We start from the raw sequence: 70924 nt of genomic DNA, 5'->3' as shown, positions 1-70924 counted from the left end.
TGTATTTTTTTTTTGGTTTTATATATGTATGTAACTATGTCTATATGTATTCCACTCCACAAATTTGGTTTGGTTCATTTCAATCATGTTTTAGTTGTATTGTGGAATCTATAATCTGTTTCCAGTATGCACTTTTTAGTATTTAGACTTGTGGTTGTTTACCATATTCATATTTTTAGCACAAAAATAATAAAGTCAAATTTACCAGCCAACCCGCAACCCGTCAGAGCCAACCCGTCTAGGGCTAGGGTTGGGGTTTTGGGATTGTACATGAACAGTACTAGAGCTAGGGCTGACCCTAACCCGTCCATGGCTTGTCAAGCTAGGGCCGGGTTGACCCTAGCTTTCCTGGTTGACAGCTCTAGGCATTAGACAGGTATATATAATCATTAATTCATGTACCACCAGAGTTATTATCAATTGTGTGTCAGAATGATGCCTGCTCTGAATGAATATTGAACTGATTAATGCAAAATATATAGGAAGGAGATTGAAAAGGCTAGAGATCTGCTGCTAAAGGACTTGAAGGCTTTTAAGACGTTTGACGAAGAAAGGTGATACTATTCAGGGGCCATGTTAGTAAGAAAGGTGTATCTGGTTTATATCTGTGTTTTGATAAAGAAAAACGGACAGGTCCGGTGCTGTATGGATTTCAGAGACTTGAACAAATGCTTCCCCAAGGACAATTTTCCTCTACCTAACATCGACATGTTAGTAGACGCCACCAACGGGGGCATGGCATGTTTTCCTTGATGGATGGATATAGCGGTTACAATCAGATAAGGATGTACGAGCATGACGCAAGTAAGACAACTTTTCGAACTCCTCTCGGAAATTTTTACTATACTGTTATGCCTTTTGGTTTGAAGAATGCCGGCGCAACGTATCAACCCATAAGCAAGTTGAAGACTACGTAGATGATATAGTAGTCAAATCAAAAGATCGGGCAGATCACACAGGAGTCCTACGACAAGTGTTTGAGAGGTGCCGTAAATACAAATTGAAGATGAATCCTTTGAAATGCGCTTTTGGCATTTCTTCGGGGAAATTTCTGGGATCCCAGGTAACTGCTGAGGTGATCAAGGTGGACCCATCCAAGACTCAAGCTATCCTCACGATGCCGCCACCACGAACTGTGAAAAAACTCCAAAGCTTCATGGGCAAGGTGAACTACATTCGACGTTTTATACCTGGTCTAGCCTAGCTTGTTGCTTCATTCACCCCCTTGCTAAAGAAAGGAGCAAGCTTCGTTTGGACCGCAGTACAACAGGAAGCGTTTCGAAAGATTCAGCGAATATTATCATCTCCAGCCATCATGAAGTCTCCCGTCCAAGGAAGACAACTATGTCTCTACACCGCTTTCAGTGATACCGTCGTCGGGGCCTTGCTTGCTCAAGAAGATGATGAGGGAATCAAACATCCTATATACTATTTCAGCCAAATATTGAGAGATGCTGAACTCAGATACCCCAAAGCGGAGAAGGCATGCTTAGCCCCGATTCATTCCATTCAGAAGTTCAGACATTACTTGTTGTCCAACAAGGTGGTACTCATATCTAAATATGATCCTGCGAAGTTTTTTCTTTCAATACCAGTCCTGATGGGAAGGTCGGCTAAGTGGCTCCTCCAAATGTCGGAGTTAGACATAACGTGTACATCACCTAGAGCTATCAAGGTACAAGCAGTTGCATATTTACTAGCAGCATTCCCTGGGGAAGGCACTACTGCGTTACGTGAGGATCTTCCTGGAGAATTTCCAGACATCTCCGTTGTCGAAGAAAAATCTTGGATGTTATATTTCTACGGTTCTTCCACTCCTAGCAATAACACTGGAGGGGCAGGCGTAGTACTAGTATCTCCGACCGGTGAAGTCTTCTCACACTCCTTCAAGCTGGATTTTCAATGTACTAAAAATTCAGCAGAGTATGAAGCCTTCCTCATAGGACTGTTATTAGCCAAGCAAGTAGGGGCCACACGTTTGGAAATAAGAGGTGATTCTAAGCTATTGGTTAATCAGATGAATGGAGTATATGCATTAAAGGAGGTAAACCTGGCACCATACCGATCCGAAGCATAGAGGTTACTAAACTACTTTGCTGATGCAACCATAACTCATGTTGGCCGTAGCAACAACAGACACGCCGATTGTTTAGCAACGCTGGCTTCTAAATTACAGTTCAAAAGCTTAGAAGAAACCCTGACGGTGAAGAGAAGAACGGTAGAATCAGCGTGGATTTCAAAATGCAAAGACGCTGGAACCTGCGACTGGCGGACTCCGATCATCCAGGAGCTTAACAACTTGATTTCTCAAGGAAAGGTAAGTCTCAAAGAATTGCAAAGCTTCTTCATGCTTCATGGTATGTTATATCATAGAAACCCGGATGGTTCCCTATCAAGATGTCTCAGAGATGATGAAGCACTGCTGCAGCTTAACCACGTTCACGATGAAATTTTTGGACAAACATTGGTGGTAACGCTCTATCGACGTCCTCAACGCTTAGGCTATTACTGGCCAGAAATGGAGACTCAATATTGGCTACTCCAAAAGTCTTGTTCAAATTGTCAAGCTTCGGCACACTAACTGGAGGTTTTCAGCATAAGTCATGCTGGGGACTGGAGGGAGCCGTATGTTAGCTATCTTCATGACGGAGTAATTCCTGCTAATCCAAAGGAGGCTGTCAAGATGAAAAAAATGGCGAAACGGTTCGTATTTCACAAGGGGATCCTGTATCTCAAAATCTTTGGAGGCGATCTGTTACGATGCCTAGCCGAAATAGAAATTCCAACCATGTTGAAAGAGATGCATAAAGGGGAACATCAAGGGAAGAGGAAACTGTTTCTCCAGATACACGAGAAATATTATTGGCCGGCCATGGAGGATGATGCAGCTGCATTTGTCCAAAGATGCCACAAGTGTCAAATTCATGGGAACCTTGTTCCCGCACCTTCCACTCCTTTACACTCGATAAGCAGTCCATGGCCGTTTTACAGCTGGGGACTTGAAATTGTTGGGAAGATCAATCCGCCATCATCGAAGCAGCATGAGTATATCATAAATGCGACGGAGTACTTCACCAAATGGGTTGAAGTTATTCCTCTAAGAGGGACTACGGGGGAAACGATTGCAGCTTTCATTAAGAAGTACATCATCTGTCGTTTTAGCGTGCCTAAGCATATTATCACTGATAACGGCACCCCATTTGCCAACAAACAGGTACGAGAATTGCTTGAATAATATGGAAGTAAACAGGTCTTTTCCACCATCTACTATCCTCAATGGAATGGACAGGCTGAGAGCACCAACAAAACGTTAATTCGGATTCTCAGCCGAACACTAAACGACAATCCCAGAGAGTGGCACGAACAACTGCCGATGGCGCTATGGGCGTATCGGACGGCACCTAGAAGTTCCATCGGGGTTTCTCCATATTCACTTGTTTACGGTGCGGATGCGATCCTTCCAGCAGAAATCAAGATCCCATCAGCAGGATTACAGCAGCAAGTGGGGTCCACTGGAACGAGGCTGAAGCATCTAATTCCAGAATCGCTGAGTTAAACACTCTGGATTCCATAAGAAGCAAGGCAGAGGAACGTACTCAGGTGTACAGAAATAGGATCTCCAGGGCATATGACAAGACTATGAAGCCACGAGTTTTTTAAGTAGGAGATTTAGTCTTGAAAACGGACAAACACATCCAGCAAGACATGTCTGCGCCGAAGTTCTCTACGAAATGGGAAGGTCCCTACGTGATTACCAAGGCTTACAGTACCGGATACTACAAAATCATTAAGGTGGATGGAGGCAAATTAGAAGCAGTCATTAACGGAAAATGGCTCAAGGCATACCATGCTTGATCATTGTCCCGCTACTGTCCCATGACATGACAATACAGGCACTCATTACATATTTGAATTATTAATTTATTCAGAAACGTTAATGGAAAAACTTTATCCATCTACCAAAATACCAATGCAATTCATTTCTCAAGAATGTTCAAAGAAAAATTTGACAATAAGGAAGCGTGGTTTAGAAGAGTCCATCCAGAAGATTGTAGTTCCTTGAAAGCATAATCTTCAACCTAGTTTGGTATCTCTCCGTCCTATTCCTCAAGTTTTGAACTGCCTCCTCCACCTTCTATGATTCCACAGCCAGAGCCTTCTCCTCCTCCAAGATAGCTTTCGCAGCCGGAACTACATTCACGGGGATACCAGCTCGATCAACCTTGATGATGTCAAGACGCTGCCGCAACCAGCCCACGTTGAAATCCATGGATTCGCAGGTAGATACCATGTTCTCCCACTTTTCATGGTTTGATTCAGCAACGTTGCGAATAGAGATGTTCTCCATCTCAGCAATCATGGAAAGAGGGCAGTTTACCGTGGTGACCAAAGCAGATGAACAGTATCGAACTATGTTCCTGGTTGCGATGTGGCCATACTTTCTCCATAACTTTGTGTATAAAGGCACAAACTCCTTCCGCACTAAGAATCCACTGACAGCTCTGTAGCTGGAAAATAGGCATTTCATGCGGATATCGAATGAAAGACCCGCGTTGGGGTATTCTAAGACGAGATACCCAGATCAGCATATTCAAGGTCTGCTAGGGTAGACGTGTTTGAATATGAAGGAAGAGGAATGGTTAAATCATCGTCGTCGATGACCATCACGCATGTTCCAGTAGGGTATCTCTGTAAAAAGGGAGGATTATTCGCCTGATCATGAAGAATAAGTAACTGTTCGGACAAGAAAAGGAAGAAGAGGAACGAACCGGTGTGATCTTCTTAACTCGAAGAACACGAGCAGGGGATTTATCATGAATCTCAGGTTCACACTGGGATGTAGTTCGTGCACGTTTAGCAGAAGACCCTGGATGATATGAAGAAGATGATCTATTGTTGTTTGACATGATGGAGTTTCTACAAGAAAATCCTATCCCAAAACGTAAAAATAGTTCAAAATCCCTACACATACATATATTTCGAGGAAACCCTAAAAGAAGACTAAAGGCCGTTGCGGCGAAGTCTACCCGATGGTTAAGGAACCAATTCGTGCTTTCTTCCAAACCCTAATCAATATCGGAAAAGACCGTTGGGTATCAAAGGAACGGTTCAACCAGATCCGAGACGTTTGAGGCATATGACGGTGTTCGCCTATGCGATAAATATGTATTTACTTTAACTTAACTGTTCTAGCATTTAAACTGTCACCATCTAATGCCTACCCCACAATAGTGTAACCATTGTGTGCTAGGCAGGGGACTTAATGTTGATAGTGGATTTTGGTTCAAGGCTAAAATTGTAAAGGCCAAATTTAATACGCTGACATTCTGCAAAGGATAAAGCTATTTGATAAGTGATGAATATTTCTTCATTTTATTAATTCACCTAGAATGGAGCATGTGGCAACAATCCCAATATTCTGTGAATTAAATACACATAATTCACCTAGAACGGAGCATGTAGCAACAATCCTGAATATTCTTGAATTTTTAGCATTATTAATTAATGCACGGTTTGCCTAATATTTCTTGTGTTGTTCCCGGGAACTCTCGCTATTGGTGCGGCATGATGACTGAGTGTTGCTCTTGATAGAGTAACATGAATATCTAAGTATCAATAATGAGGCATGCACGAAATACTCGTATAGGCAACATCTCTTGGTGTGTTTATATTATCCCGATTGAGCATATTTAATCTGGACTAACCGTATCAGTCTCATAAATGATCACGGCCACGCAGGTTGACCGCATGATTTAACCAGCCTAAACGATCCTCAGAAGGAGCATGCTACAACCTTGATGACCACTAGCGGGCCTATTTATGCCATGGACGTTCGAACATCACGTCTTACTTCCCGTCATGTTGAAAACTCCAGCCTTAATAGGGTGGCCGTGCTGCTTTTGGAAGAAGTTCGAACGGGCAGGACTGCTTAAAACAGTCTCAAAACGATCGTGACCATCCAACTTCACTAGCCTGATTGGACGGCTTAGATCGCGCCATGAAAGATGGAGGAGGCACTAACACGCACATTGGCGGCCCACTCTATCCCTACCTGATCGGTTTGCTCACGGCGTGGTCATGCAGCCACGATCGCATTCCCGAAACATGGCTGGTGTGATGCTTTGCAAGCGTCACAAAAATTCCACTAATGTATTAAACTGATCACAACCATCCAACTTCACCAGCATGTTTGGATGGTTTAGATTGCGCCTAAGACCATTAGAGAAGTGCACACACATTCACCGTCGGCCCAACGTGGGCCCACACAATCGGTCCCTCCAAAAAGGGAGCATGACTTACCAAACCGTTTGGTGGAAGTCGTGTGTGTGTGGCTGTTTTAAAACCCTAATTAGGGTTTGCGGCGCTGCATAACTGTCGCAGTTCGATCACGATCATCCATCTTCGCAAGCTTAGATGGAGGGTGAAGATATAGACTTAAAAGGTCTCAAGCATGTCAATATGATCATCGTGGGCCCACCTTTGCATGGAGCTGGTCGGCCTAGGCAGACTAGGAATCGACGACCTCGAAACGCGTGCCCGAAAGTGGCATGCTGGGCGGCTTCCAAATCCTTTGTGGCACATGATTCCTGTCGCAAATCGATCTCGGCCACTCCTCTTTACCGGTAAAATTGAGTGGCCTAGATCGCACCTTCATGAGGCAATGAGGTACGGACATGTACACTGGCAAGCCGTCTACACGCATGCCCGGTCGGTCCTGCAAAAAACGCCTCATATTCTCGGTTTCGACCAAGCTGAAGAGTGATGCTTGCGCACCTCTTCAAAACCCTAAAACTTCATTTACGGTCGCAGATGAGCGTCATAGATCATCTCCTCTGTCCAACTCTACTAGCTTGGTTGGACAGCCCAGGCTAGGAGTTAAATGGCCAATAAGATGTCGTGGTGATTACCATCCGTCACTCTACCACATCATGTGATTGGCCAAGGGAGGGTTTTCCTGTGCAGCCTTCAAGCGATCACTCGAAGATGGCTAGACACGCATCTGTTTTAAGCTGCTTAATCTGCGACTTTCTCCGTTACGCTTTAAAACAGTGATGCTTCATACATAATGATTATATTCGATGCATTACATGCATAGAATATACACGATGTTTCATGAATATCGATTTCCTAAATAACTCAGTTATTTAACTTAGCACCGTATGATACTTTCAGTGGGTCCCACGATCCATTAATTCGAGACATCAAGCAGGTCACAAACTAGGGGATACTTACTGGGGTATTGGTCTGGCGGTTACAGCGTGCAGCGTGAAACACGCCATTACAAGAACGTGTCAGAAGTCATGGACGGTTAGTGATGATGGGAGAAGTGGGCAAATACTGATCGTGTAACACTAACACGGCCCCACTATTCCATTACTCCACTTCCTCCACTTCTCACGAGTGACGAGGGTTATGCTCAATGGCTTGTATAAATAGGTTATCCTCCCTATTTTCCAAAACAAACAAAAATCAAGTGTTGATACAACGTATCCAAAACACCCAGAGCTGATTGCTTACATTATTGCAAGCCAGTTCGATATTCTGATACAAGTCATAAACAGCCAACACCTTCACAATCTCAACACCTTCTTCGCTTCCCTCCCTAAGATCAACCCCATCTCCTTCACTTTGTGACCGAAGCAAGTCTGGAATGGCCATTTCTTGGTTTAGGCCAGAATTGTATAGATTGAAATCTCGAATCAGAAAGCACTCCCGTGCAGTGCATTTGTTTAGGGTTTAGATTCGTTTCTCATCCACACACACCCAAATTTACCAAAAATCGCAGAAACAATTTTCACCCATACACAGAACCATACTTATGGAAATATGGCGTTGCTCAAATAATACGAAGGTGCGTACCTAACTCCGAATTTCAATGCATTCTCTCCTTTTGTCACACTCTTTCTTGTGGTGGACATTTTGGTTCTAAACGTACCGCTCTCAAAGCTCTCGAGAGTGGATTTTATTGGCCCACCTTGTTTGAAGATTCATATGTTTTTTGTAAATCGTGTGATAGATGTCAATGAACGGGTTATCTAGGTTCTCGAAAACAAATGCCACTCACACTAATTCTTGTCATTGATATTTTTGATGTGTGGGGAATCGATTTTATGGGCCTTTTTGTCAATTCAAATGGAAATTTTTATATACTTCTTGTTGTGGATTATGTTTCGAAATGGGTGGAAGCTAGAGCCACCAAAACTAATGATTTTCAAGTTGTTTGTGATTTTGTAAGAGAAAACATATTCACTAGGAACGGTACACCAAGAATGGTGATAAGCGATGGAGGCTCACATTTCAAAAAGTCTTTCCACGCTCTCCTCAAGAAGTACAACATAACACGCAAGATTGGTACGCCTTACCATCCACAAACTAGTGGACAAGATGAAATTTCTAATCGTGAGATTAAGTCCATTCTTGAGAAAACGGTGAATAAAACAAGGAACGATTTGAGCTTTAAGCTCAATGATGCACTTTGTTGGTATGTCTCCATATCGATTGGTTTATGGCAAAGCTTGTCATCTTCCAGTTGAACTTGAACATAAGGCTTATTGGGCGATAAAGTAGTGCAACATGGAGTATGATGAAGCGGGGAAGCAAAGAAAGTTACAATTAAATGAGTCTTGATGGTGGTTTTCAGTTCAGGGTTAAATTGTAAAACCTAGAACTTAATGTGTCGTCACTCTGCAAAGAAACGGAGCCATGTAAAAGTGGTGAGTGATTTAACCTCTCCACTGGCACATTTACTGAGAAACTCAATATATACTCACACGAAATTTATCCAGACTGGTGCATGTAGCAACAATCCCAGACATTCTGTAAATTTCGGCACCTTGCCTGTGCTATTCAATTCATATAAGTTTCTTTGAATGCTTTCTGTGCTATGTTCCTCGGCCGAACCTTTAATATTGATATGGGATGACAATTTGTGTTCACTCGCAGTAGAGTAACACGAATTTCCAAGTATCAAGGTTAAGGTCCTTCCATAAAGTATTCAATCGGAAAGCATACTGCTCTCTGGTAATAAACTTAAAGAAATCTTTGTCAACAAACAAAATTCAATCAATTTTGTGAAAATTCACAAAATTCAAATATTAACCTAATTTGCAAAATTAGGGTTTTGCGCCCTGCGCCATATATTAGATCCCGTTGGTCGAAACCAAGCCTATGAAAACTAGGTAATTAATCCGCCGTAGATTAGTAGGTGTAGAGTCCCACCTAAAATCAGAAAGCAAGGAATAAAGGAGCCGCGGAGAAGGAGAAGCAACAAAAGAAGGTGTGACCACAACATAGGCCGGTCGGCGCCACTTGCAAGTGTCCACACCTCATGTTGCCCAACCGGCCCCTATCTCCTGTCGACCAATCAGGTCGCTTTAAACCTGACACACTCCCATGAGTTGTGGATGGGCCCATACTTGACGGCCATATTCCCCATCGACCAATCAGGTCGCGTTAAATCTACCACGCGCACCAGAAGTGTGGCCACACCCATGCTTGGCCGACCCTCTCTTTTTATTGACCAACCAGGTTGGTCTAAACCTGCCACAACATTAAGAGAAGTGGTATTGCGTCAAGTGGCCGCCATGCCAAATTGGATTCACAAAGCCAGCGCCCATGCCAACATGCCAATGGTATGCCAAACGAGCATGCCAAGCGTGCATGATAAACGAGCATGCCAAACGAGCCACTTTACCGTAGTAGCACGCCAAACACGCCATGAATAGCGCACCTACGTGCCAACCCACCTTCTGTTCGTGGCCAACGCCATAACATACTTCAACGTGGTTCTCCTAGCCAGTAGCACGACCTTGCTCTAGTGGTGATGGATGAAATCCTAATTTCCAGTCGTGGCGTAAATTATGCCACTTCGTGCCCCACAACATGCCACGAGCCGTGTGGACTTAGGAAACCCTAATAAAGGCGCCATACCATAGCCACTCGTGGCAATACTTGCTCTTGTGGCCATTTCCACATGATGGCCTGGCTATGGTTCCTTCGGCGTGGCTCTGACATCACTTGCACAAAACGCCAATGTGTCACGGTCACATGCCGCATGTCGCATGTGCTAATTAGGGTTTCGGCATGCCAAACTCTAATTTAGGAAAACTTGCTACGCCAACCAAGCCAAATAATGTCCCACAGAACATTGGATTGATGTGGCTACTGGAACTGATGTTTCCACACCACATTTGAGTCAAACACCAATTTGCCAAAATATGGCGGCCATGGCTACGCCAGGCGCCACTTGCACCATTGTGCTACTGGGATGCACTGACCATGCCAATTATGCCACCGTGCCACTGGCATACGCTAAAAGCGCCACAACGCCATTAAAATGTATCAATGGCGCCATTGTGCTATTGACAGGCGCCAACAGGCTGTGGCCATAATCAATTGCCACCCTTTCTCATGAGATACAATCTTAGCCGTCCAAATTCTCCATAGAATTGACAGGCCTGTGGCAAGTTTCTGGCGATCAGCCAAGACAAGCCTAATAGCATCACGTGTTATTTTCCTATGGTAAGTCTCTTGACTTTGACTTTCCACACGTAGAAGACTGCTACACGTTTTCCACGAAAACACTCGAGACATCAAATATGTCACAAACTGGGGGATACTCATCATGGTATTGGTCTGGCGGTTTACAGCGTGCGGTGTGCAACACGCCCATTATAAGAAAGTGTCAAGAAACATGGCAGTTAATGGTGGTAAGAAGTAATGGGTGTAAACAAATCCGTTTCCTTCATCGTGGAAGCATGGTTTCTGGCGGTTACACATTACTCCACTCTTCCATCACTCAATCACTTCCACTTCCTACGAGACCAGGGTGCGTTAAATTATGACTTGTATAAATATGTTTCACCCATTTCCACCAAACAACAATTTTTGGTCAAAACAACAACACAGTATCCAGAAATCACCAAAGAACTGATAGCTTACATTCCGCAAGCCAGTTTCATATTCTTATACAAGTCATAAAATAGCCACACCTTCAGAATTAACCATTCTGGTTTCAACACCTTCTTCGCTTTCCTCCCTAAGACCAACCCTTCTCCTTCACTTTGTGACCGAAGCAAGTCTGGAACGACCATTTCTTTGTTTAGTCCAGGATTGTACAGATTAAATCTCTCGAATCTAAAGTACTCTCGTGCAGTGCATTTTTTTAGAGTTTAGATTCGTTTCTCATCCACACACCCAAATTTGCCAAAACCAGCAGAAACAGTTTTCACCCATAAACAACTGGCGACCACAGTGGGAGATTAAATCTCTCGGTTGAAAATTCAATTCTCAATTTCATTTCCATCCCAATTGGTCTTAGGCTCAATTCAATCGTTAATTGAAACCCATTTCAGTCAAAGATTCTTTCCAGATGTATTCGGGTCATTCGAACCTTGCAAAAGCAATGAATAGCTGGAAGCCAACTACCATGAAAGACATGAAAAAAATGCTAGAGGATATGGTTTCCAAACAAGTCGATATTATCAAGCGAAAAAACGAGACGCTTCGTATCCTGAAGAGTATAATAAGCCGATTGTGGGAAGAATCAACAAAGGCTTATCCGGTGGATCTCGCCAATTTCAAGAGTAATACGAAGTATGTTAAAAATTTGGATAAAGATGCGCCTCTACCAATGAGGATGATGACAGAGCACGTAGCCACATCATAAAGGAGCAGCAGAAGAGCGTCCAATTGGATTCTGCCAACACAGAGAGCCAAGACAATTTCACAAGACCGGAGGAGGAGACTTGCCAGGTGCGCCATAACATCTACAAGACAAAGGTAAAAAGCCTGCCTATGAAGCCTTGCTGGAAAATTTTTATCTCCAAACCCTCGTAGAAGTTCAAAAAGTTTTCTAACAGTCCGCAACCACGACTGCTTTGCTGAAAAGAGAAGCACCTGAAGAGGGGGAAATCTACCAAAACGTTTATGAAGACGAACACTGCGCCAATGAATAATATCCAGCTCAGCCACCACGTGTCACCATCGCTGACGCAGACCCTTAAGAGAAATTACCTTTCAGCAATACGGTAGAAGTAAATGGTCCGCTCATGAATCAATCATCGCTCAAGCGTTAGTTCCGCCCTCAAAGAGAGCTTGTTGATGGTGGATTTTAGTTCAGGGCTAAAATTGTAAAACCAAAAATAATATGTTGACATCCTGCAAAGGATAAACCCATTTGATAAGCGATGAGCGCAGAAAACCTCTCGCTTTATTTATTAGAAGCAATTCGATAAATATACAAAATTTACCTAGAATGGTGCATGTAGCAACAATCTCAAATATTCTGTGAATTTATAGCATTATCAATTAATGCATGATTTGCCTAGTATTTCCTATGTTGTTCCTCGCCGAACTCTCATTAGCATGACATGACGACTGAGTGTTCACTCTCAGCAGAGTAGCATGAATCTCCAAGTCCCAATTTAGAGACATGCATGAAATACCCGTACAGGATATACCATTCTCTAACAAAGAGAATCTCGTATCGACGTGCTTATATTAGCCCGGTCGAGCATGTTTAATTTCCTAAGGGAAATCTGGATTGTCCGTATCAATCTCAGAAACGATCACGGCGACGTAAGTTGACCGCGTGATTTAACTAGCCTAGACGAACCCTAACATGAGCAGGCAATTACCGTGATGTTCACCGGCGGGCCCGCCTATGCCCTAGCCGGTCGAACACCACGTTATACCCCTAATGCCTGTCAAACGTCCGCCCCAAAGAGGGATGGATGCGTTGCTTTGGGGGAGGATCAAACGAGCAAGACCGCTCAAAGCAGTCTTAAAATCATCATGATCGTCCAACTTCACCAGCCTGGTCGGACGGATTAGATCATCCCACGATTGATAAGTGAAGCGTTAATGCACACATTAGCGGGCTCACTCCTCACCCACCTGATCGGTTTTCTCACGACCTATCCCTAGAGCAATGAACGCTTGCTCGAAGTATGGTTGACGTGATGCTTAAAGGGTCGCGGAAATCCCACTAGCGTCTTAAGTCGATCAAAACCATCCAACTTTGCCAGCATGTTTGGATGGCTTAGATCACGCCTAGGACCATCGGGCAGGAACACATAAGTTCACCGTCGGCCCAATATGGGCCCCGCACGGTCGGTCTCCCCAAAGGAGGAGCATAGCCTGCCAAATCGTTTGGCCAAAGTTGCGCACGCGTGACTGATCCAAAACCCTAATTAGGGTTTATGGCATTACATATATGTCGCAGTTTGATCATGACCATCCATGTTTTCGGATGGAGGGTATAGATATAGACTAAGGAGGTCCGTAGAGCATCAACATGGTCATCATGGGCCCAACTGCGCATGTAACCGGTCGGCCAAGGTGAACCATGGCCAGGCACCTCGAAACGCGCGCCCAAAGATGGCATGCCGTGGCCCCCTAAAATCCTTTGCGGCAAAGGATTTCTGTCGCAAATCGATCACGACCACTCACCTTTTCCAGAAAAATTGAGTGGCCTAGATCGCACCTTCACGAGACAGAGTGGCATGGACTTGTACACTGGCAAGCCATCTACACGCATGCCCGGTCGGTCCTACCAAAATTTTTGTCCATGCTTGATTTCGGTCAAGCTAAAGAGTGATGCTTCCGCACCTCTTAAAAACCTTAAAATCCATCAACGGTCGCAAACATGTGCCGTAGATCTCGTCCGTCCAACTTTGCCAGCTTGGTCGGACAGCCTAGGCTAAGATTTAAACAACCAATGAGGCACCTTGGTGATCACCGTCCGTCACTCTACACAGGGAGTGATCTGCCAAGGGATGGCCCGCTCATGCGGCCTTCAAACGATCCCTTAAAGATGTTTGAACATGCTGCTATTTTAAGACGCTTAATCCGCGACTTACTTTATTAAGCTTTAAAACAACGATGCTTCATACATATTGATTGTTTTCGATGCATTGCATGCATCGAGTATACACGATATTTCATGAATATAAATTTCTTAAATAACTTAGTTATTTAACATAATAGCATCACGAGCTATTTTCTGCGGGTCCACGACTTGACCCACTCACTCGAGACATCAAACATGTGACAAACTGGGGTATTGGTCTGGCGGTTTACAGCGTGCGGCATGCGACGCGCCCATTTACAAGAACGTGTCAGGAGGCATGGACGGTTAAGATGATGAAGGAAGTGGGCTAAGACGTGATCGTGCAATCACTCACATGACCCCACTACTCCATCACTCAACTTTCCCCACTTCCTACGAGATGGGAGTTTGCGCTCAATGACTTGTATAAATAGGTCCTTCACCTATTTCCAAACAACACAGAAAAACCAAGGATTGTCTTCCGTATCCAGAAAACATCCAGATTTGATTGCTTACATTATTGCAAGCCATTTCATCATTCTGATACAAGTCATAAATCCAATACCTTCACAATCTCAACACCTCCTTCGCTTCCCTCCCTAAGATCAACCCCATCTCCTTCACTTTGTGACCGAAACAAATCTGGAACATCCATTTCTTGGTTTAGACCAGAATTGTATAGATTGATCTCTCGAATCAGAAAGCACTCCCGTGCAGCGCATTTGTTTAGGGTTTATATTCATTTCTCATCCACACACACCCAAAATTACTAAAACCAGCAGAAATAGTTTTCACCCATAAAAAATTGGCGACCACAGTGGGAGATTAATCTCTCGGTTGCAAAATTGAATTCTCAATATTCATTCCAGTCTTCTCAATTTTGAAGGGATAGATCTTAGGTCCAATTTGATCATTAACCTATTCATTTTCATCAATCCCAACTTTTATCTCACGATATATCCTCACTCGCTAAATTCTTCAGAAGCTACGGATAATTCAAACATCATGGGAAGTGTGGTTAGGATGTTGAGGATATCCTGGCAAATCAAGCTGGTATCGCTAGAAGACAGAGCGAGACGTTCCGCCTTTTGAGCGATATAGCAGTTCAATTACAAGAAGTCTCCGCAAGCATTTACCACGGGAGTATCGCAAACGCCGATGTAAGAAACGCTGGATCCTTAGCTGGAGGCCATGTCTTCACCAGCGGAGATGTAGAAAGAACGCGTAGCCACAGGGGGGAGAAGAACAACGTAGTCCAGCTGGAAACGAAGACTCAAAACAATCCCACAGAGGAAAAAACTTACCGGGGATGCCACAACATTTGCCAGATAAAGAAAAGGAGCATGCGTCTTACGAAGCCTTGCTGGAAGATTTATATCTCAAAACCCTTGCCGAAGACCAGCATAGTTTTTTGGTTGAATACAATGCCAGCTTGCATGTCAAGATGGGGGATATTATTGGACGACATCGATGTAGTATGAATACAATGCCGGCAATGGTACTGCCAGCATTGTACTCATACTGCGTCCATGCCGGTACCGAGCTATTTCAGCTGCAACAACGGTGAATTCAAAGAAAAAAAATCAAATTTTCAACACATTAACACCTATACCTGAGTATTGGGAGTGATTGTATGTTGAACTTGTTTACTTTCTTGTGTTGGTTGTTCACGAAACACTTCATACTCACAAAAATCATGATCTAAGGGTGTGGTTCCACAAATAATTGCAATTGTGAATTGTTATCATTAGCCGAAGATTCAAGATATACTCCTTGTTGTAGTTGAGCTAAAGATTTAGCAGCAATTCTCTCGTCGCAATCATCCACCATTTTCACAAAAAAAAAAATTCTCTCTCAATTTTTTCCCTCCTTCTAAACTCACCTCACCCAAATAATAATACACACTAATCATTTATCAAATAATTGGACCGACCGAGCGAAGCGAGGGAGGACCCTATATATGGTGACTTTGTGTCAATGTAAAGCATGACATTTTTTTCCAATTAGACACAAAAGATTGGATTTGGTTCAACGATGAAAGCACGACACAGTCCCTCTTTAATTTTTTTTCATTCTTTAAACAGATGTAAATAACTGAAATGTTGAGGACATTTTTGTAAAATGAGAAACACAAAAACACGAGAGTAGTTTTAGAGGTCCCGGCGTCGAATCCCGTCCACCTCCAAAATTGTCATTTTTCCTCCCTTTTTCTTATTCGTCTTCCTATCTCTAATCTTTTATTCTTTCTACCAAACGAACAACAACAAAAATCTCTCTCGCCAACATGGTTACAACCACCGACGTTGCACATCCCCATCACCACCATCACCACCGTAATCTTCTATTCTTTCTACCAAACGAACAACAGAAGAAATCTTTCTCGCCAACAATGATTACAACCACCGCCATTGCACATCCCCAGCACCACCACCACCGCCACCGCCACCATAAGCACAACCAAAAATACCACCGCCACCATCACTACCATCAATAGATTCTCCACTCTTTCACCATCACCGTAACCAACACCACCACCAAATTCTCCAATCTAATCGTTCATAGCCAAAATCTCTACCCTAATCACAATAATAATCAGAATCTCCACCACCACTGCCACACCAGTAGCACCACCATAACCCCCACCACCACCCACCACCGTAACCAGTGAAAACATCAACACCACCTTAACACTACAATTTTCATTCAATAAATCGTACACAAACTGATAACAGGCTTTAACTAATTCTACTTCAATCAATTATACAAACACTGATAACAAACAATTATAATCAAACTCATAACAAACATCTAAAATTACTAAGAAGAAGCAAAAGATCGAGTATGACGTTTTCCAGACAACCCAGAAGTCCATTAAATCATCAATCGTGATAGAAAGAGAGACCGGCGGAGATTGGAAGAGACGGTGGTGGTGACCATGTGTCAGTAACACGTGGAGTGACTAGTTGTATGTGGTGAGAGGCACCAACTGTTCTTTATACGGGACACCGTGTTAAATTAGGACGCGCGTTTGGAATACTAAAATTAATTGGGGATAGAAGAAAAGGACAAAAACTGAATTTAAATATCAAATCAGGGTCACTCCTTATCTAAGTATTTTACCTAATACATAATCTACCCCTCACTGATCATGTTTAGTGCTTAATTATAATTAGTAAATTAATAAGATTATTTGATAAATGATTAATGTGTATTTTTATTTGTATTTGGGTGAGTGAGGTGAGAGTAGAAGGAGGGAAAAAGTATTTGAGAGGGAACATTTTTTTGGTGAAAATGGAGGATGATTGTGAAGAGAAAATTGCTGCCAAGAGGTTGAAAATTTGATTTTTTTTCTTTGAATCCACCATTTTTGCAGCTGAAAAATCTCCGTGCCGGCATGGACGTGGTATGAATACAATGCCGGAAGCAGCCATACCGGCATGGTATTCATACCACGTCCATGGCGGCACTGAGCTTATCCCCCATTTTGAAATTCAAGCCGGCATAGTATTCAACCAAAAAACCATGCCGGTACAAAAGTTGTTTACCGCTATTCAGGGGGTCTGGGGGGGCATAGCCCCTCCCGGCAGGGTGGGAGACAACGTCTCGTAGAATTTTTTTCTGGTTTTAAAATTCAAAACCTATTCCGTTTTGAATTTTTTCTGGTATTCTGTCCACCGCCGGCACAGTCAGTTAATTTTCGAGCATGCCGATACTGCTACCGGCATGGTATGTTGCTTGAATTTCTTTGCCGGCACATGAAATAAAGTATCCAGAAAATTGAACTTTTTTCCACTTGACTGCCGTCATTGATAGATTTCTATCGAGCATGCCGACACTTAGTTACGGCATTGAATATTAGTTACCAGGCATGCCAGAACCATTTTCCGGCATGGTCTTCATCAATTCCGGCATGGTCTTCATCAATTCCGGAATGGTCTTCATCACTTCCGGCGATGTAAAAAAAATATTTCCTACATGGTCTTCATCACTACCGGCATGGTCTTCATCACTACCGGCATGGTCTTCATCACTTCCGGCATGGTATTCATCACTTCCGGCATGATCTTCATCACTACCGGCATGGTCTTCATCACTTCCGAATGTTAAAAAAAATCATTTTCAAAGTGAGGAGCCGGCAGAGAAGGAGAAGAGAATTTGAAAGGGAGTGAGGAAAATTTAGAATTTAAAGGGGAGTGTGGAAAATTTAGAATTTGAAAGGGAGTGGGGAATATTTAGGTTTCAAAGCCCTAACCCTAAAAGAGATTAATAAGAGGTGAAGATCGAAATGGGGGATATGATTTTATTTTTTGATTTTAAGCTTTTTGATTTTTATTTTGAGGGAACGGTATTTTAGTTTTTTTTCCCCTCAAAAACACCTCATAACACATACTATTGGTTGGGAAAGTAATTTATATCCCCCAAGTATCCCCCAATCGCGCGTTCTTAAATTACCGAATTGTTGATAATTCATTTATAATTCTTTTTTTTTATTTTCATTTTTATTTTTTTTATTATGCGGGCCTTCTTGCGAGCAGAAAAGAATGACGCGCGTCGTAGAAATGTATACCCGGATTTAGAAATGGAATCGGCCGGGAACAATCAGATTATAGGTAAAATTTGATCGGGACTGGAATACGGCGAGTTAAAACAGTAAACCGGTCGAACTTTACAATTTCACTTTACAAATTTACAAGTCTGATTCCGTGTCATTATGAGAAACTAAATTTTGAGTACAAAATTTAGTTTTGTGTCAATTATTTCGGTCAGCCGTCCCACCGTGGCAGCGGTCATCTAATCTTATAAATTTCTTAATTATAATTAAACATTAAACCTGATTAGTGAGAGGTAGATTAGGCATTAGTTAAAATACATAGATAAAGGATGATCATGATTTGATATTTAAATCCATTTTTCTGTCCTTTTCCTCTATCCCTAATTAATATAAGTATCCCTTAATTGCGGGTTACTAAAACAAAGATCAGTCTGTTTTAATAAAATTAGAAATTATTTCTAATTTATGTATATTATAGATGGGATTATCACCTTTAGTAAAGTCGAAACTCATTACATTATTGTTGGTTGATCATCGGGAACTTTCCTCACCGTTAGTTTATGTATCCGATGCACTGTAGTTATGCGCCACAAGACGGAGAGTCGGAAGCCAAAGAGAAATAAATTAATAGCAACAAACCAAGAATGGAAACCTGAAAGAGGAAAAACATAGTGCGAATTGGTGCACACTTCTTAACGAGTGTATATTTCACATTTCAATTTTTACCCTTCATTTTATTTAGGAAGTTATGTAATGAGGGTCGTGATTCTAAACATGAAGGGTAATGGAAAAATCAGTTAAATAATCAACCAATCAGAAGAATATGTGAAATATACGCTCGTTACAGAAACAATTTCATCTTCCAAAATATTAAGGAAAACCATACTGATGTCCTAGCTAGAGCCAGAGCTATGCTCCTCACTAGGAAAATTAGGAATTCTAGTATGCCTATCTCTTCTACCATGCCTGTTAGTATTTGTGATAAATGGATGCCCCCTCTTTTGGCTGGATTAAATGTAATACTGATGGTGTTTTTGATGATATCTCTGGAGAAAATGGTGCAGGGTATGTGATGCGAGATTTCTCAAAAAAAGCAACCTTTTGTGCTTCCTTAGTCTTTGATGTTCATTCTGCTGAAGAAGATGAAGCAAGAGCCATCTGGGAAATTCTGAAGAAAGCTGTGGAGCAACAGTTAACTCATATCATCATATAAAGTGACGCGAAATCTCTATCGACCAATTTTCAGCTGGGAATTTTGATTGTAGACTCGCGAACGGATGCTATCTTTAAAGACATTCTATTTTTTTCTTCTAAGTTATCTGCCTGTATTTTTAGTTTCCAGCCTCGTTATTGTAACTCTGTTGCTCATGAGCTTGCTCTATAGGCAAAGAAAAACAATTCTACCATGTAGTGGTCTACACCTCCTGTTTGGATCCTTCCAACAGTTGAGGAGGACCATTAACCTTTTTGAAGGCCGTTGCTTAAAAAAAAAAATTGGACTCGGAAAAACAAAGGGCCAATTACATAATGGTCATACTTTTTATAATTCGGTCACAAAATGATCATACTTTTGTAATTCATTTACAAAATGGTCTTTTTCCATCCGATTAAACACTTTTGAATGAAACGGTGTTATCTTTTCCTAGTTAACTAATTGGTTGAAGCGGTGGTGATGAAGCAGTGGTGGTGGTGGTGAAAGCTTAAGAATCTCTACTAAACCCCGAAGGGGAAGCGGTGAACCCTTTGGGTGAATGCGATTTTACGATCCTGAATGCAGTGTAACGATATGTAAGCGGCACCACCACCACCTACAAATAGCACCACCGTCAAAAAATCATAATGAAATCAAAAGTTAAAATTGTGTATGGAAGGATAAATACGAAGGACACATGGTAATTTCAATAACATATTTAACTGTGAGTCACCACTTAATTTTCTTGATCATTTTGTTAATAGTTTGTAACAATAGGATGTTTTTATGAATCGGATCCTGATAGTAGGACTGTTTATTTTTCAAAAACAAATCTGTTGTCCGACTAAATTGGAGAATTTCTCCCAAAAAAAATAGTAACAAGTACGTTGTGTATTATTAAAAGGACAAAAACATAACTACATAGCACATACTACCCCTCCCTGGCCTTTACTAGTCTAACTAAACCCATGCTTCTGCTGCTGTCTCTCTCTGGTACTCTTGTAGTTGTAATCAACTCAACTCAATTGACTTTTTACATATTGGAATACCACACATTCATTCATTTTCAATTCTTTCGATCGATTGGAGATATTTTCCTCCAAGGGATTCTGTGAGTGATCCTCACTTCTTAAGTCGTGTTACTTTTATGTAGATTGTTTCTAGTTCGTTTTTCGTTAGATCTTGATTAATTTTATCTCGATTGTTGATTTAAGTAAGTACTATGATGAAAGATCGCTAATTTTCTGGACAAGGAACCGAATTTGATATATACATGACTATTTTATTTCTTTCTCTAAACTAAAAATTCTAAGAAACGTAGCAGAAAATGGTGGAACGAATAACACTTGGTTTCAGATGTTAAAAGAGTTTTTTTTTATACAACCAAAAATATGAATTTGAAAACTAAGATTCCCAGAGGTTTTGACAATTTTAATTTGTCTTATGCTTGCTTGTTTCAGATTTGAAGGAGCAGTCATGATGTTTTGGAGAAAGAATTCCCATAAGGAGAATGAATGTGTTCATCAGCTTCAGGCTGATGAAAAGGTAATCAGAATAACTTCTTTATTTATTCTCCACTCATGCTAGGGGAAACCCCATATCTGATTCAACCTACATCAATCGATAAACTGGCTTTGTATTGACTTTCGCGTTGCTATTTTCTTCAAATTAATGAAAATTGCAGACTCTTGCACTTGCTGAATATGGGACATTTGCTCATTGCAACACTCCCATGTTTAGGGTATCTGCATTTAGATTTAGCAGTTGTGTGATATCAATTGCAGTAGGGCTCTATGTTATCTGAAAATAAGCAAACTTATTATTCTCTAAGCAGGTCAATGAGCTAAGAGCTGCTATGGGGAGATTAACCAAAGCCAGTGAACACTTCTGCACCGATGCATGCTTGAAAAGGTATCTGGAAGCTCGAAACTGGGACGTAGACAAGGCAATGAAAATGTTAGAAGAGACAATTCAGTGGAGGTCAACATTTAAGCCTGACAGTATCCGTTGGGTAAGAGGTTAAACATTTTTTTTCGTACCTTCAATCTTTTTATTGTTTATAGTACTTGTTAAGCTGTAAGATGCTTAACAAATAACAACAGAGAACAAACACTGATTCACGTAAGCTTGCACTTAGACTGTTAATGTATTTTGGTTATCAGAATGACATCGCAATTGAAGGTGAGACAGGCAAAGCATACCGAGCAAATTTTTTTGATCGACAAGGGAGAACTGTTCTTATACTGAGACCGGGAATGCAGGTTCTGTAGTAAACCACTCTAACTCGCACAAGTTAAGCATGGGCCTTTTGATGGATTATGAGAAATTAACCTCATGATATGACTTGTTTTGCAGAATACAACAGGATGTGAAAATCAGATGCGCCATTTAGTATATCTCTTAGAAAATGCTATTTATAATCTTCCCAAGGATCAAGAGCAGATGGCATGGCTAATAGACTTCACAGGATGGTCAATGAGCAATGCTGTGCCAGTTAAAACTTCTAGAGAGACTATTAACATTTTACAGAACCACTACCCCGAGAGACTAGCTGTAGCATTTTTGTACAACCCTCCAAGGATATTTGAAGCAAGTTGGAAGGTCTGAGATCTACTCTCTTTTCATTACATCTCTTTGTGAAATATTTCAATCTTAATTTTCTGCTTCAATCTTCCTCATTATATTCTGCACAATTTCCTATACAGATTGTGAAGTACTTCTTGGATGCAAAAACATTTGCAAAGGTGAAATTTGTCTATCCAAAGAACAAAGATAGCGTGGAGCTTATGAAGACATATTTTGATGATGAGAACCTTCCAGCTGAGTTTGGTGGAAGAGCTAAATTGCATTACGATCACGAGGAATTCTCAAGATTGATGAACGAAGATGAAGCAAAAGCTGAAAGAGAATGGAAATCGGAGAACAGTAACGGTCACATTAACAACGGGAAACCAGAGGTGTGTCATGAGTCAGCCATTGCACTTCCAGCTAGTTGAGCAGTTCATCTATCAGATTGCTGCTATGGTAAAACAAGTTCTAATCGAGTTCACTACCTCCTATTTAGCAGTCACAATCTTAGCTAATCATACATGTTATACACAACACTGATGATGTAAAAGTGTAATAATAAATGTGGATTCGAGGTTATATTTTCTGATAGAATAACAAGGAAGACTTGTCCGAGGTTATTGGTAAAAATTCATCTATAAATTTCTGTTTCCTTCAAAAAAAAAAAAAAAATCTTCCCGGTCTGTGACTGCATTTTGATGATTCCTTTTGTTTTTCTGAATGCTCATGGTATCCACAGTTATTTGTCCCCGCCATATTCAGGAGCGACTTACTAGGAATTTTATGATGAGAATCTCATGTATACGAAATCCTGCTTACTCATTGGGTTTGAATACTTTTTTCAACATGGTCTGTAGTAACATTAATTGGCTTACCTTTATTACAGTTGTATATAACTGTTATTACAGTTTCCGTTATTCTGTTGGATGTCTGAGATTGATACACGTGTTAATCATCTATTGTTGTCTACATATAAACTCTGTATGGATATTTCTTTGAGATATCTTTTCTGTTTCTATCAATATAATACTTTCTTTCTTTTTTTCTGTGTAACTATGGTATCAGATGAGAAATCCTAAACTCTGATTTCTCAAGGTTTGATCTTTGCTGCTTCTGCTTCTTCTTCTACAATCTTCTTTCTTATCATCTCTCTTATTTTCCTTCTTTGTTACAGTATTCGAATCAATCAATTTCTTCATTCTAGAAATTCTAGATGTCATTCTCAAATTTTCTTGATTCTTTCTTTAAGCTTTCTTGATATTTTTAATGGAAAATCCAACAGCTAACTCGATCTTTAAAATTCCTTTTAATCAATTAACCAGTATTGTTCAATTAAAACTCAAAGATGATAATTTTCTCATCTGGAAAGCTTTGATGTTACTTGTAATTCGAAAGTTCAAGATCATGAAATATCTTGATGGTTCTTCTGAGTGTCCACCTCAATTTACAAATCTTGCCAATGCAAATAATGGAGTAGAGAATCCATTGTATACAGATTGGATGGATGAAGATGCGACAATTATGATGTGGATCACCTCAACAATTTCTGATGTTGTTATCTCTTATTTTGCTACTGCAACATCTTCTTATGAGCTTTGGGAAGGTATATCTGATCGTTTTGCTCGAGTTTCTTCTACTCATTCCTTTTAATTGAGAACAAAACTTATGAATATCAAGAAAGGAAGTTCTACTATTGCTGCTTATACTAATGAAATCAAGACCATAACTGATCAATTGGTTGCTACTGGATCTGTTATATCTGATGCTGAGATTGTAGTGGTTACTTTAGGAGGTTTAACTGCTGATTTTAATTCTTTTGCCACATCTGTGAGAATGAGAAATCCTCCTGTCTCTAGTCTTGAATTGCATAATTTGCTTCTGAGTGAAGAATTAGTTATTAACAGTAAGATTGCAAGTACTTCTATTGAATCCACCAATCAAGCATTTTATGCTTCTAATTCAAACAATGGTAGAGGAAATTCAAGAGGGTTTCACAGGGGAGGTCGTAATTCTTACCATGGTAGAGGATTTGGTAGAGGTGCTGGTATTCTACCTTCTCCTGCAACAACTACAACAACTTCTTATCCTACTTATGTATCAAGACCTCCTTCTTTTGGCTCTACATCCATTTCTTCAGGGGAAAGACCAACATGTCAAATATGTCACAAATATGGACATGCTGCTGATGAGTGTTGGAGCATGATGAATTTCTCCTATCAGGGAAGAAATCCTCCAAGAAATCTACAAGCAATGTTTGCTTCTGCAAATATTATGGGTCAAAATCCTTGGTATGTTGATTCAGGGGCAACACATCATCTAACTTCTGATCCTTCAAATATTGCTTCAACCTCTTCTTGCAATGGTGGTGAGTCTATTACTACAGATAATGGACAAGGTATGCCCATTGTTACTTGTGGTTCTTCTAATATTTCAGTTCCTCATCAACAGTTCAGATTACATAATATACTTCATGTTCCTTTAGCTACACAAAATTTAATTTCAGTACATAAATTTGCAAGTGATAATAATTGTTCCCTTACTTTTACTGGTTCTGATTTCACTGTCAAGGATATACAATCTCAGAGGATATTGTTTCAAGGGCCCAGTAAAAATGGATTATATCCATTGACATGTGACATATTACCTACTTCAACATCAACAGATTCTCCATTTCATCCTTCAACACCAACTACCACTGCATGGCATTGTGCTAAAGCTACTACAACAACTTTGCATAGAAGGCTAGCACATCCTTCATTTCAAACATTTTCTAGACTTTCTAGACTCATAAATGTATCAGATTTTACAAAGAAACCTCAATACTGTACTGAATGTTTGTTAGGGAGATGTCATAAGAAACCTTTCTCTATGTCCATGTCTGTTTCGCAATTTCCATTACAACTTCTTCATATGGATGTGTGGGGTCCTGCACCAGTTTCTTCTGTAAATGGATTCAACTATTATGTTAATATCATTTATGATTACACAAAGTTTTGTTGGGTTTTTCCTTTAACTCTGAAATCAGATTTTAAGCAAATTTTTGTTCAGTTTAAGGCTAATGTGGAGAATTTTTTGAATCTTAAAATAAAAATTATAAGAACAGATGGTGGTGGAGAATTTGTCAACAACGGCTTGAAGACTATTTTAGTTAATACTGGGATTTCATATGAAATTACTTTTCCACATACACCTGAGCAAAATGGTGTTGCAGAGTCAAAGCACAAGCATTTATTGGAAATTACAAGGACTTTCTTAATTCAATCTGGTTTATTTTTGGACTACTGGTATGATGCTCTATCAACTGCTAATTACATCATTAACAGATTACCTACTAGATCATTGTCATTTGATGCTCCTTACAAAAGATTATTTCACAGAGAACCAGATTATTACTTTCTCAAAACATTTGGTTGCTTGTGCTTTCCCTGGCTAAAACCTTATACTTCTAATAAACTTCAACCAAGAAGTGATAAATGCATCTTTATAGGTTATAGCTCTCAAAACAAAGGTTATAGGTGTCTAGATCCTACAAATGGCAAGGTGTTTATATCCAGACCTATAGTTTTTCATGAAGACACTTTTCCTTATTCATCAATGCAGAATACTTCTTCCACTGATACAGTTTTACTGGATTTTCCTCTTACACCTGCTACAATTGACATAGTTACTTCTTCTCCATCTGATACAACTATCACTACTTCTGATATAACTGCTACTACTGTTGATACTATTTCAACCATTACTTCTAATTCTGCTGATACTATTTCAACTATTTATGTCCCTTCTTCAACTGCTACTTCTACTTCTAGTACAACAACAACTAATGATTTTATCTCTAGTCATTCTATGCAAACTAGAGCTAAGAGTGGGGTTTCTAAACCAAAAGTTTATCTAGAAACAAAGTATGCTTTATCATCTGCTCATTTATCTCATCTAGAAGTTCAGACTCCAACTTGTTTTTTTCAAGCAGTTAAAGTCCCAGTTTGGCAAAAAGCTTTGCAAAAAGAACATACTGCGTTGAAGAATACAGATACTTGGACATATGTTCCACCCCATCTTTCTCAAAACTTAATTGTCTGTAAGTGGGTTTTTAAGATCAAGTATAACCCAGATGGAACCATTGAAAGACACAAGGCCAGGCTTGTTCCAAAGGGTTTTCATCAGTTAGAAAGATTGGACTACACTGATACTTTTAGTCCAGTTGTCAAACCTGCTACAATAAGGTTAGTTCTATCACTAGCAGTTAATTTTCATTGGCAAATTAAGAAACTTGATATCAGTAATGCATTTCTTCATGGAGACTTAAATGAAGAAGTATATATGACGCAACCTCCTGGATTTCAAGATCCAGATCATCCTGATTATGTGTGCAAACTCAACAAATCCTTGTATGGATTAAAGCAAGCTCCAAGAGTTTGGTATGAGAAATTATCAGATGCTCTTATTTCTTTGGATTTCATACCATCTCTTGTAGACTCTTCACTGTTTGTTCAGAAAATTGGTTCTCAACTAACTATCATCTTAGTTTATGTGGATGATATCATCATTACAGGGAATAATTCTTCTCATTATGCTTCAATTATTTCTCATCTCTCTACTTTGTTTCCAGTTAAAGGCTTAGAAAATCTACATTACTTCCTAGGCTTGGAAGTTAAAAGGAACAAAAATGGTTTGTTTCTTTCACAAACCAAGTATGCATTAGATTTATTCAACAAGACAAACTTAACTAGTGTCAAGCCTTGTTCAACACCATGTCCTGCTTCTTTCAAGTTGAGTGCCTGGTAGCTCTCTAAAAGAGTCACAAACTATACCTGCAAGTGCACAGGGTCTAGTGTATAGAACAGGGCAAGCAGGGTCGAACCACAGAGACTTGGAGTGTGCAAATTAAAGAAGTGCTAAATTATTCTAAGCTATGAACAAGACAGTGCAGTGAGAACAATGAGAAGGCAGTAAAGAGAAAAGCAAAGCCAAGAGGCAGTGAACAGGGCAGTGAAGATGATGAGTGAGCAAAGCAGGAAGAATCAAGGCAATGTAACAAAAACAGTGACAGTGACCAAAGGTCATAGGCAGTGGGTGAGCAGTGGTGAAAGCAAACAAAGCAGATGAGCCTAAGGCAGTGAACTAAAGAATCAAAGAAACAAAGAAAAATTCAACCAAAACAGAACATGGGAAAGAAATTGTGGATGGGAATGAAGTGTATGGAGATGGATGAGAATTCCCTTCACCTAGCTAGTTTGCCTAGGTCAGGTTTTTGTCATATGGCTAGTTAACTAACCTTACAGCCTTAGCTAACCCCTAGTATTGGCTGTCTGTTTAAGGCACAACCAATCACAGACTAACTAGGCAGTGGATTACTAACTAATGTATCTAATTAACCCCTTAGAACCACCACTGACCCCTAGCATTAGTGGTCTTCTTACAGCACCACTAATCACAAGTCAGTTGGGCTTTTAGGAATCTAACTAGCCTAAGCTATTTTGAGTTCAACAAAAACTATCCTAATGGCTAACCATCATGGTTCAGTTGTCTTCTCTGAGGTTTAAACAGGGAAAATACATGATCATGTGTAGAAACAATACAAACATGCTAATTAACACAAACATAACATGACAGATGGATACAAAACATCACAGGAACAAACATCACACACAGAACACAACAGGATATTACACTAAACATGAACACAACATGAACAGCACAAAAATGATCATTAACAGAACTTGGTTCTGGACACACTGGCTAATCCAGGCATGAATCTCTCTTCACCTAATAGTTCCCCTTTTATACCCAAATTATCAAATTAGGGTTTACACCCATTTTCCCCAAAAATCTCCAATCGACAGTACAATTAGGGTTTCCCCTTTTTCTAGTGTTCTGGGTCTAATTTTTCCCATAACCCTACTCTCATCCTCTCCTAAGCAGTTCTATTACATCAATTGGGGTTTTCTAGAAAAACCCTAAATTATAAAGAAAATTAGGGTTTTCAGACTTGGGAGAAAATTACCATACTCTTCTGATTTCGTTGTCCCCTCTGCGATTAAGCTCATACCCATGCTTCCACTTGCATATGCGCTCTTGAAACACGCCTCAATGTTGTCTTCTGATGGAACCATAGTTCTGTCTTTCTAGGTTTTAGCGTCTGATGGAGAAGCTATAACCGAGGAAGAGAGAAGTTGAGGTTATGGTCGAGGCGGTCGGTTTTGGGAAGGTGGTGGTGGCAGAACTGTGGAGGTAGGAGTGAAGGCTGGTACGGTGGAGGCAGGAGTTGCAGTTGCAGCTCTGCAACTGTCGGTGAAGATGGGAAGAAGAAGAAAGAGAAGAAGAGAAATGGAATGGGTAGTTCTCGATGGGTTTTTTAGGGTATGGGATGTTCTGGTGTGAGTCGGGTTCATCAAGAGATGATGTTTCACGAGCTGGGCCATCGGATCATTAAGTTCAGATGGAATCGAACGGCTTTAAGGAAGGGGATGGAAGCGACCGTAGGATTTTTTTGGTACAACTAAATAGACGCATCCAGATGGAGTTAGTTGTTGTAATGTGTGTCGGGAGCTTCGGATCTTGATGACCTAAAATGCAGCGACCATTGGATTGTTGAGATGATCGGATCGGACGGCTGGAGAGGGAAGCGGGTTTGGATATTGGGAATGAGTTTGGGTAGGGGTTTTGGATCTTGGGTATGCCAAGCCCATATCTTCTTTAAGAACACTTCTTCTTCTTCAAGCCCACTTCTAATTGATCCGGCTCTTGCAAACACCAATCTTCGCTTCCTCCTAGCGGGAGTCTTTGCCGGTTCTATGCTCTTTTCTCTCCGCAACTCATCCAAACTTTATTTATTACCTAAAAATGCAAAATTAAGTAAGAAAAATATTTATTCTTGAAAACAATGAAAATACAGAATATGGGATAAAATGTAGAATTAATGCATAAAAGATGAGTTAAATGCCAACAAAAAGGGATAAATATATACAATATTTGGCACTCATCAGTGCCACAGAAGGGGAATTACTATCTAATCCTACATAATATAGGTCTATTGTTGGATCTTTGTAGTACCTTACTTGGACAAGACCTGAAATCTGCTTTGCAGTCAACCAAGTATGTCAATTTATGCACTCTCAAACAACTTCTCATTTAACTGCAGCTAAAAGAATTGTAAGGTACATTAAGGTCACTCTTGATCATGGATTGTTGTTTACAAAGGGTCTCACTGCTCTACAAGGTTGTTCTGGTGAAGATTGGGCTAGAAGTCCTGATGATAGGAGATCCACAAGTGGATATTGTGTGTTCTTTGGTTCAAATCCTGTCAGTTGGAGTGCTAAAACGCAAGTAACAGTTGCCAGATCCAGCACAAAAGCTGAATACAGGGCTTTGGCTTCTACATCTACTGAAGTTGTTTGGCTTTGTCAACTTCTCAAAGACCTTCATGTTTTTCTATCATCTTCTCCAACCATTGTTTGTGACAACAAAATCTCCATTGCTCTAGCTTCAAATCCTATGTTTCACAGTAGAATGAAACATTTAGCTTTAGAATTCCACTTTGTCAGAGAATTGTTCAGTCTAAATCTATATAGGTTGTTTATATCTCCACTTTAGATCAGGCTGCAGACATCTTCACCAAAGGACTTTCTGCACCTCGTTTTGAGTTTCTTAAACACAAACTGAATATTCTTACACCTCTTTAGTTTGCGGGGTGGGGTGGGGGGGGTGGGGGGGGAGGGGGGTGGGGGGGAGGGGGGGGGGGGAGGGGGTGGGGGTTAGTAACATATTGATTGGCTTACCTTTATTACAGCTGTATATAACTGTTATTACAGTTTCCGTTATTTTGTTGGATGTCTGAGATTGATACACGTGTTAATCATATATTGTTGTCTGTATATAAACTCTGTATGGATATCTCTTTGAGATATCTTTCCTGGTTCTATCAATATAATACTTTCTTCCTTTTCTTCTGTGTAACTAGTCTGGTCTGATCATGGCCTTGGATAGACTTTTCAGATTTGATAATAGGTCTGGGTAAATACTGATAGTTGTAATATCAAAAAATAAAGAAAAGAAAAACATTATCCAAAACAACAGCAATAATTGCTCCTACTAACCACTAACCGGTAAGCAGTGGACACTGGACAGGTAATATCTTAACTCCCCCCCCCCCCAAGTTTGGAAGGAGGCAAGGGTAACTAAAGAGTCATCAGAGCTTCTCTATCTAGGTATGAATGTCTCAACTATATCTTTCACTTGTTTTGCACTTCGAGAGAAATTGAGCATTTTGTTAGTTTCATACTTAAAGGATGTTGCAGCTTGGATAGTCGTAATGTTTTGGTGAAGATATTCACACAAGAAGATTGGGTTATTTGATGAGAAGGTATCTTACATCACTGTGGAGTGTGGTAGTCTCAAAGCTTTGTTTTCATTACTTCTCTGTAGATTGCAGTGCTTATTCCTCACGACTTATATATAGTTACATACAGAAAATGAAGCATTAAGCACTTCATCGCCTACTTCGAAAATCACCAAATCTTTTGTCTTGAAACAGGTAAATGAGCTAAAAGCTGCTTTGGGGCACTAATCGAATCTAGCGATGCTTAATGTACTGAGGCATGCTTAAAGAGACATTTAGAAGCTCGGTATTATGACATTGTTAAGGCAAAGAAGATGGTGGAAGAGAGAATTCAGTGGAGGTTAACATTTAAGCCTACCGATATCCATTGGGTAAGCTTAACTACGTATTTACAACAATTTGCGGAGAAATTTATCTTTGTAGTTTGCTACAGTTAGACTGTAGTAACATATTGATTGGATTACCTTTATTACAGCTGTATATAACTGTTATTACAGTTTCCGTTATTTTGTTGGATGTCTGAGATTGATACACGTGTTAATCATATATTGTTGTCTGTATATAAACTCTGTATGGATATCTCTTTTAGATATCTTTCCTGGTTCTATCAATATAACTTTATTCCTTTTCTTCTGTGTAACTAGTCTGGTCTGATCATGGCCTTAGATAGACTTTTCAGATTTGATAATAGGTCTGGGTAAATACTGATAGTTGTAATATCAAAAAATAAAGAAAAGAAAAACATCCAAAACAACAGCAATAATTGCTCCTACTAACCACTACCCGGTAAGCAGTGGACACTGGACAGGTAATATCTTAACTCCCCCCCCCCCCCCCCAAGTTTGGAAGGAGGCAAGGGTAACTAAAGAGTCATCAGAGCTTCTCTATCTAGGTATGAATGTCTCAACTATATCTTTCACTTGTTGTGCACTTCGAGAGAAATTGAGCATTTTGTTAGTTTCATACTTAAAGGATGTTGCAGCTTGGATAGTCGTAATGTTTTGGTGAAGATATTCACACAAGAAGATTGGGTTATTTGATGAGAAGGTATCTTACATCACTGTGGAGTGTGGTAGTCTCAAAGCTTTGTTTTCATTACTTCTCTGTAGATTGCAGTGCTTATTCCTCACGACTTATATATAGTTACATACAGAAAATGAAGCATTAAGCACTTCATCGCCTACTTCGAAAATCACCAAATCTTTTGTCTTGAAACAGGTAAATGAGCTAAAAGCTGCTTTGGGGCACCAATCGAATCTAGCGATGCTTAATGTACTGAGGCATGCTTAAAGAGACATTTAGAAGCTCGGTATTATGACATTGTTAAGGCAAAGAAGATGGTGGAAGAGAAATTCAGTGGAGGTTAACATTTAAGCCTACCGATATCCATTGGGTAAGCTTAACTACGTGTTTACAACAATTTGCGGAGAAATTTATCTTTGTAGTTTGCTACTGTTAGACTGTAGTAACATATTGATTGGCTTACCTTTATTACAGCTGTATATAACTGTTATTACAGTTTCCGTTATTTTGTTGGATGTCTGAGATTGATACACGTGTTAATCATATATTGTTGTCTGTATATAAACTCTGTATGGATATCTCTTTGAGATATCTTTCCTGGTTCTATCAATATAACTTTCTTCCTTTTCTTCTGTGTAACTAGTCTGGTCTGATCATGGCCTTGGATAGACTTTTCAGATTTGATAATAGGTCTGGGTAAATACTGATAGTTATAATATCCAAAAATAAAGAAAAGAAAAACATTATCCAAAACAACAGCAATATTGCGCCTACTAACTACACTACCACTACCCGGTAAGCAATGGACACTGGACAGGTAATATCTTAACTCCCCCCCCCCCCCCCAAGTTTGGAAGGAGGCAAGGGTAAGTAAAGAGTCATCAGAGCTTCTCTATCTAGGTATGAATGTCTCAACTATATCTTTCACTTGTTGTGCACTTCGAGAGAAATTGAGCATTTTGTTAGTTTCATACTTAAATGATGTTGCAGCTTGGATAGTCGTAATGTTTTGGTGAAGATATTCACACAAGAAGATTGGGTTATTTGATGAGAAGGTATCTTACATCACTGTGGAGTGTGGTAGTCTCAAAGCTTTGTTTTCATTACTTCTCTGTAGATTGCAGTGCTTATTCCTCACGACTTATATATAGTTACATACAGAAAATGAAGCATTAAGCACTTCATCGCCTACTTCGAAAATCACCAAATCTTTTGTCTTGAAACAGGTAAATGAGCTAAAAGCTGCTTTGGGGAACTAATCGAATCTAGCGATGCTTAATGTACTGAGGCATGCTTAAAGAGACATTTAGAAGCTCGGTATTATGACATTGTTAAGGCAAAGAAGATGGTGGAAGAGAGAATTCAGTGGAGGTTAACATTTAAGCCTACCGATATCCATTGGGTAAGCTTAACTACGTGTTTACAACAATTTGCGGAGAAATTTATCTTTGTAGTTTGCTACTGTTAGACTGTAGTAACATATTGATTGGCTTACCTTTATTACAGCTGTATATAACTGTTATTACAGTTTCCGTTATTTTGTTGGATGTCTGAGATTGATACACGTGTTAATCATATATTGTTGTCTGTATATAAACTCTGTATGGATATCTCTTTGAGATATCTTTCCTGGTTCTATCAATATAATACTTTCTTCCTTTTCTTCTGTGTAACTAGTCTGGTCTGATCATGGCCTTGGATAGACTTTTCAGATTTGATAATAGGTCTGGGTAAATACTGATAGTTGTAATATCAAAAAATAAAGAAAAGAAAAACATTATCCAAAACAACAGCAATAATTGCTCCTACTAACCACTAACCGGTAAGCAGTGGACACTGGACAGGTAATATCTTAACTCCCCCCCCCCCCCAAGTTTGGAAGGAGGCAAGGGTAACTAAAGAGTCATCAGAGCTTCTCTATCTAGGTATGAATGTCTCAACTATATCTTTCACTTGTTTTGCACTTCGAGAGAAATTGAGCATTTTGTTAGTTTCATACTTAAAGGATGTTGCAGCTTGGATAGTCGTAATGTTTTGGTGAAGATATTCACACAAGAAGATTGGGTTATTTGATGAGAAGGTATCTTACATCACTGTGGAGTGTGGTAGTCTCAAAGCTTTGTTTTCATTACTTCTCTGTAGATTGCAGTGCTTATTCCTCACGACTTATATATAGTTACATACAGAAAATGAAGCATTAAGCACTTCATCGCCTACTTCGAAAATCACCAAATCTTTTGTCTTGAAACAGGTAAATGAGCTAAAAGCTGCTTTGGGGCACTAATCGAATCTAGCGATGCTTAATGTACTGAGGCATGCTTAAAGAGACATTTAGAAGCTCGGTATTATGACATTGTTAAGGCAAAGAAGATGGTGGAAGAGAGAATTCAGTGGAGGTTAACATTTAAGCCTACCGATATCCATTGGGTAAGCTTAACTACGTGTTTACAACAATTTGCGGAGAAATTTATCTTTGTAGTTTGCTACTGTTAGACTGTAGTAACATATTGATTGGCTTACCTTTATTACAGCTGTATATAACTGTTATTACAGTTTCCGTTATTTTGTTGGATGTCTGAGATTGATACACGTGTTAATCATATATTGTTGTCTGTATATAAACTCTGTATGGATATCTCTTTGAGATATCTTTCCTGGTTCTATCAATATAATACTTTCTTCCTTTTCTTCTGTGTAACTAGTCTGGTCTGATCATGGCCTTGGATAGACTTTTCAGATTTGATAATAGGTCTGGGTAAATACTGATAGTTGTAATATCAAAAAATAAAGAAAAGAAAAACATTATCCAAAACAACAGCAATAATTGCTCCTACTAACCACTAACCGGTAAGCAGTGGACACTGGACAGGTAATATCTTAACTCCCCCCCCCCCCCAAGTTTGGAAGGAGGCAAGGGTAACTAAAGAGTCATCAGAGCTTCTCTATCTAGGTATGAATGTCTCAACTATATCTTTCACTTGTTTTGCACTTCGAGAGAAATTGAGCATTTTGTTAGTTTCATACTTAAAGGATGTTGCAGCTTGGATAGTCGTAATGTTTTGGTGAAGATATTCACACAAGAAGATTGGGTTATTTGATGAGAAGGTATCTTACATCACTGTGGAGTGTGGTAGTCTCAAAGCTTTGTTTTCATTACTTCTCTGTAGATTGCAGTGCTTATTCCTCACGACTTATATATAGTTACATACAGAAAATGAAGCATTAAGCACTTCATCGCCTACTTCGAAAATCACCAAATCTTTTGTCTTGAAACAGGTAAATGAGCTAAAAGCTGCTTTGGGGCACTAATCGAATCTAGCGATGCTTAATGTACTGAGGCATGCTTAAAGAGACATTTAGAAGCTCGGTATTATGACATTGTTAAGGCAAAGAAGATGGTGGAAGAGAGAATTCAGTGGAGGTTAACATTTAAGCCTACCGATATCCATTGGGTAAGCTTAACTACGTGTTTACAACAATTTGCGGAGAAATTTATCTTTGTAGTTTGCTACTGTTAGACTGTAGTAACATATTGATTGGCTTACCTTTATTACAGCTGTATATAACTGTTATTACAGTTTCCGTTATTTTGTTGGATGTCTGAGATTGATACACGTGTTAATCATATATTGTTGTCTGTATATAAACTCTGTATGGATATCTCTTTGAGATATCTTTCCTGGTTCTATCAATATAATACTTTCTTCCTTTTCTTCTGTGTAACTAGTCTGGTCTGATCATGGCCTTGGATAGACTTTTCAGATTTGATAATAGGTCTGGGTAAATACTGATAGTTGTAATATCAAAAAATAAAGAAAAGAAAAACATTATCCAAAACAACAGCAATAATTGCTCCTACTAACCACTAACCGGTAAGCAGTGGACACTGGACAGGTAATATCTTAACTCCCCCCCCCCCCCAAGTTTGGAAGGAGGCAAGGGTAACTAAAGAGTCATCAGAGCTTCTCTATCTAGGTATGAATGTCTCAACTATATCTTTCACTTGTTTTGCACTTCGAGAGAAATTGAGCATTTTGTTAGTTTCATACTTAAAGGATGTTGCAGCTTGGATAGTCGTAATGTTTTGGTGAAGATATTCACACAAGAAGATTGGGTTATTTGATGAGAAGGTATCTTACATCACTGTGGAGTGTGGTAGTCTCAAAGCTTTGTTTTCATTACTTCTCTGTAGATTGCAGTGCTTATTCCTCACGACTTATATATAGTTACATACAGAAAATGAAGCATTAAGCACTTCATCGCCTACTTCGAAAATCACCAAATCTTTTGTCTTGAAACAGGTAAATGAGCTAAAAGCTGCTTTGGGGCACTAATCGAATCTAGCGATGCTTAATGTACTGAGGCATGCTTAAAGAGACATTTAGAAGCTCGGTATTATGACATTGTTAAGGCAAAGAAGATGGTGGAAGAGAGAATTCAGTGGAGGTTAACATTTAAGCCTACCGATATCCATTGGGTAAGCTTAACTACGTATTTACAACAATTTGCGGAGAAATTTATCTTTGTAGTTTGCTACAGTTAGACTGTAGTAACATATTGATTGGATTACCTTTATTACAGCTGTATATAACTGTTATTACAGTTTCCGTTATTTTGTTGGATGTCTGAGATTGATACACGTGTTAATCATATATTGTTGTCTGTATATAAACTCTGTATGGATATCTCTTTTAGATATCTTTCCTGGTTCTATCAATATAATACTTTATTCCTTTTCTTCTGTGTAACTAGTCTGGTCTGATCATGGCCTTAGATAGACTTTTCAGATTTGATAATAGGTCTGGGTAAATACTGATAGTTGTAATATCAAAAAATAAAGAAAAGAAAAACATTATCCAAAACAACAGCAATAATTGCTCCTACTAACCACTACCCGGTAAGCAGTGGACACTGGACAGGTAATATCTTAACTCCCCCCCCCCCCCCCCCAAGTTTGGAAGGAGGCAAGGGTAACTAAAGAGTCATCAGAGCTTCTCTATCTAGGTATGAATGTCTCAACTATATCTTTCACTTGTTGTGCACTTCGAGAGAAATTGAGCATTTTGTTAGTTTCATACTTGAATGATGTTGCAGCTTGGATAGTCGTAATGTTTTGGTGAAGATATTCACACAAGAAGATTGGGTTATTTGATGAGAAGGTATCTTACATCACTGTGGAGTGTGGTAGTCTCAAAGCTTTGTTTTCATTACTTCTCTGTAGATTGCAGTGCTTATTCCTCACGACTTATATATAGTTACATACAGAAAATGAAGCATTAAGCACTTCATCGCCTACTTCGAAAATCACCAAATCTTTTGTCTTGAAACAGGTAATGAGCTAAAAGCTGCTTTGGGGCACTAATCGAATCTAGCGATGCTTAATGTACTGAGGCATGCTTAAAGAGACATTTAGAAGCTCGGTATTATGACATTGTTAAGGCAAAGAAGATGGTGGAAGAGAGAATTCAGTGGAGGTTAACATTTAAGCCTACCGATATCCATTGGGTAAGCTTAACTACGTGTTTACAACAATTTGCGGAGAAATTTATCTTTGTAGTTTGCTACTGTTAGACTGTAAAATACAACAATTAACTGGATGACCGCTTCCACGGTGAGGACGGTCGTCCGAAGAAAAAAGGAAACACTGCTGTAATTGGACTGTAAATGAAAACTTGTGCCTAAAGTGAAAGTATCACTTTTCCTGAAACGGAGGGAGTCCATCGTTTTATTAGTTGTGATAGAAAATTGGTTGATACATAAACCAAAATATGTTATTGCATCATTTGTGGTGGTTTGCATAATGATTATAAAATCAATTTATGAAAATTGTGCCTAAAATGATAAATACCTCCGAATTTTTCGTAAAAACTCTAAATTTGATATTGTTGTTTGTACTCATCACGTAGATTCTTTTAAAACCTTTCCAACGATATAAAATTTGTAAAATTTCAAGGAACGGATTTTTAGATATGTTATATATTAAAGTTTGGTTGCCAATTATACCCTTAAAAAATAGGATACTTAAGGAATTATAATACAATTTGATACTAATATCAACTTACTCTTGTTTTTTAGTTTATTTACGAAAATGTCTAATACCTTATTGTCCTTCCTTTTTGGTTTATTTATGAAAATCTCCAATACCTATGTGCCCTTCCTCTTCGGTTTATTTATGAAAATATCTAAAGGAAAAAAAGAAAATTTTGATTCAGAGGGCAGTGTCGTCCTTTCATAGTTGAACCAAATCCAATCTTTTGTGTCAATTGGAAAAAAAAAAAGTCACGCTTCACATTGACACGAAGTCACCATATATAAGGTCCTCCCTCGGTTCGCTCGGTCGGACCAATTAACCGAAAACCAAGATTGACTCGTGACATTTGGACTAACAGTGCCAAATGTGATTTGCCATCAGCAAGATGTGGCCATTGAAGGTGAGAGCCCCCGGCTACGATGTGGTTGGGACACATACAAGTATGTGACTCCTCTTTATTTTTTTGACACCTATTCAACTAAAAAAACTGTCCCCCAAATCCTCTTAAATTTTCTACTTTTGGAGAAAAAGTAGGAAGTTAAGTAAAGAAAAAAGAAATACAATTAGGTAATGAAACTGCTTTTCAAAATTTTTTTCTTACTTTATAAGATGTGTCAGCATTTAAAGAAGGACCACATATTTGAAGTATGTAACCCGACCACATCATAGCCGCACCGAAGGTGAGACGGGCAAAGTTTACCGGGCAAATTTTCATGATAAGACATGGAAGGACTGTTTTGTAATGCGACCAGGAAAACATGTCGGTAATTTGAGCAACTTTCGAAGGTTTTCTCATCAAATATTGGTAAATTGACATAAATGCATGCTAACTTGTTTCACAAAATACTACAGGGGATGAAAATCATATACAACATCTAGTATATCTCATTGAGAGCAAATTTTATGGTGGAATCCATCCTATTCCAAGTGAGGAAAAATTGTGGAATGTCAAGTCTAGTGGTTTCCAAATTGATGTTTTCCACGAAAAATCCAAGCAGTGTTCCATGGTTTCGTGGGAGGTCCCGTGGAATCCATACCAGCGCTAATCAGATTAGCGTAAAACGTTATTCAGAATAGTGCACTAGAAGACAGAAAACGCTGATTAGAATAGCACACTAGAATACGGAAAGCGCTAATCAGAATAGTGCTCAACGATATCTAGAATAACACTTTTTATTTTATCCGTAGATTTAAAACGAGCCCTTGAAAATCTAATGGCTGAAAAAAACGCTAATCTTAATAGCGTAAAGCGCTATTCTGAATAGTGTTTTTCTAGCTCTATTCTGATTAGCGTAAAACGCTATTTTTATTAGCGTTTTTGTTGTTCCACCACTACACTTGCACTTCCATCCACAATTCCAAATGTTGAGGTGGTGTGGAAGATGGAAGATGGAACTCATCCACCATAAGACTTGCTCTGAGAATAGCATCTGTAACCTTCCTAATGATCAGGAGCAGATGCGTGGCTACTAGACTTCACTGGATGGTAGCTACCAACAATGTACCCATCAGAACTGCTAAAAAAACTCTAAACATTATACAGAATCACTACCATGAGAGGATTGTCGTAGCATTTGTGCACAATCCCCCAAAGATTTTTGAAGCATTTTGGATGGTTTGACCACTATATTTTAACTAATTTATTTCGTAATCACAGTTTCCCTTATCTTCCTCCTGAAGTCTCTGAGAGTAACTGCAGTGGTGCGAGTATAACCAAAGAGCAAAAACAAAAAAAAACTTGGTTTACTCTGTTGTGCCACGCTACGGTAGTAAAATTTGGTCGAGCGAATGTAATACATCCGCCTGGTTCAAGCGCGGTTTAAATGTTCGCCTCCTATCAGGTTCACTTTATACCCTCGCCCAACTTTATACTTATTTTTGATTCAAACGTAAACATAATCTTCGCCCCACCATCATACGAATGTTAAACTTACGCCCCACTATAAACGGACAGTATACCTATGCTTGGTATCAAATGTACTTTTAACTTTCGTTCGACCAAATATAGTTTATGTTTGGATTTCAGACCAAATATACTCCGATTTTTAGTTTTACTCCACTTTTTGCTCTTTACTTTTAGTTTTACTCCACTTTTTAGTCTTTACTCCGTTCCACTACGTTTAGTTTCCGGACCAAATTTTTAGTTTTGATCGTCTATTGTGGACGCTCTAAGAACTGCGAATTTATCCATGCAGATCGTCAAGTACTTCTTGGATCCAAAGACTCCGATAAGGTAAAATTTGTGTACCTACAGAACGAAGATAGTGTGGAGCTAATGAAGACCTATTTTGATGACAAGAACCTTGAAAAAGAGGGGGTACAACAACCACACCCAATATTTTGATTAGCAATCTGTATGGACTAATTCGAATATACTTTCAAGAGAATCAACTAGACTCAATCTTAATAAAGTAAATCAAAGAGTTATATCTCTTTTTCTTGATTCAATTCTTACTCAAGCAAATAGAAATCTGCGAGCCTAATTGAATACAATATAAATCACTTGAACGGTACCAAATACCAATGTTCAAGTATCAATCAATTTCAATCAACAACCACAGGTCGTATTTCCAATTGATTGAACTAACGCACAACCTGTGATATTTCAATTATATAACAAAATATAATGCGGAAAAGAAATAACACAGACACCAAAATTTTGTTAACGAGGAAACCGCAAATGCAGAAAAACCCCGGGACCTAGTCCAGATTGAACATACATTGTATTAAGCCGCTACAGACACTAGCCTACTACAAGCTAACTTCGGTCTAGACTGTAGTTGAACCCAAATCAATCTCACACTGATTCAAGGTACAGTCGCGCTCCTTACGTCTCTGATCCCAGCAGGATACTACGCACTTGATTCCCTTAGCTGATCTCACCACAAACTAAGAGTTGCTACAACCCAAAGTCGAAGACTTTAATAAACAAATCTGTATCACACAGAAAAGTCTACGGTAATAGATAATTATGTCTCGCACAAAAATACCTACAAGTTTTTTTCTGTCTTTTGATAAATCAACGTGAACATGAACCAATTGATAACCCGGACTTATATTCCCGAAGAACAGCTTAGAATTATCAATCACCTCACAATAATCTTAATCGACATGGCGAAAGAAGATATTGTGAAATCACAAACGATGAGACGAAGATGTTTCTGATTACTTTTATATCTTTCCTATCGGAGATAACAATCTCAAGCCAATCGTTACGATTGTACTCAACACGATAGAATATGCAAGATCAGATCACACAACTACGAGAAAGTAGTATCGGTCTGGCTTCACAATCCCAATGAAGTCTTTAAGTCGTTAGCCTGGTTTACAAGAAGAAACCTAAGGTTAAAGGAGAATCGACTCTAGCTAATACAACTAGTATCACACATGAGGTGTAGGGATTAGGTTTCCCAGTTGCTAGAGTTCTCCCTTATATAGTCTTTCAAATCAGGGTTTGCAATCAATGTTAGCTTAGTAACAAAGCATTCAATATTCACCGTTAGATGAAAACCTGATTAGATTCAAGCTAATATCTTTCAACCGTTGGATTGAAAACTTAGCTTGTTACACACAAATGAAATGCACGATTTTAGGTTTGTGTAACCGTACCCAAACATGTACAATTGTTGGTTCAACAGTAGTTAACCAAATGGTTAGCCATATGAGCACTTTCATATCAACCATATTCTTCTTCACCATAACTAGTTCAAATGACTCAAATGAACTAGTCAGAGAGTTGTTCAATTGTATAAATCTTATATAACTACACAAGACACAATCGGAGCAAAAACGATTTGATTCATTCGATTCGATTCATGAACTTTATAACCACAGTTAGCAATTTGCATTCCTTAGTTAATATAAATATAAGTTCACAAATAATCGTCCTTAGATATAACCAACTCAAGTTCGCAGACTTAGTTCGCATACTTAAGTTCCCGGAAGGAGTTCACAAACTCCAGCAGATATTCTCGGGATGAGAACCTCCGCCAGTTCGCGGACTGGGTTCGTGGAATGAGTTCACAGCTCTTGTTCCGGTTTTCCTAATCAACAAAGTACACATACTTTGGTTCAAGGAATATGGACTTATACATATATGTGTTGCTTGCCACGCAATGCTTATATCCAACATTGGTTATATAATCTAAACTCTCATTTCAATCATTGAAACATTCTTAGAGGACGTTATATAGTTGTTCTTCACAAACCATTTTTCGTCAAAGCCATTTTCAAAGTGATTGAAACATAACATGGCTTTCATCACTAGGTAAAGATGAACTTGGCCAAAGCGAAAGCTTACCAACACATATTTCGAGAAATAGATAGGCGAGATAAACTCGGCTCGAAATAGCAAACGTGTATAATCAAAGTCTATACAACAAAACGACTTTTATCTCAAGATAGGAGATAGAGTAGATAGACTTTTGAGTGATAGATAAGTTCAAGTCTCCACATACCTTTTAGTCGATGAAGTTCCACCAGTTCCTTGAGTAGTTCTTCGTCTTGTAGGATGATCGCCATGGAATTCTTGAGTTCAACTACACTTTCTATCCTAGTCCGAGACTTAGTTATAGTAGAGTAGAAATCAAGACTTATAGTTTTGATCACTAACATTGAAAAACATGCTTGAGATAGCAACGCATGCGAGTTCGACCGAGCAGTGCTCTAACAAACCTCCCAACTGAGTTTGGTGGACAAGCTAACTTGCGATATGATCATGAAGAGTTCTATAAATTAATGGTCAAGGAAGAATTGAAAGCTACAAGGGAAAGGGAATTAGAGAAGATGGAGCACACTAACAATGGCAGTCTGAAACCAGAGGCGGCTCAAGAGTCCGTCATTGCTCCTGCATCTAGCTGACCAATTGATATCATATTCAGAATGCCCCTACCCTAGAACAGGCTGTGACGGAGTTTCAGGACTCTGATTTGATATGGTAATGGGATTTATGCCATCGTATAAATTAAAATTTCGAGACTGGTGTTTTCCCGTATAATATGGTCACTTTTATCGAGTGCCGAACATATACCTAGCACTTGTTCTATCATTAAAAGGCAATCCTCAAAATTGAAGGCGAGGTTAAACTACAAGGAAGGGGTGGCTAATTGGTAATTCTTCACGTCCACAGACCCATCATTTGATAAAGTTGATACTAAATTAAGTCAGTTGATAGTATTTTTTATACAAACTAAATTAAGGCAGTTGATAGTACATGGTGTCTAACTAAGACATCCAACAACTAGTAGCAAATATTTTCTTGTACAAAGTTCCCAGAGCAAGCTTACATATTAAAGCTCATTTGAATATATGCATTCATCCACGAGCTGACGAAGATTTGGATTCTCAAGAGCAGCTGCAACTCTTTCTTTATCATTCAATTGCTTATTTACTGCACAAGGATACATATACGCGGGTTTCTGATACAGTTTAGAATAGTTAAAAAGGAACAAGTAGAAATGTAAAAACCTTTGATATCCAAGGGGCAGCATAAATTAAGTGGTTAACCAAGTGTTAACTATGTACATACCCGATTCCTCATTTGCATGGGATCCTGGAGTCACTTTTATGTCAAGCTGGCACAAGTGCACAGGGATAAATATGTTACAACACAATTACATGATTTTCAGAGAGCACAAAGAATAATATTAAGTGGACCTCTTAAGCGTAACAATGTTAAAAGGCCTTTTAAAAGGTTTCACTGCTATTCTTAATCTCATATGCAAATTTGAACACATGGAAAACGGTTGCTTCATTTAACTCTGTTCCCTCTACAAGCCAAAAGTTCGAAGAAAAAAAAGGCAGTACTGAAAGACTGAACGTTTACTTCCCTTAAGAGGATGTCAAACTGTGAATTATCATCACCCCACCGTGGAAAATAGTCGCCATAGGCGATAGGCAATAAATAGATATAGGTCTATTTCAGTTTAAAAGATCATAGCTGTTAGCAAATAGGCATGAAAGCGTCCGCAACATGGACCTGAAAAATCTTAATTAGAACCTCTGTGTCCTTCACAGTTGGTTTTCTCTGCTCTCTCTAGGAGAAGAATACAGGCAGTGCGAGAATGCTGGAACCTTACTTTCCCTTAAAGATGTCAATTACAATCCCACCTACGAAGAACAGTCACCAAAGACACTGGGGAAAAAATATACATACATAATTTTTAAATTTTGAAAGCAGAAATGTCAATAGGTAGAGCACATACACATATGCATCCTCAACATGGTCCCCACAATCGAAGAGGAGAGGACCAAATGACAACAATAGACCTGAAATATTTTTACTAGAACGTCCTTGTTTTTCTAGGGTTCTCTTTCCAACTTTGTTGATATCATACCGGTCAAAGAAAAACTTCACCGGTACCAGCTACTCGATCATTATCTAGCTAGCTAGTGCTTGGTAAAGCGCCATATTCCTCATCTACACAGGATTTGTATTCGTTACCAAAACCTAGTCAAGCTTAAAAGGTACCACTTACAATATGCTGGATTATCAACCTATTTGTTTCTAAACGTCAATTGGTCAATGAATTGTATTTACCTTTGAAAAATAACAAACCTTGGTAGTGATTAGTACCAGCCTGTTTTGCAAGCATAACAATTTAAGGTTTGAAATATATGCTTGCAAAATAAAAAATTAAAAAAAAGAACATATGCAAGACAAAGATGCAATTGAAAAGAAAACCTTGCAGTATTGAGGTAAAACTAGATTACACAAGGGGTCACTAGAGATTTCTAGAGCATGAATAAATGAAACTTTGCTCTACATACAAGAACCATCACGAGACAGAGTTTCAGATTAGAACTGAGGAGTATTGATTTACCTTGTAATGTGGAGGGAAATAACGCATCAGTTTAACTCTCAAACATAGACCAATAACAGTTGCCATGCTACAGTGTTGGATGGTTGGGTGAAAGTTATCCTACATTTCAGAAAGTCAGTACAGAGACCAAATGAATAATATCAGATGACCACTCAGTAAAATGCGCAGTATTAGATCTTGCAAGACAGGATGTTAACCGGAAATGAAACATTAGCAGAATAAATTAAAAAGAGGGTTAGCATATAAGGCAGTATCAGGTTCAGAAACTTCACAAAGTTGCATCTACCAAATCTAACTTTGCAAATTTATGGTATCTCTGGCAAATATCTGTATAAATACCAATTTTGACCATCGATAACGAGATTTGGAAGAAAAACAAATAGTGTAATAGATGAAACAGTTTTCAAGTTGGGTGATCTCCCAAGTCGTACACATTGATGAATGCTCACCCTAGCTTTATGAGAATTAAATTTTTATAGTCTCCCTTTACTTGCCATTCTTTTTTAGCATAATCAACCAATACTCCATAACTTATTGTGTTCCATGTCAAACGCGTATCAGAAAAGTACTAGCTACTCTCCAGAAGTCAATTACAACAACTAGACGGACAAACGTGAGTCACACATTCCCATCTATACAAGGACTAGTGAAGCTTTGAATATGTCGTCTAAGTCGCTTAGCTGTTTCTGTCACGCACCTTTTCAAAAATCTCCATCACACTCCACCAAGTATATAATGATACTATGTTTTCTTAATTATAATTTTTCTATACTGCCACATGAAGATTCCTTTGCTAATGCAAATTAAAACAAAAACTTTCATCTTCATTGTGCAATCCCTAAATCCAGCATAACTCATGTCTGCAATGCGCATGCAGATACCTTATTGTGAACTTGTGATAATCTACATATTGATCATGATCACTTCCAGAAAAGCAGACCTTATAGCATACATTTGTTGGCTCAATAGAGAGTCACAGAAAATTGTATTTGCATATAAATAGGATGAATAAGACATGATGGGAATTAACACACACACAAATAAAAAAGGTGTATGACGAAACCGCTCAAATAGAATAAACATAACTGAGTTATCAAAAGCCTCTTAACAAATGGTAGAGAACATATGTAAATTATACAAAATCATATACTTTGATTACAGATATCTTGGAGAATAAATTGTGACCGAAATACAACTAGTTGTTTGTCACTCTCCTCGAAAATAAAATTATGTTGTTAAGGCTGCATGAGGCGTAGTAACGGTAGTTTCCAAAAGACCCCAAAAAAAACATACACATTTTGGAATCCCAAATTTGAATTTAGGTTTAGCAATTCTAAGATTCATACCCAAGGAAGCACCAAAGACATATATTTTCTTTAATTTGACGGAAGTTTGTTACTCTAAAAATCAAGAATTAAGCAGCAAAGAAAAGAACGAGAAACTTATAGAATAAGGCCAAGCTTGTGATCAACAGAAATAGATTCCTCAGATGGTACACTAAGCTGTTCAAGTGAGTATGGATGCTCTGGATCTCTTATATCTCTTACAAAATTTGTGGCCCTTGAATTAAGGAATTCAACACAAGAAGAAAAATTATACTCCGCGTACTAAAAGAAAAACGTACCAAAACAATAACGAGAAGAGGAGTAGGATATCATAAATTTCAAGAGGATCAACAGCATCATCATCACAGTCTTGATGAAGATCAGCTCGAACAACTCTTTCCTTCTTTGCGTGTACGATTGGGTTCGCATTTATCAACCCTAGCGTCATTCTCCCTCCCTCCCTCTTTTTTAGTTTTAGTCAGTGTCACCTCTTTCTTTCCCATTCACAGTTTATGTCGTCAAGATCTCACCTTTTTCTTGACAAAGGGAAATACATTAAAGATTAAAGAAAGGATACATCAGTGGCCAGTTTTACAGAGAGAGTTGATGATGTAACAAACCACCATTCTCCATGATGATGTGCACCGAAGTGTTGGGGTGAGAGGGAAAAAAGGTGGTGGGCCCCATCATTAACATCACCCCTGCAAATCTTTCCCGGGGGTTCCTAACAGCCGCTGGATCATTTTGCCGTGCAGATCACGATACATTCCTGATGTACGTGTATCATTATGATTATTACAACTAAGGACAAATTTAGCCAATAATTTGCCGACTTATTACACACTCTAGGAGCATACACACAAGACCAGTTATTATGATTATTACACAAGTTAACTCACTTATTTAACATAGGAGAAGATTGCCAATAGGGAAGCAAAACTTCATTTACAAATAATATCACATTTCGACAGTCCGACTTAAAGATTACTTTGTTCAAGTTATTTTGAACAGCCCATTGCATAGCTTCTAGTAAGGCCCAGCTTTCAGCCTGATGAACATGATTTATTCTTCTAAGAACTCCTTTTCCTGCAACATAAGAGCCTGTAGAGTTTCTTGTTAACATAACAATACCAGCCAAATGAAAAGGCTTATGAAAAGAAACATCCACATTGATTTTTAAAGTGTCTGGAGGAGGAGGGTTCCAATGATATACATGTCCTACATAGTGTCTAGTATGTGATGCATGATTACTGTTGACAATATCATCCAGATGCTTAAAAAGTGGCAGTAAAGCAGAGTTAGGGTTGACAATTTCATGTTGAAATTGAACCTTACACCTGTATTTCCATATATGCCAGATAGTTGCAATCATGCCATGTAAAGAGGGAGAATCTGAAGCAAATTGATAATTCAATTTGTTGTCCAATAAGCAATCTAATCCCGAAGAGTAGAAAACTGTTGAACATAATTAAAGTGTTGAGGAAACAAGCTTTCCAATTTGCATTGGCAAAGGGACAGGCAAAGAATAGGTGATTGATATCTTCTAGTTGCTGAGTATTGCAGAGAACACAGATATTATCAGTTGTAGTTGGAATGTGCAAATTTGCTTTAACAGGAAGAGCATTATGTATAACCTTCCACATAAAGATCTGTAGTTTATAAGGAATTTGCAGCTTCCGGAATTTCAACCAAAAAGTAGTATTTAAAGTAGCAGGTGTTGATGGAGAGTTAATTGCACATAAATGATAATAGGTTGAAGCAGTGGAGAATTGGCCAGAAGAAGTAAGAGGCCATATTAATGTATCTTGAGATTGCAGGTTCAAAGGGATAGTTAAGATATAGTGCACCTGATTTGGGGAGAACAGCTGGTAAAGAAGATCAACCTTCCATTGGGATGTATGTGAATCAATTAGTTGAGAGACCCATTGAGTATTTGATGTACTAAGAGCATCCCAGGAGCACAAAGCTGAGGTTTCACTTGGAATCCAGTTATGCTTCCATATGTTTATTGTTGTGCCATCACCAACCTGTCATTTACTGAAATTGTGAACAATTTGCATACCATGCACAATACTTTGCCAAATCTAGCTGGAGTTATTAGTATCAGGAGGGGGTTCATATTTAAGATCATGATAAGGAAAGTATTTAGACTTTAATAATTTCACATACGAATCATCTGAATGATGAAGAATGTGACATGCCAGTTTGGCTAACATGGCAGAGTTATAATGATGAAGTTGTTTTAAGCCTAAACCTCCTAATCTTTTTGGAAAATTCATCTTGGACCAAGAAATAAAGTGTCTCTTTAGATGAGTAGAAGAACTGTTCCACCAATAATTTCTCTGGATTTGATCCATGTTATGTATGATAGTTTCAGGTAACTTCATAACTTGCATACGGTACATGCCCATTGTACTGAGAACTAAATTTAGTTGAGTTGTCTTACCATCCTGGTTGATAATCTTACTGCTCCAACCTTGAAGTCTTGCCGACATGTGTTCCAAAATAGTCTGACAATTTTCAGTTCTTGATCGACGCAAGAGTAAAGGTATACCTAAATACTTTTCGCCAAGGCCCATAATCTTCATATGCAAGATGTTAATAAATTGCTACCGAAGAGAAGGAGAAACATTTTCACTAAAGAAGATAGTGGATTTTTGGATATTCACTACCTGTCCAGATGCCTTAGAGAATTGATCCAAAATAGTTTGCAAATTCCTGAGATAAGTCGGTGAAGCTTCAAGAATTAACAAACAATCATCTGCAAATAAAAGATGACTCACTTCAGGGTTGTTTTTTGCCACTTTGATTCCTTTTAAATTTCCTTGTAGGATTTGAGATTGAATAATTCTGGAGAAGGCTTCCATGATGATAAGAAATAAGTAGGGTGATAGTGGATCACCTTGAAGAATTCCACATGAAGGATTAAAGGAAGCAGATGGTCTCCCATTGACAAGAAGTGAAATGCTTGTTGTGGTAATACATTGCTGAACTAGATGAATCCAATCTGGATGAAAACCAAGCCGCAGAATAATGTCAAAAAGAAAATGCCATTCGAGTTTGTTGAAGGCTTTAGACATATCCAATTTGAGTTTAATAAAAGAAACTTTTCCTTTTCTTTTTTTCTTCATAGTAAGAATGAGCTCATGTGCAATGATAACATTGTTTTAAATATGTATTCCAGATACATATGCACATTGTGTAGGTGAAATGAGGTTATTGAGTAATGGTTTTAGTCTGTTAGAGATGATTTTTGAAATAATCTTATAACTAAAATTACATAAACTAATAGGTCGAAACTCATTGGATGTTTGTGGATGTAATATTTTAGGTACAAGAACTTGAAAAATATGGTTAATCTCTCTTAGCATAAACTTATGAGAAAAGAAGTGTTGAACCATTAATGTTACCTCTTTACCAATAGTAGACCAACATTGTTGATAGAAAGCTGCTTGAAACCCATCTGGTCCCGGTGAAGCCCAAGGCCTGATTTGAAAAACAACTTCTTTTATTTCCTGTTCAGAGGGTATTTGAAGAAGCATCTTTTTATCTACATCTGTAATACAATTATGAAACTGAGATAAAATAGAAGTATCATAGGCTGGATTAGTAGTTGTTGAAATAGCTGCGAAATGTTTTAGGAGGGTATTTTCAATCTCATCTCTAGAATCGTGCCAAATACCAAAGGAATCTTGAATTGCATCAATCTGATTTCTTTTCTTATTGTAATTTGCAATAGTATGAAAGAAAGATGTATTCCTGTCAGCATCATGAATATATGTTCTGGGTTTTTGCATACAAAAATCTTTCTGAATCAACAACCAATTTTCAATAGATCTAGTGAGATTAGTGATGATAGGATGAAAATGGGCATATTTAAGCTAGTAAAATGTTGTAACTATCTCTTGATGAATTGCCTGAATTCGAGACTCAATGTGGCCAAAAGATTGTTTTTTCCAAAGCTGAAGTCGTTGTTTCGTATACTTCAATTTAGAAGTAAGCTGATAAGAAGGGGAACCTAAAAAGGTTTGGGACCAACTATCAGTAATGGTATCAGAACAAGAGTCTTGAGAGAACTAGCATCTGTAAAGACGAAAAGGGCTGTTTCTTGGGCCAAAATCTCGAAAAGTAGATAGTAAAATCGGTGAGTGATTTGAGGCAATAGGAGGAATATGTTGAAGAGAAGCTGAAGTGTAAGCATTCAACCAAAATACATTAAATAAGGCCCTGTCTAGCCTAACAGCAGTATGAGCATTATCAGTTCTGTGATTAGACCAAGTCGTAGGCGAACCAGAAAACCCTAAATCAATTAAACCTAATTGTTGAATAATAGGTCTAACTAATCTAGAGTGTTGATGATGAGAAGTATGAGAACTTTGTGTTTCTGAATCAATCATCGTGAAGTTTAGATCACCAATTAAAACCCTAGGCATATCAACATGAGGCTGCATATCTAATAAATAGTTCCATTGTTCTTGATTTTCATAAGGATCAAGATCTCCATACATACAACTTAACAAAATATCTTTTATGAGAATGAGTATGCAAAATGGCATGAATGTTATGTCTAGTTGTATGCATAATCTCAAGGTCAACACCTAGTTTCCAAGCTATAGTAATTCCACCAGACAAACCAACTGAAGATGCAATCCAAAAATTTGGATATTTAAATTGTTGTAAATAAAAATGCATCTTACACTCTGGGGTTTTAGTTTCATATAAAAAGAAAATATCAGGGTTGTACTTATTGACACAAAATTGAAGGTAATCACGAGTGGAAGGGTTTCCAAAATCCTGACAGTTCCAAGAAAGTATTTTTATTGAAGGAAAACTAAGAAAACATGTTAAAATTAAAGAACAATTTAGAGTAAGAGTAAAAGTGATAGGAAGTACCTGTTGTTCTGCATCAGTGAGATTTCGGTTATAAAATCTAGTCTTTGCAGCAATATCTGAATCTGTTGGCTCAAAAGTAACATTGGCCTGAGGTGCCCAAATTTCAGGCTGACTTGTAGAGGCGCGAGAAGTAACATTTTGATGGTTGCTAGTGGTTGCTTGATCTGTATCATCATCGGATATCACAACATTGGTTGTGTTCCTGCACCTTTTACGGCGGCTGAAAGTGCGACAATTAGTTTCAGAAGTAGAGCTTGCTGGAACTAATGCAACATGAGGGTGAGACAGAGCCCTGTCAGCTGGTGCAATTGAGGAGTCTGATTTAGAATCTGTAGACGTAAAATAGGAAATTTGCATTCCATATAAGGACCCAGGCTGAGCAGTAGTTGGTTCTTGTAAGTAAGATTTTCGCTGATGACCATTCTGCATAAACAAGTTAGCCAATTCTTGAGGATTTCTTTCAGGAAAAATGACTGGTTGTAAAGCAGGGCAAAAATTTCTTACAGTGCTTTCCATATTAATTTTTCGAGTATTCCTATCTCTACACAATCTAGTATTATGATCTGGAACTTTGCATTCGTCACATAACTTATATGGCTGCTTCTCAAAATGAAATCCAACCCATCTTGCAACACCTGCAGCATTAGCAGCATGGATTCCTTTTATCATTGGTGTTGTGACTCTCATCATAACTAAAGATCTGAATTTATTTGATTTAGTAGGATGAATACCATCTGGTTCTACAACAACAGTTTCTCCAACTATATTACCAAAAAGCTGAAGAATTTCAGGGTAAGTAAACTCAAGGAGAATGTACTTAAACTCAAGCCAAAAAGGTGAAGTATCAAAGTTTAGTTTTTGATAAGGATAAGAGGGGTTTCAGTCTCTAAGAACAATCAAATATCCATCAAAGTTCCAAGCTCCGCCAAACAGGATTGCATCTTTATCTTCAGTTGAACAAAATCTAATAGCAAAAATATTAGGTTCAAGAGATATCACCATAAGTTGCCATTAATTATCCTTTTTAAGATGAGGCCATATGTACTTAGTGGCTTTTTCAGCGTTCTGCCATAACATAATACCAGGATAAAACAGTTTACCTTCAAGACAGATCTTCCAATCCTTAATACCTTGAGATAGAGCTGTCAAAGAGTGAGTAACAACTCTAGCCTTATTAGGAAGATCTGTTAGGTTGATACCTTCCATATGTTGAGAGATATTATTGATATTATCAGACATTTTAGCAGGTAGAAAAAACCACTTGTTTAGAAGACTAACAGGCAACTGAAGAAGATAATCTGGTAAAGTATTTAAGGGAATATCAAAGTATGTTGGTGCGAGGGTGAGAATAAAATCTAGGTGATAAGTATCCTCAAATATTGGTAACAGAGAAGGTGAGTAATACGCAAAGTGAACAGGTGTTGCAGCAATTGATGATACTGAGTGCATCCAACAATTAAAGTTTACAGGGCCATTGTGGAGATACCAGGTAGCAAGTAAAGATATAAATCGTTTAATATGGTAGTAGAGATGCACCAATGCATAAAGGATAAGCCAACACACCTTTAACCAATGAAACTTGGGCCAACTGATGTTGATAGACATTATTGTTATCACTGATGCAGACAACAAGCTTTTAATAATGCATGATCTGAAGAAGACAACAAAGAAAGGGAAAAACAATTAAAATCTATAAAGAAGGAATCAAAAACAAACAACATAGAAAGGATTGGGAAAACCGCAAAATTGTAAGATTCTATTACATCAAAAGGAGGGAAATTTTAAAAGGAATCACATCAAGAGCATAAGGATGAAGAAACTAGGATTTAGAAAGTTAAAACTAAGGTAAGATTGAAGGAGAAAACAACAGAAAGAACAACAATTAGAGATGGACAGATGAGCATACAAGAAATTGATGGAGAAAAATAAAGAAATTTAGGGGGAAATTTGGGTTGATTGTAGTTGACTTATCGCTTGACTTTTCGCAGATAAGGTCAACTGGGAGAACAAGGGAAATCTGTTTAAGTAGAATGAAGTTAAGATCTCACCTTTTGCTTTCCATTTTGATGGTCAATAATTGGGCCGACCGACCGGAAGGCCCAAAGGGACTGAACGGAGGGAGTCCCTTTTATGACTATTTTTTTGTCAAATGAAACCTAACGATTTCATAAAAGGATTCAATTTCTCTTGTCCAACCGTTGTCTCCCGTTTCCAGTTAAATGACCAAAGTACCCTTACACTTTAAAACCACTTCCTTTCATTATCTTCACCTCTATTTATTTTCATCGCTACCATTCTCGTTAACCGACAACTCTTGATTTCTTCGGCTACTACCAACCATCACCATCATCATCACGACCTCTGCCAGAACCACCACCTCCACCAACACCAGTAGCACCTCCACAACCACCAGAAGCCCCACCGCCACCTCTAGAGACAGCAATTCAACCAGCTATCACCAGATCCATTCTCAAACCCGTCTTGGAATTCCATCAACTATCTTCACTAAATCACCACTCCAAAATACAGCAAACCCTAAATTATGGATACCACCATCTCTGCAATTTAGTACCACCGTCAACATCAATTGGTAGCAAAATCACCCGCCATCATAACCGGATACCTCCACCACTACTGTCACCACCACCACTAACTTCCTTTTACACCACTAACACAATTACCATTAACACTATCTTCTCTCATCAAGTCACCGCAACCACCACTGCAAAAAATTTTAAAGGAAACATTAATATCAAAGATTAACAAAAAATCATCTTCGAAAGGGTTGATTATCTTCGGTCATAGAAATATACTATAAACATGAAATTAATAGACAAGAAAATTAAAATAAGATCAAAAATTGGGAATTTGGGATGCTTATTTAACATTAACATTTTTGATTTTGAAACAAGAGTACAAACTACCAAGAAATTATATGGTTACTGAAGAAACCAAACCTACCGTATGCCCTAAACTAGAAGAAAAATGAACTCATAATTTTCAAATTATAGAATTTCTGCCTTCGTGATTTCATTAAGTTTCTAAACAATATCATATCAGATCATCTTAGAGCATCTCCAATAGAGGGTGAATTTTTTTGTTTTTCATGACATGTAGGATTTTAGACCCCCAATTAGCATAAATCCATCTCCAATGGTTGGATCCTATAAACTATGAGGGGTGAGAAAATAAATATGAAGGTGTTAAAGAAAGTCTTATTTACACCTTCACTTGCACGTCCACGTTATATTTTTAATTATTTTATTCTTTTAGAAATTAGTTAAAGTAAAGATAAACAGTTAAAATTTTATCATATAAAATATTCTAAAGATTAAACCTTTCACCGTTGGAGATAGCTTTTTAACCATGGAGTCCCGTATTTACAGTATGTGTAAAATTCTTTATATAAAAACAGAGTTTTTTCGAGCACTCTCATTAACCGGAGCTTCTGGTTGATTCTGGCCCCACCATTTTAAATTTCGCCAATAAAATTTGAGGAGAATCTTTCAGCCCCACGATATATTTTTCAGCCAATCATATTTGAGAAATATTTTTACCTAAAATAGCTAAATCTAATAAAATCTTCAAAACAAATATAATAAAAAATTATGACATTTTTTATCTAATATAATATAATATAATATCATGATTCACCACAATTCATCACGATTTCATCACAATATTAAATCAAATTTTTTTGAAAATAATGTCTAGTGTCTACTTACACTTATTTTAATTAAATTAATCCTAATTACATTTCAAATGACTAATATTAAACTATTTACAATTATAATTAAACAACAAAATTAAAAAAATTAATCAAATTTATATGAATAATTCAGATTAAAATCAAAGTACATAGAGCTGTGATACTTACCCCAAAAATTGAAGCGTGGTTTTTGTTCCGCAAAAGAACGAATTAATCATGTCCAAAATTTTAATCCTGTCCAAAATACAAAATCGTTAAAATCATGGAGTCATTAAACATGATTTGAAGTAAAATATAGAGAGTGAGAGGACAAAGCAGAAAGGTGCAGAACAAAACAACAATGAATGAATTTCAATAATTATTTTCTTAATATTATTCATTCCATAGAAAAAAAAAAACATCAAAAAAAAGGAACGGTTCTATTCCTAAACGCGTAAGATATGCTCGATATTTTTTAAGCAAATGTTGCAGCCAATAAATGCGGCTATCTAATTTTAATCTATTTTGAAGCATACTACCCAAAAATATAATAGACATTCCAAAATTATAATGAGGGTGTAAATGTTAAAGATTGATATTATTTTCTTAAATAAAGTTTTTTCTACAGGTCGTGGGTTATAACCCCAAAGGTGTCACTATCCATCCACATAAATCCCAGCCAAACAAAAATAATAGAAAAACCCAAATAATTTAAACAGTCTAAACTGCCCTTCTCCTAATTCAGCCAAAAATAACTAATGAATAAACCACCCACCGTATCTTCATTCGTAAACCCAAAAATTCTATTCGTAACTGTTGATGGTGGTTTTTAGCTTAGGGTTAAAATCGTAAAACCTTAGTCAAATAGTGACGTCACACTTGAGTAATAATGTCGCCACTAGCACATTTATTGAACCGTTCAACATGACTGCATAAAATTACCGGGGTACCTTTTTTATGTATATGCCATGCTCCACGGAAGAGCCCTCGATACTGATCGGCATCATCTCTACACATGCCAGCCGCGCATGCTAGCCAAACGTGTCAATGGCATGCCATGCCAGCCACATCTCCGCGCCAAAGGCATGCCAACCATGCCAGCCGCACCACCGTGCCAATGGCATGCCATGCCAGCTACATCTCCGCGCCAAAGGCATGCCAACCATGTCAGTCGCACCACTGTTCCAATGGCATGCCATGCCAGCCACATCTCCGCGCCAAGGCATGCCAACCATGCTAGCCGCACCACTGTTCCAATGGCATGCCATGCCAGCCATATCTCCGCGCCAAGGCATGCCAAGAATGCCATGCCAGCCACATCTCCGCGCCAAGGCATGCCAACCATGCCAGCCGCACCACTGTGCCTAAGGCATGCCATGCCATCCACATCTCCGCGCCAAGGCATGCATACCATGCCAGCCGCACCACTGTGCCAAAGGCATGCCATGCCAACCACATTTCCGCGCCAAGGCATGCCAACCATGCCAGCCGCACCACTGTGCGAAAGGCATGCCATGCCAGCCACATCTCCGCGCCAAGGAATGACATGCCAGCCGCACCACTGTGCCAAAGCCATGCGGCCTTACCACCATGTCGCTGATTGCCAAACGAAGGGTTGCAACAATCAACGGCTACCCTTCCATCTGAGATGCAAATCTCATCCGTACAAGTTCTCCACCTAATGCATGGCAACTTCCGGCCCAAGGCCAAACATCACGGTTTACGCCAAAACCCTAATTTTGGCCGCGCCTAAAACATACCAAAGACATGCGTCCCTAGCACCATGCCGCTGGCCGCCAAACGAAGGGTTGCAACGATCAACGGCTATCCTTCCATCTGAGATGCAGATCTCAGCCGTCCAAGTTCGCCACCTAACGCATGGAAACTTCCGTCCCAAGGCCAAACATCACGGTTTATGCCAAAACCCTAATTTTGGTCGTGCCTAAAACATGCCAAAGCCATGCGGCCTTACCACCATGTCACTGGCTGGAAAACGAAGGGTTGCAACAATCAACGGCTACCCTTCCATCTGAGATGCAAATCTCATCCATGGCAACTTCCGGCCCAAGGCCAAACATCACGGTTTTACCAAAACCCTAATTTTGGCCGCGCCTAAAATATGCCATAGCCATGCCGGCCATACCACATGCCGCTGGCTGCCAAACGTAGGGTTGCAACAATCAACGGCTACCCTTCCATCTGAGATGCAGATCTTACCCGTCCAAGTTCTCCAACTAACGCATGGAAACTTCCGTCCCAAGACCAAACATCACGGTTTTACCAAAACACTAATTTAGGTCGCGCATAAAATATGCCAAAGCCATGTCGGCCCTACCACATGCCGCTGGCTTCCAAACGAAGGGTTGCAACAATCAACGGCTACCCTTCCATATGAGATGTAGATCCCAACCGTCCAAGTTCGCCACCTAACGCATGACAACTTCCGTCCCAAATCCAAACATCACGGTTTTTCCAAAACCCTAATTTTGGTCGCGCCTAAAATATGCCAAAGCCATGCCAGCCCTACCACATGCCACTGGCTGCAAACGAAGGGTTGCAACAATATAAGGCTACCCTTCCTCCTGAGATGCAGATCTCATCCGTACAAACTTTCCACCAAACGATTTATGGAAATCTCTTGGCCACGACGCCAAAACCCTAATTTGGACGTGCCAAGAGGATGCAAGCGGTGCAACCATGCCACTGGTTTCCAAACGAAGGGTTGCAACAATCTACGGCTACCCTTCCTCTTGAGATGCAGTTCTCATCCGTACAAACCTGCCACCAAATGACCCGTGGAAATGTCTTGGCTGCGATGCTAACTCTTGGTCACGGCACTAACTTGGCTGCGATGCTAACTCTCTGGTCACGGCACCAACCTGGCTACGATGCCTATTCTTTGGTCACGACACCAACTTGGATCCAGACGCCAAATCCTTTGGCCACTCCACACATAGCAACATGCTACACGTTTTCCACGAAAACACTTGAGACATCAAAACATGTCACAAACTGGGGGATGCTCATCAGGGTATTGGTCTGGCGGTTTACAGCGTTCGGCGTACACTATGCCCGTTACAGGAAAGTGTCATAAGGATGAGGCGGTTAATAAATACAAGAAGTAATGGTGAAACGTTTCCTTCATTATGGAAACATCAATTCCAGGCGTTACCCGTTACCATTTTCTTCAATTTACTCAACCGTTTCCACTTCTTACGAGACCAGGGTACGTTTCGTTGCGACTTGTATAAATAGGTCTCACCTATTTCCACCAAAAACAAGTTTTGGTCAGGAGAATACAACACTCAGAAATCACTTGTTAGCTTTCCCATCTGTTAGCTTTTCACTTTCTGATACAAGTCGTCAAACAAACCACTCTTCCCGAATCAACTATTCTTGTACCAACACTCTCTTCGCTTCCCTCCCTAGACCAACCCTTCTCCTTCACTTTGTGACCGAAGCAAGTCTGGAACGACCATTTCTTGGTTTAGACCGGATTTGTTCAGATTGATCTCTCAAATAAAAGTACTCCCTTGAAGTACATTGTTTAGGGTTTAGACTCGTTTCTCACCACGCACCCGAAATTACCGAAATCATCAGAAACCGTTTCCACCAATCAACAGCTTCACTACCAATCAGAAAATAGTAGGCCAGGAAGAGGCCTCATTGGTGGAAGTTTATGTGAACTTTTACATCTTTCAAAGGATCAACGGATGGAGACGTTCATTTCCATCAATCGAATAGCGATAAAAGTGATAGACGCATTTATGTGTCTATTTTGATCTCTTTTGTGTATTTTATTAGTACCCATTTGTTCTCATTATGGTGTTTTTATGTTTGTTTAGGTGTTTTTGGAGAAAATACCCTTGTATGGAAAGAGTTGCTCAAAAAGTGATGATTTACACCCCGGAGAAAAGTACTAAAGGCACCCCAGAAATGTCCCGGAAACGTCCCAGAAATGTCACGGAGGAAACCAGAAAAATTACTATTTCAACCCAAGATTTACTATTTCAGCCCAAATTACTAAGGGGACACCAAGACAGGATAGGGGGACACCCCTCTTCTTCATTTGAAAATTCAAAATGGCGGGAAAGTTCATGCAGTTCACGGAAGAAATTTGGGTTCGATCTTGTGTGGGCTTTGAGCGAGATTCAATCACTGGATTTTGTTTTGATTGACCTGATTGGGCTAAACAGGGATTGTATGGTTAATGGATTCGATCCAGTTGGGCTAGAACATCGAGTCTTGGTTAAACAGGGAAGAGAGATTATCACGGGATATTGGATGATACGTAACTGCATGGGAGAATATTTTCTTCTTTATTCAACAAGATTCGACCAATCAAGCCAGGATAAACAAGGAAATCCAGCTCAGAACAAACGTGTGAGAAGAGAACAGGAAAGTAGCTAACATAAGACGCGTGAAAGGTGAACACGGAAAGAAAATATTCCCGTGAAAATAAAAATCATTAAGGGAGAATTATTTGCATTTAACTCGGATTATCTCGGTGCTTTTGAGTATAAATATGTCTATGGGGTTGAATAGAATGGTTGTCGAGAGTTTGGGGGCTTGAGGAGAGCTGAGGAGCAAGAAATCAAGATGAACAGCAAGCTTCCTGCTGCTGTTTGCTGCTGTTGATGAAGAACACCAAGAACACGAAGAACGGACCAGCTACATCAGTCGTTTTTCTACAGCAATAACGACTCACACTTGTGGGTCGTACATCAGGCAGTCTTATTTTCCACAACGTTTGCGACAGAGCGGCGGCAGTCTTATTTTGTCACTGAGGGTCGTAGTTCTCTGGTTTTATTGTATTTCTCATATTCTCATCATTTGTAAATCATTTTTGAGCCATAATAAATTATTTTGAGAGCATTTTTACTATGATGAGTTAAACCCCAACACTGGGACGACGGAGGAGGTCGAGCTTCATACATGGGTAATTTTATTAATTATTTTTTAAGACTTTTGCATTAAAAATTAATTGAAATATGATTTGATTAAATTGGGTGTTATTTGATTAGATGGGTCATGCTTAGCTTAGGTGATTTGATGTTCCATGCTTAACACTTACAACCAATGTTTTGAGAATCTACTTTGGCAAAATAAGAGTTCATATATGTTTTGAGCGATTATTGTTGAGAATAAATCATTGAACCCTATGTTATGAAGATTGGCCGAATCATTGGTCTCATTACCTCTCTACCAATTTGTTAATATTTTTGTATATATATTTTTAAATCTAAAAATCCATCATCTTTACAAGTCTGAGCAACGAACTTTTACTACCACTTTCAAAACTATAACAAAATGGCGCCGCCGACGCGGACTTGTATATAGATTGATTTATTTTTTTTAGGTTTATTATTTTTTTTAGAATTGTTTGTTCCTTTTTATGTTTCTTTTTGTCTTTATTTTGCAGGTTCAAAGTGAAAACTAAGGACTTGGAGAGGAAAAATCTTAAAGCGAAAAGCGAAAAGAGAAGAAAAAAAGGACAATTTTAGGATTTAATTTTTAATTTGTAATTTTTTTAGAAGTGTGTGAGGAAAAATGTTTTTTTTTTTTTATTTTGGACTTTGGACTTTAAACAATTGGACTTTGTTTTTTTTAACCCTACGGAAGGGTATTATTATTAAAAAAAAAATTATTATATAAACTGTGTGCAGGGAAGGACGACGATTACTATATCGTCTCGGCCCCTCGGGTTCGCACACGGCATAGGAGTCGTGGCCCTAGTCGAAGACAACGGTTCATCGCCCGTCTGGTACGGGAGGTAAGTCCAATCGAAACACCCGCGAATCTCCTGCAAGCGGGTTACTGTCTGCCTTAAGGTGATAATTGTTTGAGGACGAACCGGACTGTCTTTATTTTCCTAGTAAAGGGCAAGGCCTGGCCTAAACAAGATAAGGGTTCGGATTTCATCACCGCTCCCTTCTTACCCGCCTTAGGAAAACGAAACCTAACGCGAACCCAAGCTTTAAAATTTGGAATAGAACGAGACCGATAGGGTAACGAGCTTAATAGGAAACTCGTTCGAAAAATATTGGTTGCTCTTTAATCACACTTCAAAGTTCATGATGGTTTCTGTGAGTTGAATGCGTGACTGCGCCTCCTTGTGATAGCGGTGAGGCCTTGGGTATCAAAGCTCCACTGAGCTTCCCTCGCCTCAATTCAACTTACTTTGACTCAGATTGATTCCAGAGGGGTTTGCTCAAATTGCAACGAATTCCCTTTCGAAAGATAGAATCTGGTCTAGAAACAATCTAAGTGGAGCCATCATGCTTTTTGTTTGCTAGAAATCTTTAGGTTTGTTTTGGTGGAGTCGAGTCGGCCTTGTTTGTGGTTATGTAGAATTCCCTTGCAATTAAGAATGTCGAACTGGTATGATAGAAGCCAATACAATGAGTATCGACCTGAATTTGAATATGGACATCATCAGTTTTATGACCATGGTGGGAATAGTAGTTGGGAATGCCAACCTTTTCAAGGTTATGGTTCATATCATAGTGAGCCCAATTACTATCCACACATGAATTGGTCTTACGAGCAAGAAAATCAGGAATATTATAGTACTAGTCATGCGTTTTTGGAAAATTACTTAAAAACTAGTCCTGATTATGACATTTCTAAACCTGTTCAATCTCTAGAAGAAACCTACCAACAAATTCGAAGGGAGTATGAACGTGCAGTTAGTTCAAGAGAAGAGAGTACACAACGGTCTAAGATATTCAATGAGACTTGTGAACGTATAAGTGTTACGCTCAGTGAAATTCAAGCACGTTTAGAGGCAGAAAATGAACAGTTAGCTAATGCTGCTCGAAATAATCTAAATTTCCAAAATAGTGTTTCCAATTCTACCCTTGATATCAATAGTGAATATTTTCCCAATCTAGAGGACGAGGTTAGAATAAAAGACACTACTTATTTAGATAAGGTTCAATCATCTTTGTACTATTATGATGATGAGGATAGTAGTAATGAAGAATCTGAAATATGTAGGCATAGTGATCAGGAATCTATTAATCCAATTGAGCTTTATAATGATTATATTACTTCTAGTTCAAATCCAAATAATTTTTATGATTATTCACCTATTCAAAAGGACGAGGATTTGATTAGGGATACCACCGTTTTAGACGATGTAGTTTTTCCTTTTGATTACGGAGCCGATAGTGGTTTAGAGGAACGGGTTCATTTCGAAAATACTGTTTTAGAGTCTAGCGACTTAGAAACAATAGTCTTGGAAGAAGAAGATAGACCCGTAGAGATGAGTAAAGATGCACTACCTGATAATAAATTAGAAGAATCAATTGACCATTTTCAAGAATCTAATGATCCAGAAATTAGGGAGATTGTTACTAGTCTATCTAGAGACACTAAAAACTCTAAGTTTGGGGGTGATTATCACCTTCATAGTGCCTTACCTTTAACTCTCAGAAAGTCCCTTCACTTAGGACTTGATATCTCTGCCTCGACAATTTTACAAGATTACCTTCATACTCGTTTTCCCGAACCTAATGATATCCAGGAAGAAGTTCAGTCGTTAGAAACCCATCCTCTGGTTGATGTGGTTTGCCCAGGCTATGATCCCCAGATTGACTTTGTTTTCCCACCAAATAGTTTTCTTCCAACTGTGGGAACGTTTATATTCCAAATGTGTCGAATATTAAGTTGTGAGACTAAACCTAAATGCCTTAGGAAATTAGAATCGACACATTTGCTTAAGAATGACCACTATTCTCATTGTGGTCAATTTTGTAAGTCATATCTGATTGACTTAGAGGATCCGCAATTATTTAGGTTATTACTTTGTGATTCCAAGTTCTTATTTGAGTTTTTCCAGACTCTAGGACCTAATAATTTGGATCCAACCTATGAAGAAACGCAGCCAATGAAAATATTCTATTTAGACCCTTTCATAGAACCTGAACCTGAACCGCAATTAGCGATAGTTTTCAGGAAACTAGGTAAGGGCATGCTTTTCTTGTCCATTTTCTTGGTTCACTGCAGTTTCCTATGGTCAGCCTTTTTGGTTTTGAAGACCCACAGTTATTTCGACTGTTACTTTATGGTTCGAGTTGACCAATCCTTTTCTAAGTCTGGCTGAAGACTTTAAACTTAGCACTTCTTGGGAGGTAACCCAATCTCATGCAACATGGTAATATCTTTCCTTAACTCTTTTTCTTCAAGTGGTAACAGTTTCTCCTTGTTCATGCTTTTAATTTTATCTTTAGAACATTGAGGACAATGTTAGATTTAAGTTTGGGGGTGGGGAAGAAACTTTTTGTTAGTTTTAAGTTGCAATAAATAAACTCCAGAGCCTAGAAATTTACGCCTATTAAGGATAGCACTAACCAATCTAAGTGGATGGAAACATTTTGTTTTAGGAGATGAGGAACCAATCTGACTAGATGGAAACATCTATAGAGTCTATTCATAAAAGCACAGAGCTCAGGTGTTAGAAATAACATGATAGTTTCGCCATATCTCGTCGAGTCCTTTTCACTTTCTATTTTTAGTTTTCTTTTATTTCAAGTGATTTGGTGGGGCACACGATTCAAGTTGTTACCTTTGCTAGGGTGAAATAGAGTGACTGAGTTACCTTTTCAAAAAAAAAAAAAAAAAAAAAATTAGACCGGACCAGTTAGACCAATCGGAATAAGTATTAACACTTGGATAGCAATATGCGTGTGTTCTCCCTGTTTCTGTCGCCTAAGCAAGCGTGGAATGCAGGACCCGTGGGAACTGTCGTGTAATCTGCTGACAAGAAGCATGCGCTTGGATCAAAAAGATCTATTCATGTCGTTAAGTTAAAAAAAAAAATGGTTATTGTTATGTGTAGTCAATTGCTGGTTCCCTTGTATTTGCCAGTTTGTTGATCTAGATTTAAGTTATTGACCACTGGTTCCCTTGTATATGCCAGTGTATTAATATTAGTCAGACTGGTATCTCAGTCATTTAGGTTAGGTTCATCTTGGCAGAGTCCTTCAGACAGATATGGGAAACACCGTTCGCTTTTCAACCATCTACATTTTTATTTTTCCATCTCTTTTCATGTGATTAGTCTGACTCCGAGTATGATGTCCATCGTGAAACTATCTTAGTAGAGCTCTGTCACTTATATGAATTTTAGTATGCTTGAGTGCAAACTCGTATACAGCAATTGGAATTTCGCGTCAGGGTACTTCCTCCTGTAATTAATAAGTATGCCAACCAAGGAGGTTCTTTAGTGCTTTCCAAGATTTTTCGTAGATAGTTAGGGTCTGGAGTATTGGTTTTTGTGGGTACACCTCTGATAAACACACCCGAGATTAACTCGGTCTCTTTTCAAGAATACAATTTGCTCGAGGACTAGCAAATAATAAGTTTGGGGGTATTTGATAGACGCATTTATGTGTCTATTTTGATCTCTTTTATGTATTTTATTAGTACCCATTTGTTCTCATTATGGTGTTTTTATGTTTGTTTAGGTGTTTTTGGAGAAAATACCCTTGTATGGAAAGAGTTTCTCAAAAAGTGATGATTTACACCCCCGGAGAAAAGTACTAAAGGCACCCCAGAAATGTCCCGGAAACGTCCCGGAGGAAACCAGAAAAATTACTATTTCAACCCAAGATTTACTATTTCATCCCAAATTACTAAGGGGACACCAAGACAGGATATGGGGACACCCCTCTTCTTCATTTGAAAATTCAAAATGGCGGGAAAGTTCAAGCAGTTCACGGAAGAAATTTGGGTTCGATCTTGTGTGGGCTTTGAGCGAGATTCAATCACTGGGTTTTGTTTTGATTGACCTGCTTGGGCTAAAAAGGGATTGTATGGTTAATGGATTCAATCCAGTTGGGCTAGAACATCGAGTCTTGGTTAAACAGGGAAGAGAGATTATCACGGGATATTGGATGATACGTAACTGCATGGGAGAATATTTTCTTCTTTATTCAACAAGATTCGACCAATCAAGCCAGGATAAACAAGGAAATCCAGCTCAGAACAAACGTGTGAGAAGAGAACAGGAAAGTAGCTAACATAAGACGCGTGAAAGGTGAACACGGAAAGAAAATATTCCCGTGAAAATAAAAATCATTAAGGGAGAATTATTTGCATTTAACTCGGATTATCTCGGTGCTTTTGAGTATAAATATGTCTATGGGGTTGAATAGAATGGTTGTCGAGAGTTTGGGGGCTTGAGGAGAGCTGAGGAGCAAGAAATCAAGATGAACAGCAAGCTTCCTGCTGCTGATGAAGAACACCAAGAACACGAAGAACGGACCAGCTACATCAGTCGTTTTTCTACAGCAATAACGACTCACACTTGTGGGTCGTACATCAGGCAGTCTTATTTTCGACAGCGTTTGCGACAGAGCGGCGGCAGTCTTATTTTGTCACTGAGGGTCGTAGTTCTCTGGTTTTATTGTATTTCTCATATTCTCATCATTTGTAAATCATTTTTGAGCCATAATAAATTATTTTGAGAGCATTTTTACTATGATGAGTTAAACCCCAACACTGGGACGACGGAGGAGGTCGAGCTTCATACATGGGTAATTTTATTAATTCTTTTTTAAGACTTTTGCATTAAAAATTAATTGAAATATGATTTGATTAAATTGGGTGTTATTTGATTAGATGGGTCATGCTTAGCTTAGGTGATTTGATGTTCCATGCTTAACACTTACATCCAATGTTTTGAGAATCTACTTTGGCAAAATAAGAGTCCATATATGTTTTGAGCGATTATTGTTGAGAATAAATCATTGAACCCTATGTTATGAAGATTGCCCGAATCATTAGTCCCATTACCTCTCTACCAATTTGTTAATATTTTTGTATATATATTTTTAAATCTAAAAATCCATCATCTTTACAAGTCCGAGCAACGAACTTTTACTACCACTTTCAAAACTATAACAAAAAGCATCCCTGGTTCTTTCGCGTTTGGAAACGTCAAGAATGCCGGAGATGTCCATCAACAATGTCACGTTTACCGACGACGACATGATGGCAGAAGAAGCACATAACCGGGCCTTACACGTCACAACCCGTATCAAGGATGTGGAATTCAAAAGGGCCCTCATCGACACAGAAGCGTCCTCCAATGTCGTTACCCTCAGGACACTCAGAATATCCAGGGTGACGCCAAGCAAAGTCGTGTGATAGCCCACTACGATGACCGATTTCGAAGGCAACCAAACCGGCACGTATGGATACATCAACCTGAATCTGTCAGTAGGACCGGTCCAGTCAAAGGTGAGGTTCGAAGTAATCGAAAAGGAGCCAGATTACCATATGATACTGGGAATCCCATGGCTCCATGAAAACAGAATCATTCCTTCGACATATCACCAGTGCCTGAAAACCATGCTAAACGGAGAATTCATTCGCATCTCTGCATCGTTATCTTCCTTTGCGCCGATCCGTGGCATGGAGTTGTTTGATCCAAAGAAGGGCCCGCGGGCGCAGCCAACAAAATTCACCACACTCCACTGCCAAAGTGGGCGTCAATCGAAGAAAGCGACGGGCTTGCATCGTTTCACAGAGAAACCCGGTCTCACACCACCTCTATGGAAGAGAAGCGCGCCAGTCTCCACCCGCCAAACCAGAGTTTGTCTCGCTCACGTACCAAGCGAGAACGTGGTTTTATCATAAGTCATGATGAAAAAGGGAAAACTGTATATCAGCGCCGTTGTTAGCAATTAACAGGGGAAACTACCACGCAGTCTCTTTGTCCAGCAGAATGCAAACGCAGTAACGAGCCGCAAGAAGAAGTACTGGATGCACCACGACTTCTATAGGACGGAACCAACTCTACCATGGACGAACTTGAGGTTATCAATGTCGGGAGTTAAGAATCTCCGCGACCCGTCTCAATCAGCTCGACTCTTTGCGCAAACGAACGCGCAAAGATGGTAGACCTTCTCAAAGAATATCAAGACGTATTCGCATGGACATACGAGGAAATGCCTGGCTTGGACGAGAAGTTGGTCACTCACCATCTACACATAATACCCAGATCCAAACCGGTCAAACAAACCCCGAGACAGTTTAGGTACGATACGGAAGAACAGATCATGATGGGGATTCAAAAGCTACTGGCTGCTGGTTTCATCAAACCCATTCACCATCCTACCTGGTGGGCCAACATAGTTCCGGTAAAAAAGAAGAACAGCCAAATCAGGTGTTGTGCCGATTTTAGGGATCTGAACAAATGTTGCCCTAAAGATGATTTTCCACTTCTCTTTCATGGACATGTACAACGGCTACAATCAAATAAATATGTACGAATACTCGAACTCCTCCCGGAAACTTTTACTATACTGTGATGCCCTTCGGTTTGAAAAATGACGGCGCCACCTACCAGCGCGCCATGATTATCATTTTTCACGACATGATGCACAAGCAAGTCGAAGATTATGCATATGACATAGTGGTTAAATCAAAAACTCGGGCGTCCCATGCGGAGATTCTGTGGCAGGTGTTTGAAAGGTGTCGTGAATACAAACTGAAGATGAATCCATTGAAGTATGCTTTTGGTGTCTCTTCGGGCAAGTTCCTAGGTTTTCAGGTAACCGCGAGGGAATTAAAGTCGACCTAGTCAAAACCCAAGCCATCCTCACAATGCCACCACCGCGAACTGTGAAAGAACTCCAGAGTTTCATGGGTAAAATAAACTACATTCGCCGCTTTATACCGGGGTTGGATCAAATTGTTGCTTCGTTTACCCCCTTGCTGAAGAAATGAGAGAGCTTTGTCTGGACCATACTACAACAGGAGGCGTTTCGGAAGATTCAACAAATATTATCTTCCCCAGCCATCATGAAGTCTCCCATACAAGGAAGACTGTTGTGCCTCTACACTGCTTTTAGCGACACTGCCGTCGGAGCTTTCCTCGCCCACGAAGATGACGAAGGGATTGAACATCCCATATACTACTTCAGTCGAACTTTAAGAGATGCCGAACTCAGATATCCCAAAGCATAAAAGGCGTGCTTGGCCCTGATTCACTCCATCCAGAGAATACCACAAAACTACATGAGGACCTCCCTGGAGATTTTCCGGAAATCTCTTTCATTAAGGAAGAAACCTGGCTACTATTTTTTGACGGCTCCGCCACCCCTAACAATGGTACCTGAGGAGCAGGTGCGGTTCTAGTATCCCCGGCTGGTGAAGTCTTCTCGCACTCTTTCAAGCTAGACTTCCCTTGCACCAACAATTCAGCAGAATATGAAGCCTTTCGCATCAGACTGTCATTGGCTAAACAAGCTAGATCCACGCTTCTGGAAATAAGAGGGGATTCTAAATTACTCGTCAACCAGGTAAATGGAGTATATGCACTGAAGGAAGTAACATTGGCCCCGTATAGAGCCGAGGAACAAAAGCTACTAAATTACTTCGCCGACGCGACCATAACGCATGTTGGCCACAGCGGCAACAAACATGTTGATTGTCTAGCCACACTAGCATCAAAACTGCAATTCGAAGGTTCTGAGGAAACCCTGACAGTGAAGAGACGAACCATGGCTTCAACATGACTCCGAGGAGTGTTGTACCATCGGAACCCGAACGGTTCCTTGTCAAGATGCCTCGGAGAGGAAGAGGCGAAACAACAACCCAACCGCGTCCATGGTGAAGTTTGCGGGATAACGCTACTGGTAACTCCCTATCGCCGTTTGCAACTACTGGCCAGAAATGGAGGCTCAATCTCGGCTGCTTCAAATAACCTGTTCCAATTGTCAAGCGACGCCGCATTAATTGGGAGTCTTCAATATTGGCCATGCCGGGGACTGGCAGGAGCCATACATCAGTTACCTTCGCGACGGTGTACTCCCCACCAACAAGAATGACGCAGCCAAGATAAACAAAGGTCCAAGAGATTCATATTCCATGAAGGAATCTTATTTCATAAAAGCTTTGGAGGAAGTTTGCTCCGGTGTTTGAACGAGGCAGAAATCCCGATCATGCTGAAAGTAATGCACGAAGGCGAACACAAAGGAAAACGAAAGTTATTTCTTCAGATACACGGGAAATACTACTGGTCAACCATGGAGGATGATGCAGCTGTTTTTGTTCAGAGATGCCAAAAATGTCAAATCCACGGAAACCTTATCCATGTACCGTCGACTCTTCTACACTCAATAAGCAGTTTATGGCCCTTTTATAGCTGGGGACTCGACATCATTGGAAATATCAACCCGTTGTCTTCAAAACAACACGAGTACATAATAACGGCAACCGAGTATTTCACCAAATGGGTCAAAGCCATACCTTTACGAGGAACTACTGGAGCCACAATCGCGGCATTCATTAAGGAGTATATCATTTTCCGATTTGGCGTACCTAAAAATATCATCACCGACAACAGCACTTCTTTCGCCAACAAGCAAGTGCGGAAATTACTTTAGGAATATGGAATTGAGCAAGTTTTCTCCACCGTGTACTATCCCCAAGGAAACGTACAGGCTGAAAGCACTAACAAAACTTTGATCCGAATCAGTCGGACAGTGCACGATAATCCTCGGACATGGCACGAACAATTGCCAATGGCACTTTGGGCGTATCGGACATCACCAAGAAGTTCCACAGGCGTCTTTCCCTACTTCCTCGTCTATGGCGCCGACGCCATCCTCCTAACAGAAGTTAGAATCCCATCAGCTAGGATTGCCGAAGCAAGCGGAGTTCGATGGAATGAAGCTGAAGCATTGAGCGCCAAGGTAGCAGAGTTGGACACTGTGGATTCCATAAGATCCAAAGCGGAAGAACATGCGCAAGCGTACAAAAGTAGGGTTTCCAGAGCATATAACAAAGCCGTGAAGCCTCAGATTTTTCAAGTGGGAGATTTGGTACTGAAGACTTCCAAACACATCCAGCAAGATGCGTCCGCACCAAAATTCTCCCCAAAATGGGTACAACAGTGGGTACTACAAGGTTATTAAAGAAGACGGAGGAAAACTAGAAGCGGTCATCAACGGAAAATGGATCCAGGCATACTACGCCTGACCGTCGCCTTACACCTCGCCATATCATAGCACGGCTAGCCAGGCATCTTTCCGCTTCCTTTCACATCCCAGTTATCCGGTTTCTTTTCTTTTGTTAATTGAAGCAAATCAATAGAATTCTCTTATTTCTTCAAAAAAAAAGAAAAAAAAAACGATACAAAAAAAATGCGCGCCCGAGACCCAGAAAGAAACCAAACACCTCGCAATTACATAACTTAGAAAAGCCCATCCAACATATTATAGTTCCTCGAAAGCATCATCTTCAACCGGTTTTGATACTTTTCAGTCCTGCTCTTCAAGTTCTGGATTGACTCTTCCACCTTCTGTGACTCCATGGCCGGAGCCTTCTCCTCTTCCAAAATAGCCTTTGCAGCAGGAACGACATCAGCGAGAATACCGGCTCTGTCGACCTTCACGATGTCAAGACGATGCCGCAACCAACTCACGTTGAACTTCAGGGATTCACGGGTAGACACCATGTTCTCCCACTTTTTGATAGTTGGTTCCACGACGGCACGAATGGATATACTTTCCATTTTAACGACCATAGGGAAGAGATAATTCACTGTGGAAACCAAAGCAGACGAGCAATGTTGTACCACACTCCTGGTAGCGATGTGGACGCATCTTTTCCATATCTTCATGTAAAGAGTCGCGAATTCCTTCTGCACCAGAAACCCACCAACGTTCTGGTAGTTAGAAGATAAAAACTTCATACGGATCTCGAATGGCAAACCTGCATTGGGATACTCATGACAAGAAATGCCTAAATCGGCGTTTTCCAGATCTGCAACGGTTGGAAGGATCGGACTCGAAGGTTGGGGGGCAACCAAGTCATCCTCATCAACGATAGTCACGCATGCTCCAACAGGGTATCTCTTCACAGAAGAAAATATTTTGTCACTCGTCAGCAAACAATGAAACATCTATTGATCAATGAAAGCATACCAGTATAATCTTCTAGACTCGGACGAACCGGGTAGGGGAATTGTTACGAGAGTCATACCCCACGCGCTTGACTGAAGAATCTGGCTAGCTCGAGGATGATCCACTTCTGATTGACATAATAAATATGGACTCGGCAGGAAGAAACCTTTGCACTGAAAATAGGGAGATGATACAATGTCACCGGCATATATACTGTGGAAACCCTGAAAAGAAAGAGAAACGGATGCCGAGCAAACAAGATGGGCCTGCATTATAGCCAAAAACTCAGCCTCAATGAAATCTCCCGTCAAAACACTAATTAAGAGTAAAGAAAATGTAGATACGTACTGGGAACACACTTGCCAGCGTTATTGCTACCATTTCACCGCCAGCACCGAGACTCGGAAGCAAAACCAGCGATATGACATTAGGAGGAAGAGTCACGTCCCCTTTCGCAGCCGCAATGCTTTTGGAATTTAAATAAGGAAGGAATTTCCTATTTGAAACCACGCCTGGAAAGAGGAAACTAGGCTCGCAATAGCAGGCTGCACGGTGCCAACAGTACGCACCACGCCGTGCCAATCCAACAGTCCGCACCACGCCAAGTCCAAGCTAGCATCCACGCCAAGCCGGCGTTATGCCAAGAAAATAGTCCGCGCCACTCCAAATCCAAGCCGATCCAATGCTAACTGCTCATTCCAAGCCAATCCAATGCTAGCGGCTCCACTTAGCATCGAGACTA

The 70924-nt window shown here is 39.4% G+C and overlaps 1 protein-coding gene and 1 pseudogene across 1 annotated transcript; both read left to right on the top strand.

Moving 5' to 3' along the window:
- Nucleotides 1–20522: 20522 nt before the first annotated feature.
- LOC113349862 (phosphatidylinositol transfer protein 3-like) lies at nucleotides 20523–22815 on the top strand. Its single transcript, XM_026593901.1, has 6 exons — nucleotides 20523–20686; nucleotides 21036–21120; nucleotides 21410–21586; nucleotides 21738–21836; nucleotides 21931–22176; nucleotides 22281–22815. Exons 1-6 carry the CDS (start codon nucleotides 20544–20546, stop codon nucleotides 22569–22571), a joined length of 1041 nt encoding a protein of 346 aa, XP_026449686.1. The 5' UTR covers nucleotides 20523–20543; the 3' UTR covers nucleotides 22572–22815.
- A 9491-nt stretch (nucleotides 22816–32306) lies between these two features.
- LOC113352452 lies at nucleotides 32307–42395 on the top strand (annotated as a pseudogene).
- The last annotated feature ends 28529 nt before the right edge of the window (nucleotides 42396–70924 follow it).

Source organism: Papaver somniferum, chromosome 2 (assembly GCF_003573695.1).
Source record: "Papaver somniferum cultivar HN1 chromosome 2, ASM357369v1, whole genome shotgun sequence".
Classification (NCBI taxonomy): Eukaryota; Viridiplantae; Streptophyta; class Magnoliopsida; order Ranunculales; family Papaveraceae; genus Papaver; species Papaver somniferum.
Note: the sequence above shows the minus strand (reverse complement) of the source record. Positions and strands in the feature narration are given on the sequence as shown.

Bases quoted from the DNA above. Each gene is read 5' to 3' on its own strand.
- LOC113349862 (XM_026593901.1), top strand. From the start codon at position 20,544: ATGCTTCTGCTGCTGTCTCTCTCTGGTACTCTTGTAGTTGTAATCAAC. The intron at 20,687-21,035 runs GTGAGTGATCCT...TGCTTGTTTCAG, and splicing joins ATTTTCCTCCAAGGGATTCT to ATTTGAAGGAGCAGTCATGA. The intron at 21,121-21,409 runs GTAATCAGAATA...TTCTCTAAGCAG, and splicing joins AGCTTCAGGCTGATGAAAAG to GTCAATGAGCTAAGAGCTGC.